General features: G+C 37.0%; 5 protein-coding genes across 8 annotated transcripts; 2 read left to right on the top strand and 3 right to left on the bottom strand.

Moving 5' to 3' along the window:
* The first annotated feature begins 24,550 nt into the window (after positions 1-24,550).
* On the top strand, positions 24,551-26,797 carry LOC132056421 (pentatricopeptide repeat-containing protein At3g49240, mitochondrial). The gene has a single exon (XM_059448615.1). The coding sequence runs from the start codon at positions 24,679-24,681 to the stop codon at positions 26,629-26,631; it is 1,953 nt and encodes a 650-aa protein (XP_059304598.1). The 5' UTR covers positions 24,551-24,678; the 3' UTR covers positions 26,632-26,797.
* Positions 26,798-27,579: 782 nt separating this feature from the next.
* On the bottom strand, positions 27,580-32,389 carry LOC132056422 (E3 ubiquitin-protein ligase SINAT3). Of its 2 annotated transcripts, none has more exons than XM_059448616.1 (3): positions 31,922-32,389; positions 29,137-29,523; positions 27,580-28,162 (listed from the first exon to the last, which is right to left on the bottom strand). In XM_059448616.1, the coding sequence occupies exons 1-3, from the start codon at positions 32,126-32,128 to the stop codon at positions 27,800-27,802; spliced, it is 957 nt and encodes a 318-aa protein (XP_059304599.1). In that variant the 5' UTR covers positions 32,129-32,389; the 3' UTR covers positions 27,580-27,799. The 2 variants fall into 2 exon arrangements, with proteins under 2 accessions (XP_059304599.1, XP_059304600.1); XM_059448617.1 differs by lacking the exon at positions 31,922-32,389 and adding an exon at positions 31,708-31,816.
* A 9,646-nt stretch (positions 32,390-42,035) lies between these two features.
* On the top strand, positions 42,036-44,078 carry LOC132056420 (uncharacterized). Of its 2 annotated transcripts, XM_059448613.1 has the most exons (2): positions 42,036-43,628; positions 43,715-44,078. In XM_059448613.1, exons 1-2 carry the CDS (start codon positions 43,012-43,014, stop codon positions 43,716-43,718), a joined length of 621 nt encoding a protein of 206 aa, XP_059304596.1. In that variant the 5' UTR covers positions 42,036-43,011; the 3' UTR covers positions 43,719-44,078. The 2 variants fall into 2 exon arrangements, with proteins under 2 accessions (XP_059304596.1, XP_059304595.1); XM_059448612.1 differs by having other exon boundaries at positions 42,036-44,078.
* A 3,084-nt stretch (positions 44,079-47,162) lies between these two features.
* LOC132056419 (CLP protease regulatory subunit CLPX1, mitochondrial) lies at positions 47,163-55,688 on the bottom strand. The gene is made up of 15 exons (XM_059448611.1): positions 54,783-55,688; positions 54,535-54,596; positions 54,243-54,343; positions 53,521-53,600; positions 52,409-52,459; positions 51,699-51,773; positions 51,517-51,594; positions 50,463-50,519; positions 49,906-49,976; positions 49,719-49,818; positions 48,956-49,060; positions 48,667-48,729; positions 48,375-48,497; positions 47,441-47,596; positions 47,163-47,340 (listed from the first exon to the last, which is right to left on the bottom strand). Exons 1-15 carry the CDS (start codon positions 55,299-55,301, stop codon positions 47,272-47,274), a joined length of 1,710 nt encoding a protein of 569 aa, XP_059304594.1. The 5' UTR covers positions 55,302-55,688; the 3' UTR covers positions 47,163-47,271.
* A 3,718-nt stretch (positions 55,689-59,406) lies between these two features.
* Positions 59,407-71,420, bottom strand: LOC132056417 (lysine-specific demethylase JMJ28-like). Of its 2 annotated transcripts, none has more exons than XM_059448609.1 (13): positions 68,531-71,420; positions 67,328-67,452; positions 67,031-67,130; positions 66,707-66,839; positions 66,552-66,615; positions 65,244-66,003; positions 64,357-64,686; positions 63,590-64,093; positions 63,438-63,510; positions 63,254-63,339; positions 62,211-62,330; positions 60,999-61,069; positions 59,407-59,748 (listed from the first exon to the last, which is right to left on the bottom strand). In XM_059448609.1, exons 1-13 carry the CDS (start codon positions 71,114-71,116, stop codon positions 59,652-59,654), a joined length of 5,049 nt encoding a protein of 1,682 aa, XP_059304592.1. In that variant the 5' UTR covers positions 71,117-71,420; the 3' UTR covers positions 59,407-59,651. The 2 variants fall into 2 exon arrangements, with proteins under 2 accessions (XP_059304592.1, XP_059304593.1); XM_059448610.1 differs by lacking the exon at positions 59,407-59,748 and adding an exon at positions 59,829-60,223.
* Between the last annotated feature and the right edge of the window lie 669 nt (positions 71,421-72,089).

Genomic DNA, 72,089 nt, shown 5'->3' with positions numbered 1-72,089 from the left:
AGAGAAAATCACCCTAAAAAATCTTGCCCCTAAAATTATTTTCTTGTTGAATTCCTACTAATTCAAGGCCCCTTAACAACTTGGTGTAGTGGGTTTGAAAGATTAGGCATTGGTTGCCTCAATTTCACACTTGAGTTAAGTGAAGAAGTTGGAAGTGAAAGGTAAGAATTCATTCCTTTTATTTATGTTATGAAGGTTTGGTTGTGTTGTAGTGTATAGAAATGAGTTGAAAGCATAGAAATATGGAAGTTTGCATGGAGGAAGGGCATGCATGTAGGTGGCCGTATGTATGTTTAATGTGTAGTGTGATTGTGTTGAATTTTATGTTGTATTATAATTGTAGACATTGTAGAAATTGCATTGGAAGGGAAAGATGGATATAAACTTGAGGAAATGGGAATTTGGCCTATGGCCGTGTGGTATATAGTAGAAGGAAACATGTTGAATTTATTTTGTTTAATATGTTAGTCGCGTCGTTGCAATCATTATTATGTAAATGAAGCATAGATGGGTTAAGTGGGCATGAAAATGGAATGTAGAGAATTATGTCGTATTAATGTGATTTTATGATATTAAGATAATGAGGTTGTTTAAGTGTAGATTATTGTGGTTGGTGATGAATTAGTGAGTAGAAAATGTGTTGGGATGATTTTGTTGCATAAATAAGAATTTTGGATAGAATATGGAATCGTCGAATATTGGATGTAAGGTTTGAAATACTTTTGGTTTGTGTTTGAAGGACCTCAAATTAGTGTGTGAATAGGGAAATATTGATATTGATTTGAAAATGTGAAGTCGGAATGGAAACCGGCGCATTATGTCGGAAAGTAGACTAATTGTGTTATATTGCGATTTGTAGCGATTGTTGTGATTGTTGATGTTGTTGTTGGGTTGTTGTTGATTGTTTTGAGCCGAGTTGAATCACGGGGGCGACATATGCATAGGGGAGATGCTGCCCAAATTTTTATAGACAAGTATTGGTCAAGAATAGGACTTCTGAGTCTCATGAATAGTAACGGGTAAAAGTGACCATTTGCAGATTCTTGACGAAACGGGATTGGAGTTTTGGCAAGCGTAAAGGGCAAGGAAGGTATGTAAAGTCTTCCCTTTCATTCTTTGGCATGTTCTAAACGTATTAGGCTCGGACGCGAGCCTTAGATATGACTTCGTCTCTTGAAACCTGAGATTGAAATTGGCCCCATTTCTTTTAGCGCAATTGAATTAGTTTCTTTACAAATTGTCATCAAAGCGGCTTATACGTATGTAACCTTTCCAAATAGACTCAGATAGTCCCAAAACTCCCATGAATGATTCCATAAGGTCTATGATCCATAATTTGATTTCACCACCTCGATTCACCCGAGGTGGGCCCACAGAATCCGAGACCTCTTACTATGGTTTTAATCGATTTATTTCTATACAATGCTTAAAGAAATCTTTTGATCATTGTACCGTTGTCGAATGATAAATATGACGAGTACGTAATCTATTTTGACATGTGTTATGATCCTAGAAACATGACTCGATGTAAGTAATCATGCCATCCCCGTAAGGGCATACATATATATACGAGTGTCGGCTTGTTCCTTGAAGTGAAATGTTATTTGAATTGTTCCGTATGTTAAAAAGACGATCATCCTGAATATTCCGTGAATTACAAAATGTGATATATTTGTTACGTCAAAAAAAATCTGAAAGTTAGCTTTGACATAATGCGCTACGTCATCCGAAAGGTATGTATTATGACGTATTGTTTGATTTTCTTAGAAGATTCATGTACGGACTTACAATGCATATGTTAAGAGAAAAATTACTATTCGTGCAAGTCATGATATGTCTTTTCACTGAGCCCGGGTGTTATATCCCGCATTTTGTGCAATCAGATAATTCAAGACAATTGCGGGAGGACGACAAGCAAGGCCCTGTTTTTATTTTGTTAAGCATATGAATGGCTTGTGAAGCATTTAGAAGCGGAATCATTAAGAAAGGCCAAGGCATAAAGGAATATAATATGCCTCATGGAATGATGGAGGAAGACGAAGGGTAAATTTGGAATTTGAAAAATAGTTGCATGAATTACAAGAAGTGGGCATGGAATAATTGGGCTTGGAAAAAAAAAAAAAGAAGAGGCCCAAGTGTGTGTGTGTGTGGCCGGCCATGCTCCATGGCCCAAGCCCATGTGAGACTTTTAATTCAAGCATTTAAAAGGATGACCACTCTTACTTTTCATGATAATTCAAGAACTTTCAAGAAGAATAAAACTTGGAGAACAATATACATGCTATTCGGCCAAGGAGAATAAAGAAAAGAAAAATTTTCCTAGCTTCCAAACTTGTTCCAAAAATTTTTGTTTTGTGATAATCCTACCAAGTTGAGGGTCCTTAGCAAGTTGGAGTGGTTGTTAGAGCAAGAGCAACACATATTCATAGGAGTTGCAAATTCTAGCCAAGTGAGAAATAAAGGAACAAGGTAAGAATTCATCCTTCTTTATATGTTATGGATATTTGTGGATGTTGTAGTGCATGAAAATGGATGAAATTCATGAAGAGCAACTATATAGAGGGGTGGCCGTGAGGTGTGATGTATGTGTGTGTGTGTGGAAATCATGTTTTAATTATATTATCTAGTGTTTGGTTGTTATTATTGTCAATACTATGTTGATAATGGAAATTGAATGATTTTGGAGAAGTTGTAGTTGTATATGCATGATGTTGGCCGTGTGTTGTGTATGGTGGTATGGCCGTATGGTTGTGGTGCATTATGGAAGGAATGAATTGATTTTATTCAATGTTTTAATCGTTATTGTGTGAGTTTATGTTGCTAATAGAAGCTTAAGGATATTAGAGAAATTGTGGTAATTGGAGACTTGGTGTAGAGTTTATGTAAATGGAATATAATGTTCTTGCATGCATGAAGGATTATGAGACTAGGATGATATTGTTGGTATATGAATTATTAGGTTGTTATTGTTTTCATTGGAGTTGGAAGGTCTTGATGGAAGTAGTATATTGATTAAGTTGTTAGAATGTATCTTGGATTGAAATTGGAAATTGTTAAGATGGTTGTGATATTATGATTGCTAGTTTGGCCGGGTTGAATTCCGGATTGTTGTTGATGAAAATTGGCTAAGATGATTCTTGGGGAATGACGTATTTACGGGGGAAGTGCGCGAAATTCCGGTAGACTAAGTGTCACTTTGAGATTTAACTTCTAGACACTTGAACTAACATTTGGTAAATATGACCAATTTGTAGATTCTCGGGGGCGAATTGGAGCTTGAATTTGAATAGCATAAGGAGCGAAAAAGAGGTATGTAAGACTTTACCTTCCTTTCTTGGCATGTCTAGAGGTAGTAGGGTTGGACACGGGCCTCGGGGATAGTTCCTTTCCTAGAAACCCGAGATTGAAATTAACTACTATTCATTGTAGAATTGAATTAGAACTTGCACAAAATGTTGGAAAAACTTCTTAGACATCTTGTTGGTAACTTACACAAATAGGACTCGATTACCCTAAGACCCTCCCAAGTGACGCCATGAATTGTAATATACGTAAATTTGATATGCCGCCTCGACTCGAGGTGGGCCTACTATTCCCGAATTCTTTCCTATGGTCCCCTTTGACTTATTTTCATTCTATAGTTAAGGAAATTTTTTTGGTTATTATTTTAACTACTAAATCATAGTTGTTTTAACTAATCCTCGATTCCAAAACATGATTTTCCTTCCTAAAAGTTTACAAATGTTTTCTAAAATATTCATTTTTCTCCAAAAACTAAGTTTTACAATGTTGCAAGTCTTAATGACTAAGACGACGACTATGGCTCTATGATGAAGAATGATGATTCTATGATTAAAGGTTCCAAGTCTATGATTCCAGTGCCGAGACGAGAACGTTAAACTAGTTCTTGAATCCTCGACCCTACTCATGGATAATGTTTTCCTTTAAAGATTCCAAGTATACAAAACGATGCTCTATGATCCGTTCTATACTTTCTCATGATATCGCTCTTCACCAATAGTCTCGCCTTATATTAATCATCCTTCAAGGTGAGGTGAGCGCCCTTAATTATTCTATAATATAATCGGAGGTTCCCGACCTTACGTCACTCCGATAGAGACATGATTTTTCTTGGGCTCTCGGATGCTCATTATATATGAATATGAAAAATGTATTTGTACATGGGTACTTTCTGGGGTAGGGATATCGGGAATTGGGAAGGAAACTATGTTTCATTGCCACGGTCGGTATATACGTTTATCATCCGGACGCGGGATTTATGGGCGAGCCGATGTATTCGGTACTATGTGGGCGAGCCGACACTGTTCGGTGCTATGATACCATGATATACTATGCTATGCTATGATACTATGATATACTATGCTATGCTATGACACCATGTCACACTATGCTATGCTATGATACTATGATCCACTACGACATGATATAAACTCTATTTTCTATGTCTATGAAAAGAAATACTCTTTTTCTAAAACGGAAAAACAAGCATGCATGGTATCCGGCCCGAAAGGGGTGTTTCTATGCACAGGTTACTCTCTTGTCTCGGTATATATATCCATGACCCCCATGATATTGTTATTCATAATCTATGCTCTTGTTTATGTTATTTTCCATGTCTTACATACTCGGTACACTATTCGTACGACGCCCCTTCATGGGCCAAAATTGCGTTTCATCTTGCATGTCTCAATCCCGAACCAATGCGAAGGATTCGATTCCTAGGGAGTTCCTCGGCCGACATCTTTGCAGCGCTCCGGTTGTTTCGGGCCGGTTCCTTGGTACTATTTTTTGTGTATATATTCGGGCACGGCGAACTCGGCCCTTCCTATGTATTTGTGTACTATGTTTAGAGAGGCTCGTAGACAGATATATTTAGTAGCTATTTGTACTCCCGATTGTTTGTCGTTGTATAGTATGAAAATGCAAAGCTTATTAACCTATGCTCAGGAATTATGTAGGCTGTTTATGTTAATGCTAGTCGAAAAAAAAACGGTGTAGTTCATCGTGTAATAAAGTGAAGTTTAATAACTCGGCTCCGAATATGGGGGTGGTGCCCATCACACCCTAAGTAAGATCTTGTGTTTGTGACACGGGAGCGGGAACGGATTCTCGTGCGCACTTCTTTGCATTATTCACCGAGTCCCTCGTACTTGTGGGAGGGACACGTTATCCGTATATGACTATGATATGATGATACGGGGATGGTGGGCCGAATGTGGGACAATCGCACATGATTATCATTCACCGTAAGACCCGCGTATGGGGACCGGACACGTTATGTATACATGATATATGGTTTTTGAGGATATGATTCCATATTACCGAGTCCGAGTTGAAATAAGTTGGCCGGGACACGTCATCTGCACACATGATACATGATTTTGTTATGCATGACTTTCGACTTAGTCGATGCTTATCGAGTTGTAGGGACACGATACATGTTTGCATGACATTAGGATGATCGATATGCATTATGTTTTCGAGGTCTCGGACAAGGTATTACCTTTTGTACTTGATTCTAACCATAGTTCCGTTTGTTATGTTTCGTATTCGTGTTTCGATTATGATTATACTTGTTACCTTTCCGCTTTACATACTCGGTACATTTTTCGTACTGCCGCGTAAGCGATTCTTCGGGGGTCGCTTGATATTACGTGCCCGCGGTACGGACCGCCGCGTGATACGCCACCGGCAAAAAGAGGATATTTGATTTGTTTCAAAAGAGTTTTGGAGTCGCTCCCCGAACGTCCGTATACTTTTGGTATATACCTTGAAACGTCATACATTTTGTTCATATGCTATTTGGGGACGGCGGGGCCCCGTCCCGTCTTCGCTACCTTTATGGCTCACAGAAATGTTAGAGGCTTCACTATGACATGTTTGTGGGTTGTGGGTTGGAAATAAGGGGTGTAGCGCGAGTGACACGTAACAACGGTTGAGTAAGTTCTTATTATGATAGGTCCCTAACGGCTTCCGGAGTACGGGTTTAAGTATGTGTATATATATATATGTTCGTGCGATGTATTTTATATACGTATGAATTTATGTATGTCTAAACGGAATTTAGCTATTTGGTATCCGGATCCGTCGTGTAGGTACGTATGGGTGTCCGGTTAGGACACCGGCGCTATGGCCGCGGGGTTGGGTCGTGACAAAAGTGGTATCGGAAGCGGTCGATCCTCGGAGTGTCTACGGAGCCGTGTCTAGTAGAGTCGGGGATACATCGGTGTGTCGTGCACCATCTATAAACGGAGGCTACATGAGACATTTAGGATAATGTTGATGCTTTCTTTGGATCTTAGATCGTGCGATAGAGGCAAAATTGATGTTAGGATGACTCCCACATCGGATTGTTATATTTTTCGGTGATGCCTCCGAAGATGTGCAACGGCCGCCCCGAGAAGGGCAAGGCGGTGGCGGGGAGAGACTAGTCGGGCGCCGAGTTACCCCAGACCTCATCGATGTATGCTCGGACTACGCACATATTGTCGACTTTCGGTCGGAGGGTTCGGCCGCTCCGTACGAGTAGGTGAGGGCAGAGGGAGCCTCGGATTGCTCCGGCGCCCGCTCCCGGCCGGGCGGAGGACTTGCACGTTGAGGAGCGGTACAGCGGCCAGCGACGATAGTGGCAGGACAGGCTCGCGGACGCGGGCGGAGAGGTGATGATGACGATGACGGGCTATGATAGCACGAGGAGTTCGTGATTTCGACATCATAGCCCCGTAGTTTTTTGGTCTGAAAAAAAACGAAAGGCATGTTTGACCCCCGAAAATTTGCATTTCCGTGATGCGGCGTTCGTTGAGGGCCCAAAAAAGATGGTCGGGGGCTTCGGAGACGGTACGCCTCGGCCCTAGGTACAGCGCACGAGGTTACGAGATGTCGCCCATGGTGGTATGAGTCTGGTGACAAGTTTTAGGGGTGAGAGTGCTCCCCCATATACGTGGGATAATTCGATGGCCTTTGTTGGCATTTCCGCCACTGTTTTAACGGAGGTTAGTGCGGCGGGCGGGGGTTGACCGGTTTTGCGGTTAAGCGGAGAGAGCTTTGGGGTATTCGAGAGTATAATGCTGAGTTTGATTCTGCGGCCCGATATGCGCCGGGTCGTGACAAAAGTGGAGGACGAGAATGCACGGTACGTGATGGGGTTGGACCGTTTTATCGGTGTGTCGTGCACCACATCTATAAACGAGGTTGCGTAGGGATGGCGGCTTCTTTGAATCTTGGTATGGACGTCGCCGTGATATTAGGATGACTCTATGCACGGGTGTGTAGAGGATCGGCAATGGGAGGATCGGTCGGTAGGGAGTGGGAGGAGAGACGGCGCCGAAGTTACACGGGCCGAGGTTTGAGGGTATCGAGAGATTCCCGAGGCGGACGGCCTCGGCGGCGGTGCGGTAGATTTCTTGCCGTCGGGCCGGGGTGCACGGTCCCGTCTCGGACGATGCCGTTTTGATGGTGCGGTCCGTGCGGATAGCGAACCCGGAGTTCTAGGGCGGCTTGGATTCGCAACAAAGCGGATAGGGGTTCGGTCGGACGCGGTCCTATCTGAGTTTTTCGGTGTCCCCGACGTGGACCCTCATGACTTTATCCGGGAGAGTGTCGTCTCGCCACCGGTGCGCTGTTTCTCGTGCGGCCCGTCGAGGGCCACGCTACGAGATGTGCCCGTACGGGGGCGGTTCGGGGTGAGAATGCTCCCCTACTCGGTCGATCCTTAGGCTCGTCCCTCCGCTCCTTCGGTGGCCATGCGGCCCCACGGGCGAGAGTATGCGGCACCGGCGAGTCGCGGCGGACGTCGGAGTATAATTTGGAGCTCCCGGTTTTCCGGCCCTTCGCCGACCGCGTATATGCTCGACTACCGGCGGGACCCCAGTGGCACCAAACGTGGACCCGGGTATATTATTAATCTTTTCTTGAGAAATATGTGTATTGATAGATTCATACTCACTAGAGATTACGTGATTTCTTCCTTTGCGGGTGTCGGTAAAAGTAAGGAAAAGACCGTTTGGGACAGCTATATATATATATACGGATGGAAATAGACATTAGGGATTGATGAAGGGCGATATGATAATTGTATGGTCTGTGGGGTGGGACCCGCTACGAAAATTTTCCGAAAATTTTATTAAGGCCCCGACCTGCCCTAAATTACGTGGCAAAGATCGTGTGGGGCAATTGACGCAGTGATATTAGCAACAACACATTAGAACGCATAAAAGTTTCGAAGTTAAGCGTGCTAAGACCGGGCGTGATTACTGATGGGTGACCCCACGCCAAGTATGTCAAGGATTTTCACAAGTGTAGATACAGAGACTAAACGAGAGTTTGGGGTAACCTAAAGTATAATTAACTTCGGATGTGCATTGTCGGTACCCTACGGGGAATCGCGCGGTTTCCCGGACGTTAAGTAGGTGCGAAAGGAAATTGAAATATTGGAAGGAATCAAAGTAAAATTGATTAGCGATTGGAAATGTTTGTATATAGAATGGTGAAGAGTCTTAACATGACGGTATATTGAAAAAAAAAAAAAAAGCGAAAGTTTGACTCGACAAGCGATTACGTATGCGTCTTTTGCGTAAACGACTTCGATGAAACTTTGCCTATTATACCTCGGTACTTCTGAATCTAATTATGTTTCTATCTGATACATCTCTGTACGTTCGACTCTGACTACAAATCCGTTTGATACATCTCTGCACATCTGACTCCGATCGAATCGTCCGATATCTCTCGGCACGTTGACTCGATCACGGATACGTCCGACGATAAATCTCGTACGTTCGACCTCGATTATAGAATCCTGTCTGATATATATATGCGTGCGCGACTCGACTACGGATCCATCTTATATGGTTCGGTAAGTCTGACTCTGATTATGGGTTTGTTCGATATGCTTCTGTACGTCTGGCTCCGATTTTGAGTCTACCTAAGATAATCGTCGAAATATGATTCTGTCTGCTATACTTTCGTGCTTCTGATTTCGGGTATAACTCCGTCCGACGTCCGTTTGATCTTCTGATTCTGACGAAGATTCAGTTCGCCGTATATCCGATTTAAGACCCCGAGCAGCCCTAGTAAGGGGATGTCGAAGAGTGACAGAAAGAGTTGGACAATGAAGGCCCTTATAAGTGCGTTGATCAAGCTCAAATATGTGTTTGGAAAGAAGGGAACCTCCCCGAAGTGTTATGAAGCCCCATAAGGTCAGTTGAACATTCGAGGACGAATGTTCTAAAGGGGGGGAGGATGTTATAACCCGTATTTTTCGTATTTGGACATCTTTGGGATTTTTGAGACAAGTTAAAGACAAGGTAATGTATTGATCATGCACGGTATATAAGTTGGTTATGGAAAACTTAGATGCGGAATATTGGAAAAGGCTAAGGGCAAAATTGGAATTTTGAAAAGCGGTTTCATGAATTACCAAAAATGAGGCTAAGAAAATTGGGCTTGGAAAAATCAAAAAAAAAAAAAAAAGAAAAAAGAGCAAGCTTGGCCCAAAAATGGATAGGGTGGCCGGCCATGCTTGGAAATTTAAAAAGAAAAGAAATGATCAAGCCCAAGCTAATTAGTCATGTGACTTGGTCATGTGGCAACTTATTTAGGAGCAAGAATTCATTAAGCTCTCTAGAATTTTCAAGACAAGGCAAGAAGGAGAAAACAAGAGGAAAATAAGAACCAAACTTTAAGGCCATTACGGCCGAAGGTGGAGAGAAAACCAAAAAAAAATCTTGCCCCTAAAATTATTTTCTTGTTGAATTCCTACTAATTCAAGGCCCCTTAACAACTTGGTGTAGTGGGTTTGAAAGATTAGGCATTGGTTGCCTCAATCTCACACTTGAGTTAAGTGAAGAAGTTGGAAGTGAAAGGTAAGAATTCATTCCTTTTATTTATGTTATGAAGGTTTGGTTGTGTTGTAGTGTATAGAAATGAGTTGAAAGCATAGAAATATGGAAGTTTGTATGGAGGAAGGGCATGCATGTAGGTGGCCGTATGTATGTTTAATGTGTAGTGTGATTGTGTTGAATTTTATGTTGTATTATAATTGTAGACATTGTAGAAATTGCATTGGAAGGGAAAGATGGATATAAACTTGAGGAAATGGGAATTTGGCCTATGGCCGTGTGGTATATAGTAGAAGGAAACATGTTGAATTTATTTTGTTTAATATGTTAGTCGCGTCGTTGCGATCATTATTATGTAAATGAAGCATAGATGGGTTAAGTTGGCATGAAAATGAAAAGTAGAGAATTATGTCACATTAATGTGATTTTACGATATTAAGATAATGAGGTTGTTTAAGTGTAGATTATTGTGGTTGGTGATGAATTAGTGAGTAGAAAATGTGTTGGGATGATTTTGTTGCATAAATAAGAATTTTGGATAGAATATGGAATCGTCGAATATTGGATGTAAGGTTTGAAACACTTTTGGTTTGTGTTTGAAGGACCTCATATTAGTGTGTGAATAGGGAAATATTGATATTGATTTGAAAATGTGAAGCTGGAATGGAAACCGGCGCATTATGTCGGAAAGTAGACTAATTGTGTTATATTGTGATTTGTAGCGATGTTGTGATTGTTGATGTTGTTGTTGGGTTGTTGTTGATTGTTTTGAGCCGAGTTGAATCTCGGGGCGACATATGCATGGGGAGATGCGCCCAAATTTTTATAGACAAGTATTGGTCAAGAATAGGACTTCGAGTCTCATGAATAGTAACGGGTAAAAGTGACCATTTGCAGATTTTTGACGAAACTGATTGGAGTTTTGGCAAGCGTAAAGTGGTACAAGGTATGTAAAGTCTTCCTTTCATTCTTTGGCATGTTCTAAACGTATTAGGCTCGGACGCGAGCCTTAGATATGACTCCGTCTCTTGAAACTCCGAGATTGAAATTGGCCCCATTTTCTTTTAGCGCAATTGAATTAGTTTCTTTACAAATTGTCATCAAAGCGAGCTTATACGTATGTAACCTTTCCAAATAGACTCGTATAGTCCCAAAACTCCCATGAATGATTCCATAAGGTCTATGATCCATAATTTGATTTCACCACCTCGATTCACCGAGGTGGGCCCATTTAATCCGAGACCTCTTACTATGGTTTTAATCGATTTATTTCTATACAATGCTTAAAGAAATCTTTTGATCATTGTACCGTTGTCGAATGATAAATATGACGAGTCTGTAATCTATTTTGACATGTGTTATGATCCTAGAAACATGACTCGATGTAAGTAATCATGCCATCCCCAAAAGGGCATACATATATATACGAGTGTCGTCCGATTTCCTTGAAGTGAAATGTCATTTGAATTGTTCCGTATGTTAAAAGACGATCATCTTGAATATTCGCGAGCCCCGTGATATATTTGTTACGTACGAACAATTCAAAATTCGCTTTGACATAACTGCCACGTCATCCGAAAGGTATGTATTATGACGTATTGTTTGATTTGTCTATCAGAGTCCGGACTTACGTGCATATGTTTCGCATTACTGCGGTTCGTGCAAGTCATGATATGTCTTTTCACCGAGCCCGGCCAGACATGTTCTCGTGCGCACTTCTTTGCATTATTCACCGAGTCCCTCGTACTTGCGGGCCGGGACACGTTATCCGTATATGACTATGATATGATGATACGGGGATGGTGGCCGGAGACGGCACATGATTATCATTCACCGAGACCCGTTAGCAGGGGCGGGACACGTTATGTATACATGATATATGATTTTGATGTATATATGATTCCATATTACCGAGTCCCTTAATAAGGCCGGGACACGTCATCTGCACACATGATACATGATTTTGTTATGCATGACTTCACTTACCGAGTCCCTTATCAGAGGGCCGGGACACGATACATGTTTGCATGACATTATATGATCTGATATGCATTATGTTTTCTGAGGTCTCGGACAAGGTATTACCTTTTGTACTTCAGATTCTAACCATAGTTCCGTTTGTTATGTTTCTGTACTCTTGTCTTTGATTATGATTATACTTGTTACCTTCCCGCTTTACATACTCGGTACATTTTCCGACCGACCCCCCCTCTTCGGGGGTCGCGCGCGTACGCCCGTACGGACGCACCGCGTGATATGCCACCGGCAGAAGCATATTTGATCGTCGTTTGGAGTCGCTCCCCTTGATCCGGAGCTTATACTTTTGGTATATACCTTTGCTGTCATACATTTTGTTCATATGCTTATTTGGGTACGGCGGGGCCCTGTCCCGTCTTCTGATTCTGTTCTGTATGTTAGAGGCCTGTAGACATGTTTGTGGGTTGTGGGTTGTGGGTTGTCACTGTACGGGGTGTAAGCGCGAGTCTGCGAATTGAGTAATTCTGCTTATTATGATAGCCCTAACGGCTTCTGTACAGGTTTAAGTATGTGTATATATATATATGTTCGTGCGATGTATTTTATATCTGTATGAATTTATGTATGTCTAAACGGAATTTAGCTATTTGGTATGCCAGATCTGTCAGGTAGGTACGTATGGGTGTCCAGTTAGGACACCAGTCGCGGGCCACGGGGTTGGGTCGTGACACATTGAGTCCTCTCCATCATGAGATTGTCCTCCGGAATTAGTCATGGTACCTACAAAACTCAACAAACAATATTAGTAGTAAAGTTCCTCACGTCGCTCGTATTTAACTCTCAAATTTTACCACTCAACCTAGTGCTTCGTCCAAGGTTGGGAATGAAAACTACTTGTCCAATCAATCCTCACGATTGCTAAGCTTTGTGGAAGAATGGATTCTTGTGTTAGGAATAACGGACTACTCAAAACAAACGGACAATAGTCAATAAGCGTTCAACGAAATAAAACGAGAAAAGCTTGAAGAAATTGGTACGAAATAAAATTCGGACTCAAGAACTAATTTAACAATCAAGTAAGAACAATTACTAATTGTTAATTAGTTAGAAGAATCAAGGAAAAGAATTAGAAGAAGAGACAAACCTTGAAGACGAAATAATTTTTTTTTTAAATTTAGGGGCTGGAATAAAACAGGGGAAAAAAACTGTTAAAAAAAACAGGGGACGAAAATAAGTGAAACAGGGGACAAAAACAGAGCATTCATCTCTCTGAAGTTGACTGCCACGCGCGCGCAGGCTCGCGTCAGACTGCTGACGTCATCGATGATGTGGCAATTTTTTTTTTTCAAATTTCTGATTTTTTCTAATTTGGGGGCCTACCAACTTAGTATTTTTTTTCTTTTGGCCCACAAACACTTTTGACTTGAACACTTTTTGGATTAAACACACCTTTTGAGATTTTCTTTTCTATGAAGATTTGAAGTTCTTCAAGAACTCCAATTTTTCAATCACCTTCAAATCAACTCTAAAAATTCTCAAAATTCTAATCTAGGTTCCCCTCCACTAATAAAAACAAGCCCAATAATTTTCAAACCCTAATTTCTTCTTCTTCTTCTCCAAGACCACCTTCAAGTTCTTCCACCTTCAAACTCCATTAATGGTGGATGACTCAAAAATGATCCAATTAACTTGAAACTTTGAATTTTGACTCAAATAACACTAGGGAACAAGAATCTAGTGTCAAATCAACGAAACAAACACAATTTTTTTTTTTTTGTAGAAACAAGGATGAAGAATTAATGGAACAATTCTTCTACCAAGCTCTTGATACCAAATGATAAGATTCCTAATGGAAACTCTAGAAATTCAAAAAGGAATTAAAAAGCAAGGAATTAAGATAAAAGCAAGACCTAATTAGTAAAGGAATTATAGGCAAATCTAGGTATGTTAAACCTAAATCCTCCTAATTGATTCATACTAACGAACCTATACTAATTGATAATCAACAAGAAAGACTCAATGAATCCACAAATGAGAAATTCAATGTAGAAAATCAAGGACAAGAGTTTTAGATTACCAACCAAAGATCCACACAAGTAGTCACTAAGATAATCTCTAATTAACTAACTAAACAAACTATCACTCATAAGAGGTTTTCTTTAATAATCAAGCTAAAAACTAATGAAATGACTAAGGCAACTATATATAGTCTTGTCTTTTATAACTAAGGCCCAAAAGTGACCTTTTGCAAAATTAGCCACAAGTTGGCCGAAAATAGCCAACATTGGCTCTTCATTGGCCATTTGCACTTCTAGCCACTTTTATGGCTTCCCTTCTTATGCCTTCATCTTCAACATCCTCCCAAGCAATCATCCACACGTTATACACTCTTGAGAGGTGTTCTTCAAGCGCCTCTAATGCCCCTTTCTTCATAAACATCACTTGCAAGTCTTGGAGTTCCTTGGCTTAGCTACTAGTGAATGGCCTTGAAGGAGTGGTGCCTGTTGGTATCGTATCAGGTAAGTGGTCATCTCAACTCCCACCGAAATCTAGAACACATGCTCTTAGCATATCCTCCAAGGTCTGAATAGTGCGTTCAGCTTGCCCATCAGTCTGCGGATGAAATACTGTGCTAAGCTTTATTTGAGTACCCAAACTTTCTTGGAAAGATTTTGTAACTTAACTATAAATTGTGCTCCTCTGTCAGTAATAATAGACATCGGAATACCATGGAGTCGTACTATCTCCTTAAGATATAACCTTGCATAATCTTCTTGAATATGTAGTTTTACCGGAAGAAAGTGGCGATTTCGTGAGTCCGTCCACGATCACCCATATGGAATCATACTTGCTTCGTGAACGAGGTAACCCTATAATGAAATCCATGTTTATTGCTTCCACTTCCAAGTTGGAATTTCCATTACTTGCAATAATCCTCTCGGCTTTTGATGCTCAATTTTTACTTGTTGACAATTTGGACATTGAGCCACAAATTCTGCTATGTCTTTCTTCATTCCATCCCACCAATACATTAGCTTAAGATCATGATACATCTTTGTCGCCCCTGGGTGAATAGAATACCGAGAATAATGAGCTTCTTCTAGAATTTGACGATGTAATTCCGCAACATTTAGAACACATAACCTGTCTCGGTATCTAAGAACTCCATCTATAGAAATTTCAAATGGTGACTTTTCCTTCTCATGAAGTGTATCTCTATAATGGCTAAACTGAGGATCTTCATATTGACGCTCTTTCACCTCCATATCCAAGGATGAGACAGTTGGATTATTAATACCAATTCCCGCACTGCCTGAGTCAATTAAGCGAACTCCAAGATTAGCTAGTTGGTGGAGCTCATGGTTTATTTCTTTCTTCTCGAAGGAACTTCACATAAACTACCCATTGATTTCGCCATAAGTGCATCAAATACAACATTTGCCTTTCGAGAGGGTGGTATAAAATACTTACATCATAATCTTTCAAGTAGTTCTAACCACGCCCTCTGCCGTAGATTTAACTCTTTTTGCTTGAAAATATATTGAAGACTTTTGTGATCTGTATAGATATCAACATGTACACCATACAAATAATGTCTCCACATCTTTAGTGCATGGATTACTGCAGCCAATTCAAGATCATGAGTTGGGTAGTTCTTTTCATGTTTCCGCAACTGTCTTGAAGCATAAGTAATGACTTTACCGTCTTTGCATCAACACACATCCTAACCCAACGCCGAACGCATCACAATATACAACATAACCATCCGGCCCTGCACCGGGAGTGTCAAGCCTGGGGCCGAAGTTAGCCTATCTTTCAATTCTTGAAAACCGCGTTCACAAGCATCATTCCACCGAAATTTGCCGACTTACGGGTTAACTTCGTCGGTGGGGCCGAAATAGAGGAAAACCCTTCCACGAATCTCTTATAGTAACCTGTCAATCCCAGAAAACTACGGACTTCCGTGAGCATTGTAGGCCTTGGCCAAGTTTTCATAGCTTCAATTTTCTGAGTATCAACTCGAATGCCATCAGCTGAAATAACATGGCCCAGAAAAGTCACAGAATTTAACCAAAACACGCATTTTGAAAATTTTGCATACAATTCACGAGTACGAAGAATCCCGAGGACAATACGTAAATGGTCCGTATGCTCGGATTCTCGTCCGAGAGTATACCGAATATCATCAATAAACACGATCACGAACAGGTCCCAAGAGTGGCCCGAATACATTGTTCATCAAATTCATAAACAACTTGAGCATTTGTCACCTCAAATGACATTACCGAAATTCATAATGGCCATATCTTATTCGAAGGAACATTTTGGGAATATATTCTTCTATAACTCTCACTTGGTGATAACTTGACCTCAGGTCTATTTTGGAAAACCACTTGGCACCCTGTAATTGGTTAAACAAATCATCCATTCTTGGTAGCGAATATCTATTCTTTATCGTCACCTTATTCAGCTGCCTATAATCAATGCACATCCATAGGAAACCATCTTTCTTCTTCACAAATAGAACGGGTGCTCCCCACGGTGATGAACTAGGCCTAATGAATTCTTTCTCAAGCAAATCTTTCAGTTGCGCCTTTAGCTCTTTCAAATCTGCAGGAGCCATTCGGTAAGGAGGAATAGAAATAGGCTTGGTATCCAAGAACACATATAGCGAAATCAATCTCTTTCCTATGAAGGCACGGAAGTTCATCCGGAAATACGTCCCAGGGAACTCATTCACTACCGGAACGGATTGGAAAGTTGGTGACTTTTTCGGTGTCATGAACTCGAACTAGATGATAAATATAGCCTTTAGCTATCATCTTTATTGCCTTAAGGTAGGAAATAAACCTACCTCTCGGAGATCTTTGTATTACCCTTCTATTCAAGCACGGGCTCTCCCTTAAATGAAATCGAACTACTTTCATTCTAATAAATCAACATTAGCATAACATGAGGCCAACCAATCCATACCCTTAATCACATCGAAATCTAGCATTTCCGGCTCAATTAGATCAACTTTTTACGGCGATCACATATCACAATTACACAATTCTTGTATACTTGTCTAGCTATCACGGGATCACCAACCGGAATAGATACCTCAAAAGGTTTAATTGGCTCGGGTTTCACCCCAATACGACCAGTAATATAAGGAGTAATGTAAGATAGCATAGAACCCAGATCAATCAACGCATAAACATCATGAGAGAATATAGTCAATATACCTGTAACCACATCTGGGGAGGACTCAAGATCCTGACGTCCAGCTAGAGCATAAATACGGGCCGAGTACCGCTCGAATCGGGACGCCTCGGCCTCTCGCTCGACCGCCGGAATTTGGGAAGTCCCGCCCTATCGGGCGTACGGTTAAGAAGAAGAGCCAACTGCTGATCCTGTGGGCTGAACTCCACCTCTACCGTACCTCGAGGGACAATCACGCATGACATGGTCCGTCTATCCACAAACATAACAAGCATCTGTACCTTGGCGACATGGTCCCGAATGTAACTTTCTGCACTGACTGCATCGTGGGACTGGTGGTCTCCTCTGGCTATAATCACCCCCAAACTGGGCACCTGAAGCTCTCAAGCTCTGACCCTGCCCTGAATGAATAGAGCGGTCAAATGTCCTACCTACAAATCGAGGAGGTGCACTAGTCGCCGACCGGCTGAGTGTTTGAATACGATCGCTCGATCCCCCTCTATAGTCGTTACGAACCTTACAGATCCGGCCCTTTACTTTGCCCTTATTAATATCACGCTCACCCCCTTTCGGATGTTGCGTTCTTCTAAATTCTCGGACACGGGCTCCGAATGCGGGAAATATCCATCCCATCTTGCAATGAAGCCGTCAAGTAGTCTTGAACAAATGTGGCCCTAAGCCACCACAAATCTGTACACTCTATCTCCCATGTCGGCCACCATAGTCGAGCATATCTAGCTAATGAATTAAACCGAGGCTATACTCCCCGGCACCGATATTTTCTTGCTTCAAATTCAAGAATTTATCCGCTCTAGCCCGACGAACTTCGGGTGGCAAATAGTGGCGGATGAAGGCATCTAAAATTCTTGCCGCATCGGGAGGAGGCGTATTCTCTTTTTCTTGAAGATATCCAATTATTATACCAAGGTATCGCCACATCTCGAGTCTCTAAGATGCCAACTCCACGTATTCGATCTCGAAGGCATGGATAATTTTCAATGTCCTCAGCATCACATCGATAAAACCTTGCGGGTCTTCATCCGGCTTTGACCCAAAAAACTCTGGAGGGTTTAAACTCATGAAATAGCGGGCTCTCATACTAACCACCCTGTCACCTGAACCTGTACCCTACCGCTGTGCCTGAGCGGCAACTAACTTTGTCAATAGATGAATAACATCAGTCATTTGTTGACCCGAAACAGCCAGTGGAGGAATTGGAGGCATAGGAGCTTGAGTCAAGCCCCTCTGTTCTTCTAAATTAAGGTGGAGCAGAGAGAGGTGATTAGATGGAGCCTCATTATGTGATTCGCCTTCTTCTACATTAGTCATGGCCCTTTCTATTCGCCTTTTTGTCGTAGCCTTGCCCTTCCGGGCGGCGGTAGCTTTCTCTTACCTAGCAATTTTGAAATCATAATCACACCATTAGGGAGGAGTAAGTCCTATAACATGGCTCTATCGCACGATCTAGTAAAAAGAAGAATGGTCATTTTTCCTAAATGCCTTGTAGCCTCCTGTTTATAGATGTGGCGTGCAACACACCATAAACAAGACTCTACTAGACACGGCTCGTAGACACTTCCTAGGACTGAACTGCTCTGATACCACTTTTGTCACGACCCGACAGAGGCCATGACGGTACCGTGAGTCGACTACCGAGCACCACTCATACTACTAGTCATCATACTTATTCGCATTCATCTATTACCTCACACTTCTAGCCATAAGGAAAACCATTTTCAAATTGAAACATATCCGCATTTATATACATAAGCCCTCGCTATCAAAATAATATATATACAATGAGGGAAATCAGCGAGACCATACCACCCACACATACTTATCTACGAGCCTCTACTAGAGTACTAGACATAAGGACGGGGAGACCCCGCCGTGCCCAAATATGTACACAAAATAATAAATCAAATAGCACCTCCGAATAATGGAAGGCTCTCGTAAGTCCGTCGGGACGCCTCTTATGAAACGGGTCGCCTCCCTCGTTCTACCGTGGGCATGAATCACGCCGTCCAAAGAAAAGCGGACGTCGCACGAACATTGTAATCGAGTATGTAGGTATGAATAAAATAAACATAATAGAGAAATCATAAGACACGGGATGAATATATAACCTGCCTGACTTTAAAAGTGTGTGCGCATTTTAGTCGTATCACATATATCATCATATCACATATACCATCGTCGTTAACCCGCGTCCGGGTAACCATCGCACGCCGCCCACTAGTGGTGTCATGTCCAGCCCTCTAGGCATGGTGTAATCATATGCAGCCCGCCTTTGCGGTGACATGTCCGACCTTCTAGGCACGGTGGAATCGTACGTAACCCGCCTTCGCGGTGACATGTCCAGCCCTATAGGCTCGGTGTAATCACATCATCATGAACTTATCATCATCATACATTTGTCATAGAACATGCATTAGAGCTTAAAGACAATCTATACTATATCGGGGTGACATAAGGTCGAGAACCCACGTTTACATTATGGAGTGATCATATTCATCATATCTCACCTTGAAGGAACTAACATCGTAAGGTGAGTGTACACAATGAACCACATCAATGGATCATATTTAGGATCATCAATTTCATGGACATCACATCTTGCTTTAGAATTCTTTAGACTTATTGTTATCATCATCATCATGCTCGTATGTATCTCTTTTCTTTATCTTACATGAAGCTCTTTATAATCGTAGACTCATAATTTCCGATATGCAGGAAAGTCATGGAAAGATAGGAGGATTCATGCCATAGGAGTCATGCCTTAGAAAGAAGGGACTAGCCTTACATACCTTTCGTTTAGCTACTCTATCGCTTGAACGTTCTCCTCCAATGTTCACGTTTTTACCTTCAAGAGAGTTCATACTAACATTAGATAATCGATAGCTTAGCATACTTGACTAAAGCTAGAGAAAATTGGCGAACTTTATTTATACAACTCTCTCCATATCATATATCAACTCCCAAACGTCAATAATAACATTCATAATATCGTAGGCAACAATCTTCATTTAAGTTCATTATCATCCAACTCCCACAATTTCCTCTCATAGTCATCCATAATCATGATCATAACACAACATTACATTCATCCTCATCTAATGTTTCTCCCATATTTTTATCATCATTCATAGCATAATTATAATCACAACATATCAAGAATCATGATTCATATTAATCTACTACTCAACAATGTCACTATTCTCATATTCATGACCCATTTTCTATCTCCTTCTACGATCCAAGTCTTTCGACCTCTCAATACCTTAAACAATATGGAATGATCATAAAACTTACCTTAGATAGTGTGGAAATGAGCCTTGGGTGGAAATACTTCACTTGAGCCAAAACCTAGTTCACTTCCAATGGGATTTCTTGCCTTAGATGAACCCTAATGAGTTTCTTGCGCTTGGTTCTCTTGGTTTGATGAAGTTAATCTTTGATTAGTCTTGATTTAGTGTTAAGGAAATGTGTAGAACACTCTAGAAGCCTTGAAAGAGATGGAGAAGAGTAGGAAATGAAAATAATGAAGTGGGAACATCACTTTATACTTGGACTTAATTCAGCCCGTCGGGACTTCCATTTTAGACACTTATACGGTCCGTATAAGTGACCGTACTTCACCATCAGAGAAATAGCATTTATGTTGGGTGCTATACGGACCCTTATATAGATTGTATAATGTTATACGGACCCTTATACGGACCGTATAATGTTATACAGACCGTATAAGTCGGTCGTATAACCTCATTTCCTTGAAATGATTTTCATCGTTCGTTTGATCTCCAATCCTTATGGAACCTTCTCGACACTTGTTTAACACTTTATTACCAATCTAAGGATCGTTATAACTCTTTCTTAGGACATCATTAGGTCAACATCAGCTCGGTACTTTACGGAACCTCTCCAAAACACAACATATGTTTTGCCTCCCTTAAGGAATTTTCTCCTCTTACTTCCATCATCTTTGGAAATCTTAATTAGAATCGTTAAATAACCTTTCTTACTTGTAGGAACATCATATACTTCTCGCACTACGTTGATCCATTTACTAGGCAACGACATGGAATTTTTCCGAGGTGTAACACTATCTCTCAATTTATAGCTTAATGTTTAAATATCAACCGTGACCTTGGAAAGTGCATTTAGCCAAGGAAAATAACAAATTGGAGACCATAGACACTTCTTATCCGGATTTAGCTTGCAACTACTAGTTTGCATTTGCGATTGGATGAGATCGGAGCGGTGCAACCAAAGGCAAGTGAAGAAGACCAAATTGAAGACATGGAAGATATCCCAATGGATGAATATGATATGGCGGAAGCTACCGAAATGGTTGTAACAATATGATTTTATTTTTGTACTACTTAGTTGTCACTCATGTATTATTTTCAAGTTAAAAAAAATTACAACTTGCAAATAAATGTTATCCATTAATGAATAAAATATATGGCTCATTGAGCTTTCTTCTATTTACTTGTGTTCATATTCTTACAAGTATTCAAGTTAATAGTACTTATATTAAGTTAGGAATATACCTACAATATACTTATAATATACATCTACTTAAATTATACAATAGAAAGTTATAACTATATATATTTATAAATATACAATCTTGAATTTTATAATATTCATGAGTTATTTGTAAATATAAAATTGAGTTACAATACATATAACTTCAATTCATATAACTTAAATATATATACCTACAATATACTGATAATATACATATACTTAAGTTATAAAATAAAAAGTTATATACTTAGAACCCAACCTAGGCTAACTGCCCCGATTAACCAGAATCGTTGGCTATAGATGTTTTTTACCGGAATGTGCCGGTTGGGCAAACCGGTGCCGATTCCGGGCCGGTTCAACCCGTTTGACAAGTTTAATGTCATGTTGGCCATATATTCTTTAGGGTACTTGATAGAAAGATAGGACCTTTCCATGAGTGATATGGTTACACCAGTTGATGTTTAGATTACTGAGAGAATTACTATGGAAAGACCAAACCCACTACATCAAGGGTGCGGTTGTATCTATTACACTACTAGCACTAGTATAATTTGGGGAAGAACAAGGAAGTTTTTTGGAATTTATGAGGGACAAATAATAAAAGACTTTTGATATCTACCACACTAGTATAATTTGGGGAAGAAGAAGGAAGTGTTTCGCATTGGAGACTATGACGCAATTTTAGGGGTGAAATCCAAATGAGCAAGTACGAGACAAGTCTTTTTAGAGAGAAGGATCTGTTAGACACTGATGTGACACTTTTGGGAGGAAAGTCAAGGCATGTGAGGAAGTGTTAACAACCGTCATTTGACTTTCTCTACGCCTAAAGGATATAAATATCACACACATTGTTTCTCGATAAAATTTCTCGACAAATGTCTATTTCCCTACATCAACCTACCAATTCGACAACGCAATTTGTTATCCCATGAGCAAACACTATTTGTGTAGCCCGTCATGCGAGCCTCCCAGTAATATGGTTGTCCCCTGTTGGATGTACTATTAAAATTGTATTTATATTTCAAACTGCTCATCACACATAAAGAAGAGATATTGGTGACCTAATATACTACAATTGATTCCCTGCTACCTTTTTTTTAAGGAAAATAGAAATTGTCCCCATTATGGTATGCAGCACTTTCTACTTTCAGTACAAATTTGTGTCGGCTAAATGCATACTATCCCATCACTGCAATTATATCTCTTGTTCCCTTCCCTCACAAGTCTTGGACTATTGTAACTTTCAACTGACTAGTTCATCTCAACCAAGGTGTATAATCTATGCTATTGCCTATTGGTACGTATCCTATGCGAGTGCGTATAAAATGTTGTTTGAATTTGGTGTTCATATTGTGTGAGTATATGGTATTATTACTTTTAATATATATAATAGTTGTTATGATTGCTACTAATTAAAATTTTATTATATTCATATATTATTAAGTAATAATAAAAATACACATCTTACGTATTTTTTTTTTTTATAACTAATTTGGTGAGGTGAAATTGCTACATTATTTCTCTTCTTTCATTTTGTCATTACTATTATTTGATAGTATTTTCTTTTAAAAAAAAAAATATTATTGCATAGGGAATAGGGGAAGGGGAAATTTGGGGGGGGGGGGGAATTACAACGTGATTCAACACTCACCAACAAGATGAAAGCTCGGTGTAGCTCAATCAATCGAAGCATTAGATCCCTACTATTATTTGATAGTCGAATTTTTCCATTTACCTTATTTTTCTTACTCCCAATGACTAGGGAGGGAAAGTGTTAAAAAAAAAAAATTAGAGATTTTTATCATAACTTGTGGCACGATAAACTTTTGCTCATCCATCAAAAACTTTTGAGATCTCTGTGCACAATTTATTTTGAAGGCACGACACAATTTATACAGAAGTTATAGGCAATACTTATGGCAAGACAAGTCTTTGCCTATCCATCAGAAAGTCCTGTTAATCAATCAAGACTTGTGATCAATTTGTTTCGAAGCCTCGATATAGTTTTTATTAAATTTCTGGTGATCTGTCAAAATTTGTGTCAAAGCAAATCTTTGCCCAAATATTCAAACATGTAGTCGACCCATCAAAACTTGCAGCCAAATATTGAACTATAAGCTTCAAGTTCCGACACATAATTTATTTGAAATAATTGCACGCTTTTCCCTTCAAATGGACTGGTCTTTAGTTTTTTCCCTTCAAAATTTGAACTTATGACTAGTGAGTCATAAGTTCTTAGGGACCGGTCATTAACTTGTAAGATATTATGATACGAAAATATAAACTTATGCCATTGAAAAGTTGTTTATCTTGATCCAAAAAAGAGTTAAAGACCACTAAAAAATATTGTCAAAAGTGCAAATGACCCAATTTATTTCTCTAAACTTGTTATGGTCAGAATTTAAATAGCGCGAGTGATACAATTTATGCAAATCAAATCTCCCGCACTACTCGGCCTTGAAATACATTATTTTGTGCGAACTGGCCTGGTCTTTCATTTTTTCCCCCTCAAATTTGAAATCTTTAATTTTTGGCCTTCGCCTAAAATTCATGGGTTCTGGGTTCGAATCTCCACTCAGTCAAATATTAAAAAGAAATCGCAAGGCAGAAGTTTATAGTAATGTTAGGCCTATTCAGGCAGAAGTTTGCCCTGAATAGGCCTAACTTTTGCCCAAAATTAGGCCTATTCGGGAAAAAGTTAAGCCTTAAGGCAGAGGTTTGTAAAATTCCAAAAAAAAAAAAAAAATGCCTGAAGGCAAAACTCTACAACTCTACCTTAAACTCTGCCTTGAGAATCTAAACTTTAACTTGCAATTTTTTTTTTAATTTTTGACTGGGCGGGAGGTTCGAATCAAAACCAAGAGAATTTTAGCGAAGGCCAAAATTTAGAAACCACCGGTTTGAGGGACGAAAATTAAAGACCAGTGCCTTTGAAGGCAAATGACCCATTGAAATACAAACTCCGGGCTGTTGGAGATGATGTAACCCGGCCCGTTACACATTTCTACAATCTATTCTTCATCTTCTCCAATCCTTCTACTAAACCCTGACAAAACCCTAATCCTCCATTTTCACACACACACACACACACACACCATCCCAAATGGCTCTCTCCAAACACTCCTTCTTCACCCATCACCTCAAAACCCTAACCCTAGCCAAACCCTATTATCTCCGCCGCCCTCAGCCACCATTCATCTCCCTCCGTTTCCTCTCCTTCGCCACCCCCGAAGAAGCCGCCGCCGAACGCCGTAAACGCAAACGCCGTCTCCGTATCGAGCCCCCGTTATCCTCACTCCGTCAACAAAACCAACCCCGTCCTATAACCCCACCTCAAAACCCTAACCCTAACCCTAACGCCCCCAAAATCCCCGAAACAGTCTCGTCACTTACCGGTAACAGACTCAATCTACACAACAAGATACTTAAACTGATACGTGAGAATGATTTGGATGAAGCTGCGTTGTACACGCGCCACTCTGTTTACTCAAATTGTCGTCCAACTATCTTTACTTGTAACGCCGTTATGACTGCGCAATTACGGCAATCTAGATACTCTGATTTGCTTTCGCTTCATCGGTTTATTACACAGGCGGGTATTGGAGCGAATATCGTTACGCATAATTTGCTTTTGACTGCCTATATGGATTGTAGGAAAACTGATATGGCTATGGAACATTATAAACAGTTGATTAATAATGCGCCGTTTAATCCTTCACCTACTACGTATAGGATACTTATTAAAGGGCTTGTTGATAATGGTAAGATTGATAAGGCCATGGAGTTGAAGGACGAAATGTTAACAAAAGGGTTTAGTGCTGATACGGTCGTGTATAGTTATTTGATGTCTGGACAAGCTAAGGTTTCGAATGCTGATGGGGTTTTTGAGCTTTATGAAGAATTGAAGGAGAAATTGGGTGGGGATGTTTCGGATGGTGTGGTTTATGGGAGCTTAATGAAAGGTTATTTCTTGAGGGAAATGGAGAAGGAAGCTATGGAGTGTTATGAGGAAGCTCTGGGTGAGGATTCTAAGATTAAGATGAGTGCTGTGGCGTTTAATTATGTTCTAGATGCGCTAAGCAAGAACGGGAAGTTTGATGAGGCTTTGAAGTTATTTGATAGGATGTTGAATGAGCATGATCCTCCTAAAAGATTGACTGTGAATTTGGGTAGCTTTAATGTAATGGTAGATGGTTATTGTGCGTTGGGAAGGTTTAACGATGCGATTAATGTTTTTAACAGCATGGGTGAGAAGAGGTGTAGACCGGATACGTTGTCTTACAATAATCTGATTGAGCAGTTGTGTAAAAATGACATGTTGGTTGAGGCTGAGGAGCTCTATAAGGATATGGGAGAGAAGGGGGTTAGTCCTGATGAGTTCACGTTCGTTTTGTTGATGGATACTTGCTTTAAAGAAAATAGGCCCGATGACGCTGCTGCGTATTTTAAGACCATGGTTGAGTCTAAATTGAGGCCTAATCTTGGGGTTTATAATAGGTTGGTTGATGGTTTAGTTAAAGTTGGTAAAGTTGATGAAGCAAAATCATTTTTTGATTTGATGATGGGAAAGCTGAGGATGAATGACGATAGCTACAAGTTTATGATGAATGCATTGTTCGAGATTGGGCAGCATGATGAAGTGCTTAAGATTGTGGATAGAATGTTAAGGGAGGATCCAGCTGATTTCTCTGATGAGTTGCAAGAGTTCATTCGAGAAGCCTTGAAGAAGGAAGGCAGAGACGAGGAGTTGACCAAACTTGTGGAGGATATTGAGAGGGAGAAGAAAGAAGCTGTAGCCAGGGAAGCTGAAGCAGCTGAAAAAGCGAAGGCCAGTGCAAGAGCTGCTGTTTCTTCTTTGATAAATAGTCCTAAATTGTTTGGAAATAAGGAGCCTGAAGAGCAGTCAACAACTGCCGATGATGATGACAAAGAAGCTGTCCCTGAACAAGAGGTGAGTGCTCAAGAAGCTGCTGTTGAGGCTAGTTCTGCTGGTGAGGAGGCTGCAGAAGCTGAGAACCTGGTTGCTACAGAAGCTAGAAGTGATGGTGCTCTTTGATCAGGTAGCGGCATGATGTAATATGTTGGTGACAACTAATGAAACAATATTAGGTTTCTTTTCATGCTGCTACAGTTGCAAGCACGAACCATGATCCTCGTTTGATAAATTGCTAGTGGAAAATTGTTTGTAATTTAGATGGAAATGAAACGAATGATTCATAGATCATCTTGTTGCACTAGTACCCAAGTTATTGCCTGAATGTATTGTGACCTACACCATAGTCTTACTAACATAATTAAATTTTGTTATAAAGTATTAACTAGTTAAATCGTATGAAGCATTAGCATCTCATCTAGGCGTACTGTAGATACTCTTTATGGCAATCTGCTAAACTTTTGGAGACCAAGCAAGAGACAATAGCTAAGACTCTTTTAAACTGAATGCAGTTTAGTCATTGACACTTAACTGGCGCCTAAATGTTCATGGAGTTAATAGTATTGACGCAAAGAGCACGTTCCGTAACGTGAAGAGCCCGCAGGCTCACAATATATTGTGAATACGTTCTGGAGTTGGCCTCTTTTCATGGAGGAATTTCTTTGGGCTAAATGTAGCCTTCATAACTCGAGGATGATAAAGTCCCATCCCCTCTCCCCTTCCCTACTTAAATACTAGACATAGTTCATTTGGCACAAGGTTCGAACTTGTGACAACACACGTCCCTCAACCTTCGCCAATTGAGCTAAACCCTTAAGAGCTTCTACTACCCAGATTTATACTTTATTGTAGTGGGCACTCTGGCGGATTTGACCACTTCGTTTTTTATCCTTTTTTTTTTCTTTTTTCTTTTTTTTTGGTTGATGGAGGACTTTCGTTTATCATCATTATTATTACCTTTTACTACAGCCGCTAGCAGAAAGAATGATTTTTCTAATCCAGTCCTGATCGAAATTTTTTTCCAATATCATGTTTTATTTGAGAATCAAAATGAAACTATACACCACAAGAAACTGTAAGATGGTTATTAACAATTGATATGACTAAATCTTCAGGGACAATGATATGTAGCTGGGCAGAGCATGAAGTTACGACGATGCAAACAGATTGCTGTCCGTCTCTTACACCCACTGTCACACGCACATACATCCACAGGAAAAAAATAGGGGAGGGGAAAGTAGAGGTTAAAAAAAAAAAAAAAAAAAAAAAAACAATCACTCCGAGAAATAAATTAGCTACACATATTTGGTATGCACACTCCACCTTCTGGATTTTGCTGTTCTTTCCATATCTTTCCAGTAACTCGAAGTTTCAGCTCCTTTCGATCCCCTCCAGAAAAGAAAAGTGCCATGTTACGTTGGATTATTAGACCATCATGACAGTCCCTGACCTTGCGGTGGCTATCTCGAACACTTCTTGGTGTTCCCTCCCATATGAGCTTTCTACCATTCGCTCCTACCTCAAGACTATAACTGTAATTGCGTGCCTCAGACTCATCGCCCATAAATCGTAGAAAAGCCATATAAACTGGAGCCACACCAAGCTGGAAGGCCTCAAAGTGGAGACAGAAATACTGTCCAAAACAATGGAAGACCTGAGAAAGGAGCAACAAAGGGTTGGTCAATGAGAATGAACTTGGGATACAACAAGAACAACAACATGCCCAGTAGAATCCTATAATGCGGGGTCTGGGGAGGGTAGAGTGTACGCAGACCTTATCCCCACCTTGAAAGGTAGGGAGGCTGTTTCCGTAAGACCCTCGGCTCAAGAGAGAAAACAAGACAAAAAGTCAGATAGGGACAAGCATATCAAAAACAATATGAAAATGAGGAATAACAAAAGCGAGAAAGTCATGATAAAACAGTCTGGAAAGAAAGGAACTTGGGATACGTCATATATATATGAGATCTTTTTCTTTTTATTGTTCTGTATGAGGAGCATTTTTCTTGTTCCATCTTCTTAAGGGGTAGACAATGGCATTATTCAGAATGCAGGCCACATAAGATGTCCAGAGAGAAATTTAAACATGTCAGGCCTCAAAACTCATCCTCACCTATCTTGTATTTGAAATATTAAAGTAAAATTCCCCAATACATCTCCTTTGACATCATAAAGCCCATTTTTCTTTTATTTGGAGACCATTATAAGGATGCCTTTCTTCTTCCTTACATAGTTCTCAGAAGCTCAACATCCACTAAATAAGAAACATGTGACCTTCAATAGAATGATATAATACATTCCTATGCATTCCTTAAGACAGTCTATAGGAAGAATCAAGATACCTAAAAGAAAACATGAGAGGAAAAATTGCAGAAAGAGAGAACAGATAATGCGGGGTATTCCCAAAGCCTTAAGAAATGTCATAGTATAATTTGGTTATCCACGTTTTCCCATTTTAATAATTCATTCACAGAATTTTTATAGGTCTATTTGTGAGCATCCTGGTGGTTACAGTGGATGAAAAAGGATACTTAAAACTTTCATAATCCGAAAACATCATGAAAATCCTAAAACATGATGTTCACCATCATTATTGAACTCCAAAAGTTAAAAAGTTGCTGGACTTACCGTCAGCATCCATGTGGCATTTTCTACTTCTCGGGGATTTGACTTGACGTAACGATGGTTGAATGTGCATCCCGTGTGCATATCCACTTTGTGGTCATCTCTTAAATGTGCAACCAAATAAGGGATGTCACCAGTCACTGAGCATTCTGATCCAGCATATGGGCAATTGTATGGTCTAAAATTGCACAGTGCTTCATGCTTGAGCTTACTGTAATATGGGAATATTTCTGGGCATCCCAAAGAAAAATATTTGCAAGGCAGTTCAAGTGACTCAGCAACCTTCTCCAGTGCTAAGCACCTTATATCACCAAGCTCTTGTCTACATGTAGGACATCGATTGTGCACCCGTGTTTTGCAGGTAGAACAAAGTGTGTGCCCATTGTGACACTGCAAAATAAACTAACTTTAGGTCTTTCACTACTGTTAGGACTCTAATTTCATAAAGATTAAATGAAGAAATGCATAGACGACTGTCATGGGTCACTCCCAGTTTATGCACTAAACTATCATCTAATAAATAGTTTCTTCCAGCAAGGAGAATCATTAGAAACAAATTCTAATAAATGAGAAAGCTCTGGGGAAAGGAGAAGACACATCCATTAGGGGTTATACAAGCCCAACGTTCTCAAGGCACATGCATTTCCACTCTATCTGATGTAGGAAAGCTAGGCTGCTATAAGGATATAAGACTTAGCCAGCATTCTTTTAACACAAACAACACAACAACAACAACTGATAAAAATTTTGTAGGCAAAGTATCAGTGACAAGTTTCCAGCTTGATCTCTGCAGAAAACAAACTTTATGCCTTTATTCTATAAGATACAAGGAATGTGAACTTCGATCAAGTCGCCTGCAATATACTCTTAGATTTTGTACCGACACTCAGATTGTTCCGACAGGCTTACTTTAAGTGAAATAACAAGACAGCACCTACATATGCTGAGGAGTTCCTGTTTCTGCTTATAGATCCCTAGTGGATTCAGTATTTAAGCAACGTCGAATGTCAATCAAGTCACCTGCAATATACTCAAAGGTTATACCAACTGACAGGCAGGGGCGGATCCAGGATTTTCATCCAGGGTGTTCGGAAAAAAAAGAAAGCTAAATATACACTGTAATTTTTTGCCGAGGGTGTTCGAAAGTTAATATATGCACATAAATACAGAAAATTTACCCTATATATACACTGTAATTTTTTGCCGAGGGTGTTCGGGTGAACACCCTCGGTTGGCTGTGCATCCGCCACTGCTGACAGGCTTCCTGTAAATGAAGGAGAAAGACGATACCTATATTTGTTGATGAATTTCTAATTCAGCTTATAGAATTCCTAGTGGCATTCGATATTTCCTGGACGGCCATAGTTGAATTATAACTTATCTAAGAAAAATTGGGCATATGACTACAGAGTGAGGCAATATAATTTGCCTTCTTATTGCAGTTATACAAACACATCAAACTTTCTCATACAGTTTCTTTTCCATCTTCCGAAGCCTCTCATTTTCTGTCCAGTGAGGAGAATTCATGTAGCTATCTATTTATCTTTGAAAGGGGTGAGGGCGATAGGGGTTATGTGGTCTGCCATAGATCGAGCACCTTCCTGACACAATCCTATCCCACATATGTGAACATCTATAGGACCAAATTCATCCAACCTTCCAAGACTACACTATTTTGACCATATACAATGCTCCAATAATAAGGGCCTAAAAGGCTGCACAAGTCTCAATCAAAGACAATGAGCTTCAAAGAGCAATAATAAGCAGAATATAACTATAACCAATCTATGCAGCCAGCAGACACGATAACAGTGTAACCCCCCCCCCCCCCCCCACCCCCCGCCTCCCTTTCCCCCAGGGCTGCTATACTAAGTCACTAAGGGAAAAAGACTATGCTTTCCACGATGGTGTTTGGACCTGCTTGCGCACACCTAGACTATTCCACCGCGTACCACCTACCTCCACTAGCACAAGATCAAGTAACTCTGCCACCAAGGCTTCGACAAATGGAAGAAGAAATCAAGCAATTTTTTTTTGTCCCTGCTGAAATTTGAACCCTGGCCTCACATGGTTACCACCCACTTTATTGACTGTTAGGCCACATCCCTAGGTGCAAGGATCAATCGTTCTTCTTTATCCATCTCATGGAAGGATTCAAATTAAAGTAGACTCATAAGGATGATATGTTTATTCAACAGGCAGCAAATCATCGCTCTTCATATTCATGAAAAAACTTAACTAACTAAGCCAATTACAGAATAGTCAAACGCAGTTGCCGTTATTTGCCAAACAGTCAAAAGTATACAGCATATCCAATAAACTGCAGTCATTTTTGAGAACTCATGCTGTGACAAGTTGACTATCAATTCTTCAAATGTTCTGAATTTAATAAAAACCTAATCAAATTCCCCAAACACATTTTTCATATTCCTCAGCATACCACAACCAAAACTATCATGCTTTTACCTCAATATAAACTTTTCATAATATTCCTACAAAGTCAAGAAAGCCCTTGAAAGTTCTAACTCAATCAGCTTTAACTTTAAATTAAAAATAGCACAAAGATCAACATACCATTTCCAACACATTTGCATCATTGTCCATCAACAGAACAGTAAGAACTAAATATAGAAGAAATGTAAAACATAAAAAACCAACCTTTGGAAAAAACAAAAACAAACAAATCTCACAAAGAGGTAAAGGGACAAAAAATACAACCAAAAGCAAAACCCAAACAGGAAAAAAAAAAAAAAAAGGAACTTTAAGAGAAAAAATAAAAAGAACAGACCTGATGAATAGGTGGATACATAGAATTGGTGCAAACAGGGCATTCAAGCAATTCATGAACACTAGTAGGGGCAATTCCGGCAGGAATAATGTTATTATTATGAGGTTTTACAGAAGAAAATTGATGAGCTAATAACACAGAAGACTGGATCTCTTCATCTTCAATGCCATCACTTGAAGATACACACTCAATGCTCTCCATTTCCATTAATGAATGTTCCTTAATTAAATAAAAAACAACCCACTTTGACCCAATTACATCAAATAGAGAAAAAGATTCAATCTTTCTCTCCACCCAATAAATTACAAGTCACAAATGGTGCATATCACCAAAATTCACATTTCTTGATATTGACAGGCAAGAAGAGAAAGGAAAGGAAAGATGGTTTTTTTTTTTTTTCTTTTTCCCTCGAATGGATTCTTGATGAAACGAACCAAACCAAACAAGCCCTTCTCTTTTTTTCCTGAAAAAGCGGTTGTGTGGTTTTTTTTTTTTTTTTTTTTTTTTTTTTTTTGCGAGAAATGAGGATCACCGTCAAATTCCCGACATAATTTGTTGTTAGATCCTTTAATCTGACGGCCAATGATTTTTTTTAATTGCAATGGCTATTTTGATGTGAATTTTTGGGTTCAACCAAATACAGCTATTTGCCGCTTATTGTTTTATCTTTTTTGGTCTTCTCACAATTTTTTTAGTTTTTTCATCTGGTGTGCGGTATCTACATTTGAGTCCAACAATATTCACGCCTCGTATTTAGTTCTAAATAAATAATCTACATGATTAATGAACTTTTAAAACCGAATACATTTTCGAGATTAGGCGTGGAAAAAAATCTTTACTCCCCGAATAGGCGCGAGGATTTTTTATATACGAGAAAATTTTTAAATCTTTAAAAACTAGAAGCTTTTAAATAAATAAGATTAGGACCTAAAAGTAATTAATTAAAATTATTGTGAGAATTCATCCATTAGACTTTAAAAACAAAAAACAAAACATTCTTTTTTTATTAAAAAAAGGTTTATTATTATTGTATACCACTCTTTATTTAACTCTTTGGCTTGATAGAAAAATAAAAATAAAAGGGGGGTCGCCATGACAAGGCCAAACTTTGTCACTCTGGAAAATAATCACTTACACTACACTCGTTGTCTATGTCAATAAAAAAATATTTGGTATATCGTATCACTATACTCGTTGTCTATGCCAATAAAACAATATTTGGTATATATATACATTTATTACTATATTTAATTGATTGATAATATATTTTTTATTTTATTTATCACTTAATTATATCAAATTACGCAATGTGCTTTTTATCTAAATATTGGATGTGGAAATGTGGAAGTCGTTTTCGCAGGTTTGGAAAAAGAAAACTTGTTTGTACTTACTATAGCGTAGTTATTTGACTTATTTCAGAGCGAGAGTAGACTTGCAATTAATGTTTCTATTATTAATGGAGGACAGTTTACTGGTGGATTCATTAAAAACTACAACAGGTTTAATAAGGGCATGATATACATGACCTTATGATTAATTAGGAATTAAAAGTCATACTTTGGTACAGCTAATGTTATTATTATCCAAATTATGCAACACATTAAAAAAATCCAACCACAAATAATTTAGAAAGGAAAAAGATTTCTTTATGGGAGGTGAGGTGCAGGCAGGTGACGCCATGATGTTGAATTGGACATATGGAAAAAAAGAACCTCTTATTTCTCACCGTTCTTATTTAAATTTCATATCAGATGCGATCTCAAATTGAAAGTACATGACCAAGGGCTTTTAAACATTTTAAACCAATTTTGTTACAAAAATCTCACCGCTTAGTGGTACTATTTATAATCGCCGTTGGTGTAAATTCAATATATGATAAAGAATATAACTGAATAATATATATAAACTGATTATACAATGATTATCACAACATATTGGTTAGAATTTATAGAAGTAAAAGTAAGATTATTTTTATTGTGAGCTAGTTGAACTGTTGTAATGCAAAAATGTAATTCGTATGCTGTTAAAACTTTTAAACAAGAGTTAACAAGATATATAGGAAGTTAGAAACTCTAAATATGTAAATCATATATGTTATGGGACATGGGAAATGTAGAATAATTGAAGTGTTACCATGTATTGTGAGTTTTCTTTCTCCAGGTGTATAGTGAGTTCAAATGTATAAAATTAAATATTTTCCTCTAGGAAATAAATAAACATAATTTACAACAGAGTGTATATCGTTCTTGCCACATTTTCCATGCTACTGTCGTCGCCTGTGGGCGTGCGTGCCAGTGTTGTGTATTTAGTTACTCTTGAGTCAATGACATAATAACCTTTTCTGTTACGCAAAAACAGAAAGAGCTTTGATATGCACTAACCTTTTTTTTTTTTTTTAAAAAAAAAAAAAAACATGATTACCAATGTTTTAAAAACGCCTAATCTATGATTACCAATGTTTTAAAAAGTAGTTTCAGATTCGCCTCGGGGGTCGGGGCGGGGCATTGCATTTAAAAAACATTCCGGGGCTTAGTTCACTCGCTTAATGAGGTCATAAATAATGTATTTACAAATATTTGGCCTCTAAGCGTCTATTTTTATAAAGATGGTAGTCCTAAACACGCCTTGCCCAACGCTCGGGCTCGCCTATCATTCTTTTAAATTAGTATTCTTACACAAATTATAGGTTAAATTCCTTAATTAAAATAGTTAACCCTCATATTTCTTTAACAAATGAATGATACTTAATAGTTTTTCAACTATAAAAATAAGATGATTGGGTGTAACTCAAATAACAAGTCAAGGTACAGTCAAATTTCTCTATAACAAGATTCATTGTTAAACTTTCTATATATAATCTTTGGGTCCAAAAATAACTTTTTGAGTTCATGTCGGAATATAGAGAATAGTTGTTATACATCTATTACAGCATTGACATTTAAATAATACTTCGTCGTTATAGGCAAAAAAGATGCATAAATCTAATTTTCGTTTTTAATTGTCAAATTCTAAGCTTAATCACACTTGGTATAACGAAGGACAATCGCTTAATGATGAATATATATATATATATATATTCATAAATAATGTATTAAATGATCAAATATTTGGTCAAAATCTCTATGCTTATTGTTGGTAATCATAGATATTCTATTTTTATAAAGATGGTTAATTATTATATTATCAAAAAAAGAAGATAGCTGTTATATGTTGGGGGGGGGGTAATTTTACAAAGAGCGTATTGTAAGAACATATAAAGATTGTTTATTTTGTTATAGGTGAAATGTTGATATTATATAAGAAAATATAACATAAAAAATTGGTTCCAAAAGGAAAAATAATTTGGTTGTTATAAAGAGGTAGTTGTTATATGTGAGTGTCGTTATAGAGAGAAGGGTTCCGCGGGCCCCACATGAACAAGTATTGCATATTTACTATTTGAGAACTATTCTTTTAAAAACTAGTATTAGTATGAGCATAAATAATAATTTATCAAACTCAGATGAAGAAGATTTATTCGAAGTTATCAGGGCTGAAGAAAGTAATGCAAGAACGGATGACAGTGATTTATCTGTTAGATTTTATAAAATGTAATCCAATGACATATATAATGTGTTAAAACATGTTTGTTTATCAACATAAAACAGTTGACAGTTCTTTAGTAAAGATTGTTATTTAGAAATTTTACCATCATATAATTCATAAAATATTTCATATCAAAATATATTTATAGAAAAGGTTATGCAAAACTGATTTAGCGTGAAACTTTTAACATAAATATCAAATATGTATCACCCATAACATATTCCGTATCCAGTTGATTTATAAGTAAATTTTATCAAATCCGATCTAACGTGAGAAGTTTTACATAAGTATACAAAATCTCATATGTTGAACTTTCTATATATAATACTATAATGGTATTGATATAATACACTAATATAGTGTGAGTTTATTTTTACAAAAAATATATAAAATACAATGAGTTCATTTTCAAATTGGTCGGAATATGAAGAAGAAGATATAACATTTCGTGTGGAAATCCTTCTTTATACATGAATAAGTATGAGGGTTTCGGTGAGGAGGAGCATGCGGAGTGGGATGGGGAGGAGGATAGGGAGGATGATCTGTCATGCAGTGCAAGTCTCAACTGGTAATAATTCAAGAGTGTCCAATAGATTTTATACGTATTATACATACCGCAAGGGGGTATGATTACATTTCACATGAAATATGGTATTATTTTGGGATACAAAACACATTCAACGTGAGACTTTTCATGGTGGCTTTACGCGACAACAAGTGAGATCATATCATTATTATATAAGGGAAAACTTTTCTCTAATAAAAAATCGTAATATCAATTTCGACTTTATTGGTGTTTATGGAAGCCCAACATTTGACCTACATATAGAGTCTTTACGGTTGCGGACAGTCGATGCATGGCTTATGATGGGGGATTTTAATCTATCCCTTGAAAAAAAGATAGAACCATCCCCTCTCCATACATCAAAGATAATCTTAACCAGCTGGAAACTCTTATAGTAAAAGTAATCCACGAATGTTATCTAAGTTAGATAGAGTAGTATCTAGTCTAGCATTGTAACTTTCTGTTTTCCTCAAATTAATTATCTTTATAATAGTTCACCTATTTTATTTTTGGAAAAGTAAAATATACACCGTTATTTTTGGAGTCTTTTTTCATTAGTATTACTTACGTTTGTCTTTTCTTTATTTAGGTATTCAATTCATTTAAGTTTAGGACTTACCAAAATTGCCGTAGGCGTAGGAAAAGAAACAGGTTAAAGGTTTCAGTAATCAATATACTACTTAGGTTTACAATTCTTTGTTCCTAATAGAACTCTTCTATATTCTATATAAAAACAAGAGAACGTATAGATTGAATTTTCTGTCTTAGATAGATATGGTTTTCTTGATGTTTAACTTACACAACTTTTTATTTTTTATGTCAAAAAAATATACTGATAATATTTTATTTTCTTTCTGCGTTGTTTGTACAGGGATTTTGAAGATCATTAATGAGGATGACAATGAAAATTCAATATGACAGAACAAATTCTTGTGGCCAAGCAATGAACTAGCCTTTGACCTCATTGATACACTGAATTGATGGGATAATCACTTTTTTTTTTGTTTTACTTTTCGTCTACCTATTTGATATGTGAAAATTGTACAAATTTATTTGAATATAGGTCATGTTATATTAATTAATTTGATCGAGTTTTGATTATGCATCTGGATTTTTTTCTTACCCAATGCAGGTTCCTCAAAATAATTTACCTTGGTGTGCTATCTTTTAATTCAAGGTAATTTTAGTTTCATTGGACATTTATTTCAATTTTTGGAAAGTAAAATATACACCGTTATTTTTGGAGTCTTTTTCAATATTTTATCTTTTGAGAAATTCTTATACAGTTTTTCAATCAATTCTTTTGGCGAACTCTTCTATATTCTATTACAAGTTATTGTTGCCTGTAGAGATAGTGCAACATTGTCTTTTCTCAAATAATGAAGCATTGCTTTGACGTTATGTTAAAAGAGAGTACCATATAGTAAAATAATAAATATTGTGACTGTTGTTAGTCTTTTTCTCCTAAATTTATAAGCAATCAAAGTTTTGTACAAAACTTTGATTCTTGGTGTTATGTTAAAAGAGAGTACCATGTATTCTTGGTGTTAGGTAATCTTTTTTTCCCTTAATTCTACCACATGTGAAAATTATCATAAGTTTATGTGATGATTCTCTCTCTCTCTCTCTCTCTCTCTCTCTCTCTATTTTTTCAGTAATTAATTATATGATTTTTTATGTTGGAAAAATCTAAATAGCATATAACAGTTGGCACTGAGATATGTGAATACGTCGGTAACTTACAATTTCTCTTCTTATTCTTCTTCGGTAACTTACAATTTCTCTTCTTATTTAGAACACCTTCGGTTCATGCTCTCGTATATTTATGTGTACTTATTCAGCTGAACTCAAAATTAATATGGAACATAACACCTCCAAGAGTGTTTGTCCTATCCTCTACGTGATCTAAGTTAGAAATATTCTATTAATTATATACATATATAAGATTACAAAAGTCACATGTTTGAAGAAAAGTCACGGTAAAGGTATAAAGAATCAAGACTGCTAGGCACATATGTTTGTTTATTTGTATCTTTACAGGGTCCTAACTTTGTTGTCTAATTTTAGTCATTTTTTGTATAAGTATGGCCTGCGTTGTTGTTATAATTTAGATATCTTTTACGAATGTTTTTATGAAACTTATAATCCACTATATTTTGTGTTAATATATTTCTTCTAATATAGAATGTTGTGGTAGTAGGATTGATTTTATTTTTTCAAAATAAAGTTTCTGTGTTTAAGAAAACTTTGATTTTCTTTGCATATATTATTCACAACTATTGTATGAAAAGTTGCATGTTAGATCAAGGACGGAGCCACATAGCTACAGGTTCGACATGATCTTGAGAACAAGATGACAAAGCATTTTTCGATGTTGGACGAGGTAAATTGCTTGTAATATCTTTAGATACATGTTGTATCACCGATCTGTTAGCCAGGTTTGGCCCTTCTAAGTGTCGGCATGAGCATATAGGGAAACACACGAAGCATTGGGAAGGTTCCAATACATAGGAGTCATGCACCGGCCGCCACAGATCCTCATTTTACAAATATAATCTTGAATATATTGTGTAAGTATATGTTTGTTGTGTTTTGACAACGATCTATGATTGTAGCAGTGATTTTATTTAATTAAATTTTAGCCCTTGTGTTGATCTTTATAGATTTAACCTTCTCTTGGTCGAAAATCATGCACGTATGTCAAAATGAGCGAGGAATTAAACAAATCTGAAATATTAATCAAAGTTTTGCCTTTTACAAATGTTTCCTTTGTAATCGTAATATATAGATGTAATTTTGGATAGAAAATAAATAAATTGAGGGTCAATTCCTTCCATTAAGCTGATTAAACTTAAGTAACGAATGCACAAAATTATAAAATATTAAAGAAAAGACTAAAAGGAAAACTCCAATTAAATTGTCTACTCCTGCTTTCTCTCCTTAAATCCATCCACATTCTGCTAGGAAGAATTCAACAAAAATTGAAATTCTGTTATATATTTGTCTTAGGAATATTTTCTGATAATTAATTTTGAAAATATTATTTTATGTTATTCACAGTTTGATCTTTTTAATTAACTAGTCTATATGAACGTGCTTTGCACGTTAATCCATGTCAACCATAACAGATGTTAGGTATTGTTGTTTGAAATTACATACGTACTATTTATTTCATGAGGTACAAAAATATTATTTAGTTGTAGCCACTTAATACTTCTCAAACGTGCAGTTGCGTGTTATTTACAGTAAATCTCAGTCAAACTAAAAAATTATTAGATAACATTGTTTGTAGTTATATAAATTTATTTTGTGAGTTACAAAATGTTACCATAGTATATGATTTAGGATTGTACCTACGTTATACTTCGTTGAAATTGATGTTCTCAGTATTTATTTTTTTCTTCTTTTTCCTCATATAGAAAACATGTCACGACTAAGATAATACAATATTAGAGAATAAGTGACCGTATATTTGTTTATTGTCATTTACAAATACAAAGATGTTGAAAATCATTACTAAACAAAATTACATTACAAGAATATCAATCAATTTTAAAAATATTTAGTTAATAACTTAAAAATAAAGTGATCACTAAAATAAGGTATAATAATATTTTCTATTAAAAATTCAAGTAATACATAAAAAAAAAAATACATCCAACCAATCCATAAATAAATATAAATATCAATTCAAGAATTAGCACCTCATGAAAAATAAGTTAACATAATTAATAAACCACAAAAAATAGATATAGGGAAAAGAAACTCATACCATATCCTACACAATGCAGATTATCAAATTTGTAAAATAACTAAACAAATAAAAATTGATTTGCTAGTAGTCTCTATATATGTTTTACGAATTGCGTACCTAAAATATAAACCTTCAACTGCAATTTTTCTTCTTCTTAATTTCCAAATATTTAAGAACTCCCTTCCATCTCTTTTAACCTATTAAAAATAGAAACTTAAATAATTAGTTCCTTAAACGTACCTTAATTTCTCCAAAAGGAGTAATTAATTTAATGATATTTTATTATTAATTGAATTCAAAGTCCCAAATATTGGATAAAATATTTAAGATTATAATTTTATTCAACGTTTAATTTACTCATTGTCTTGAAATTAATACGTTAATTTAGTTTAACGACATAAAGTAATCTAAAAATACCTAACCCTATCAAATTATGGTCTAATAATTACCTAATCATTTTATTCGTTAGACTTCAAATTCTAACCTGCACAAATAACTTTCAATCACACACTTACTCCAAGGAAAATAAGGACATCCGTTTGATACTTCCTAATTTGAATGTGATAGCAACTCTTTAACTAATTTGATTCAAAATCGAAAATTAGAAGTAGTATTACTTTAAACTCTAGTTTTAGTTGTGACACTTTATATTTACCAAACTAGTCAATAGAAATATAGTAGAATTAGACTAAAAGGGTTATAAAAGTCATTTAATATTTAAACGCTATTTTGGCCTACCAACATTTATATTCATGCTTTTAAAATAATTATAAACGTGCAATTGCACGTTATTTCAAGTCAATCTCAACCATATTAAAAGATATTAGATTATATTATTTGTAATTATATATATTTATTTAATGAGTTATAAAAATATTACTATAGTATAAGATTGTATCTACTTAATACTTCTTTGAAATTGATGTTGCCGGTATTTACCTTTTTCTTCTTTTTACTCGTATAGAAAACGTGTTACAACTAAAATAATTCAATATTAAAGAGTAAGTAACCATAAAGCCGACACGTGACAACCACTGTCTAGATATTAATTAAAATTAGATAATTCACTTGTCTGTGACCTTATTTTATAAATTCAATTGTTAATCTTCAATCTAGATTTTAGGTTAAACATTCCGATAATATTTGCCATAAAAAACTAAACACAAATATTTCTAATCTTAGATTATCTTTTAATCTGGTGAATATCAAGGACATGAGATATATCAAAGTTCTTAATTATAAAAATAAAAAAAAAAAAAAAAATAAAAAAAGGAAAAAACTCCTAACGTCGATTCTTCATTGACTTATTTAATACACTATGTTGTCTTTAATAGAAGTCACATGGGTATAGAACTACTATCCTACCTATTACGTTCTAGCATATTTATTTGCTAATCATTCTCAACATGTTAGTCTTGGACCCTATCTCTATATTTTAACTTGGACTCTATAAATGAAATATTTTTACTTTTTTGTTCATTAACGTTATAGAGATAATTTAATTAATAAAGAGTATAAAGATCAACCAACATTATTATTCATTTTACTCAATCAAAATAGTAGTAGTAGTAGTACCCTGTTTTGATATACCCAGTTTTGAATATATACATCATAGGGGGTGTAATAGGAATTCCATAATATAGGAGGTGTAAGTGTTTAATTTTAAAATATAGGGGATACGGAACTGAGTCATGTTACATTGGTGTTTAATAGTGTAATTAGTCCTTAAATTTTCAACTTTGAAAATTTGTAGAAAATAATAGAATTGTTTGGCTCCTTCGTTTTCTAAATCAATTCATACAATAGGCTCATATCAAATTAAAATGTACGGTTCAAATTGAAAAAGGATGGGAAATCAATTTTTCAGTCTACTATCGTCTTTGATGTCCATAAACAAATAGGATTATATCCTATATCATGCATGTTAGAAGTAAAATTTGAAGGATTGCATAGGCGGTGTTTGATTAAGATTAGAAGTTTATGCGAATTCATATTAGGAGAAGTTATTAAATTTACAATTTTATCCATTATAGAATTATTTTATTAAGATTCAATTTATCTTTAAAGGGTATAAAAGTCGTTCAATATTTGAAGAATATTTCGGTCTACCAACATTTATATTCATGCTTTTAAAATAATATAGATATAGATTAAGAAAGTGGTCGGGAAACAATGGAAGTACTGCATGTCAATTTGTCTTTTTCGTCGGCATCGAGGGGACTGGTGGTGGAATGGAGAAGTTCAAGGGAAGGTGGAAGCAAAGAAGGTGGCGTATGCAAAGTTGATAGAAAGCAAGGATGAGGTGGAGAAGTGGACGAATAGGGAACTTTATAAGATGGCGAGGAAGGAGGCGAAGTTGGCGGTTTCGATGGCAAAAACGGCAGCTTTTGAACGCCTTTATCGAACTAGAGGAGAAAGGCGGGGATCGAGAAATTGTTCAGGCTAGCCAAGGCGAGGGAGAGAAAGGCACGTGATGTGGATCAAGTGAAGTGTATCAAGGAAGAGCATGACAAAGTATTGGTAGAGGAGACTCTCATTAAACGGAGATGGCAGTCATACTTCCACAAACTCTTGAATGAAGAAGGGGACATAGACATTGTGTTGGGAGATTTAGAACATATAGAAAGGCGTCACGATTTTGGGTATTGCAGAAGTATTAAGTTTGAGAAGGTTAAGGGTGTTGTTCGTAGGATGCACAAGGGAAGAGCGACCGGACCTGACGAGATTCCTGGGGAATTTTGGAAGAGCGCAGGCTCGGTAGGTTTGGAGTGGCTGACTAGGTTGTTTAATGTCATCTTTAAGACGGCAATGATGCCTGAAGAATGGAGATCGAATGTAATGATCCCTCTATACAAGAACAAGGGAGATATCTAGAGTTGCAACAACTATAGAGGTATCAAACTGCTAAGCCAAACTATGAAAATGTGGGAAAGGGTGGTGGAGATGAGGGTGAGGAGAAGCGTGTCTATTTCAGAGAACCAGTTCGGATTCATACCGGGACGCTCAACTACAGAAGCCATCCATCTTGTAAGGAGACTGGTGGAGCAGTATAGGGAGAGGAAGAGGGACTTACACATGGTATTCATCGACCTAGAAAAGGCTTACGACAAAGTTCCAAGAGAGATCCTATAGAGATGCTTGGAGGCTAAAGGTGTACCTTTGGCGTACATTAGGGTGATCAAAGACATGTATGAGGGAGCCAAAACCAGGGTAAGGACAGTAGGAGGAGACTCAGAGCACTTCCCAATTGTGATGGGGTTGTATCAGGGATCAACTCTTAGTCCGTTTCTATTTGCCTTGGTGATGGGTGGATTGACGCGGCAAATTCAAAGTGAGGTGCCATGGTGTATGCTTTTCACGAATGACATAGTCCTGATCAACGAGACTCGAAGCGGAGTTAACGCTAAATTGGAAGGTTGGAGACATACCTTGGAGTCTAAAGGGTTTAAGCTGAGTAGGACCAAGACTGAGTACTTGGAGTGCAAGTTCAATGAAGCACCTCAGGATGTTGGCGTGGGAGTGAGGCTTGGTACCCAGGCCATCCAGAAGAAAAGCAGCTTCAAGTATTTTGGGTCTATCATGCAAGGCAGAAAGGAGATTGACGATGATATCAGACATCGTATTGGGGCAGGGTGGATGAAATGGAGGCTCGCTTCCGGGGTGCTATGTGACAAGAAGGTGCCACCACAACTTAAGGGCAAGTTTTACAAAGTAGTGGTTAGACCGACTATGTTGTATGGGGCGGAGTGTTGGCCAGTTAAGATCTCTCATGTTCAAAAGATGAAAGTTGCCGAGATGAGAATGTTGAGATAGATGTGTGGGCACACCAGGAGTGACAGGATTAGGAATGAGGCTATTCGGGACAAGGTGGGAGTGGCCTCGGTAGAAGATAAGATGCGGGAAGCGAGACTGAGATGGTTTGGGCATGTGAAAAAGAGAGACGCAGATGCCCCAGTGCGGAGGTGTGAGAGGTTGGCTATGGATGGTTTCAGAAGAGGTAGGGGTAAGCCGAAAAAGTATTGGGAAGAGGTGATTAGACAGGACATGGCGCAGTTACAGCTTACCGAGGACATGACCTTAGATAGGAGGGCTTGGAGGACCCAGATTAGGGTAGAAAGCTAGTAGATAGTCTCGTTATCCTTCCTTATTAGTAGGCGCATTATCGCAGTATAATTTTTCGTGCTCTGATTTCTGCTATTATCTATTATTTCCTGTACTTTGATTACCCTATTTTATCTGTGTCGCTTTTGTTATTTTCATTTCCGTATCGCTTTGAATTTCTTAGCCTTATCTGACCTCTTTTTGTGCTTTTTATTGAGCCGAGGGTCTTTCGAAATGTAGTCTTACCTTGGTAGGAATAAGGTCTGCGTACACTCTACCCTCCCCAGACCCTACGTTGTGGGATTTCACTGGGTTGTTGTTGTTGTTGTTGTTGTATTCAGTATATTGTGCACTAGCGCGGGCTAAGTCTAAATAATGATATTTTAATAATTAGTTTTTTTATTATTGCTTTTATTCCAACAAATGAGAACTCTATATATACTTCTATATATTAAGTTATGTGTTGTAAAATATTAAGGTAATATTAGTTATAAGGGAGGATATAAAAAATACATTATTCCTTGATGTTGCGAACAAATAATTAAAATTTTGAATTAATTATTTAGCAAAAGAATTCTATTTTATTCTTTTTCAAATTCCTCACATTAGTAAATTTATTTTTCAAATTGACAAAACTCTTAAGTATATAAATTTGTTAAATAAAAAAAATAGTGGTGAGTGAAATTAGAAATAAAGCAAATCCGGTTACAGTATAGTGTTAAATGTTAATTTGGTAAAATGTAAATATAATGTACAAGGTTAAAATAGTAGAAAATGAAATATATTCTAAATTAATTATCATTTATTTTTTGTTACACTTAATTCTAACAAGTGAAACTCTCATTATATGTTTAAGTTATAAATATCAACTGAAAGTTAAACAATAAAATTCGTCTTATAATCCTATTTAACGACGGATTAACAATCAAAAAAATGAAAAAAAAAAATAGCTGCGAGCAATTTACCGACAGGTTAACGACAAAAGTCGTAGCTGAATTTAATTTGTTCTGTAGTGTTTGTTGTCAAATGATGCACACACTTTGGTCATGCGAAAAGCGCGTCTAATAAAATATATTCTAAATGAATTGTCATTTTTAAATATGAATATGAAGCGACGGAAAGTTGAACAGTAGAATTTAATGCTAATCCTATTCATGGACAGATTAGTAATGAATTATCGAAAAATTGTTAGCTACGAGTAATTTAGTAACGGATTATCGACGAAGTTCTTAGCGAAGTCTAATTTCCTTTTCATGTTTTTGTCTAATAACATAGTGCTTTGATCACGCGCAAAGTGCATATACTAAACTAATTTCTTTTGAAAATACATAGCCGAATTGTACATTTTCACTTGTCATTGGTCTTTTGTCCTATGTTTCAAAATTTTCATATTTTATTATTTCATTATTTGAAAGTAATTTTATTTTTATTCATGGAGGAGTTACATTTTAATTATAATCCTGATAAAGTTTATTGATTATTTGCTTATAGGGAGATAAAATGAATAATATGATAGTAATATTGTTTTAAGTAATTGTGATTTTCTTATTGTTTGAAAGTTAAGATGTTAGAGTTAATTTACATCTCATACTAGCTTTTATTTCATTGTATTGTTTATACTTATAAAATTATGTTATATATAATTACGAGTTGTAAGTGACGTATAATGAATTGCTTTGATTAATTTTTTGTGAGGATCAAGCGCGCCTACACACACACACATATAGAGAGAGGATCAAGCGTGCGGGCGCGTCACACACATATATATATATATTTCATTTATTTACAGTTTTCTTTTATTTCATATGTAATGTATCTATTTAAAAATATTTATTGTAATTATACTGTTTTATGAAATATTAAAAGTTAAATATCCATGGGACTTACGCCCCGCATTTTAAAACACTGATGATTGCTCTATGGTCTTGCACCAAACGTCTTTCACAGAATACTAGATTCTTCTCTTATGTCTAACATTATCCCTAACAATTTCTTCTTGATTCATGATTCAAAACTTAGTGAATAATAGGCTTGCTCCTCTATCTTCTCCATTTAAATATCATAGTTTTATCAGTCACAAAGTTCAAACCCGTAACGTAACACCTAACCTACACATCAAGCGTTGCACTTGTAAAATTGAATAGTAATTACATAATCGACAACGAAACAATTTATTCGGGTTATGTATCACAAGCTAACTTTTTATTTTCTGGGTATTCTACAAAGTTTTATCTAAAAAGGGTCATTTTGGGTGATGGAAGGTATTTGGACGAAGAAACGTTTAAGTTACTGGCAGCAAAGGAACATGAAAAGAAACAATAATTAGTGCACGAGGTGGTTCAATAATAGTCACTCAGATGATGCAATTGCTTGCACCTTTTGCCTTCTGGACAAGGCCTCTCTCACCTTTGCGTGCCGACTTCCCATACTTTAATAAAAAAGAAACCTTATGGTTCAAACAAATGCCAGAATGCACCAAACGTATCATTTTATACACCTCATCACTCTGTCCAAATAAAGGTCCCCACCAAATTGTCATTATTCTTTTCTCTAAGGATGGTATCTTACTACGCTCGAATATTTCACTAAATACCTACTAACCTTCTATACTCAATGAATCTGCTTATCAAGACTTCGCCAGATGAAAAGTAACCTGACATTTTTTTTCACTGTATAGGGATTTAAACTTTGGTGTCTCTTGATTCACCCGCTTTATTTACTGCTAGACCATATCTTGGTGCCCATTGAGAACTAGGTGTCTACTACATAAAGGACCAGATATCATAGCCCAAGCAAACACGAAAAAAAAATCACAAATAGCCACTTTTCAGCTCCTTGTAATTGAAAAATAGCCACCATCCTGAAGTTTAAGAATGCCAGGATAATAACCTTGGAGTTTCACTTGTGGAATTTGAAACTCCAAAACACTGGTTATTTTTCAAAGTTGGGACCAAAAAGTGGCTAGTGAGACTATTTCTACCGAAAATACCTAAAGAGGCCCATTTAGAGAAACAATGTTCCAAACGCTATGATATATAAGGAACCATAGAAAAGAATGAGAAGACTTCCTTAGTCCTAACCCTTTCCAAAGCATGACTAGAACATGAGAGCCAAGAGGAAAGTTGAGACGGGTGGTTCTTTCTAACTACAGAATTATTATTATTTTTAATCAATAACTTCAGAATTATAGCTTGAGTAGATCTAAGAATAAATAGCCAAAAAAAATAAAAATAAAAAATAAAAAATTGCAGTATGAAACCACATTAGAGCTTATTAAATAACACTGCTTATAAGAAGTTAGATTAATGTACACAAGTGAGACCAGAAATACACCTCACACAACATTTACAAAGCAACAATGGAAGGAAGCTCTTGTTCCGCCTCCTGGTCTCCATCAGATCCCTCCATGTTTGTCTGCAGTAATGCAATATGAAAAACGTTCGTTAGTCGTACAATTCGACACAGTATTTGCAATAAAACATCAAATATTAGATCATGCCAGGTTAAACTTCACCTCAGAATCCTTTGATCTATTCTGTGAAAAGTAGCGGTCAAATGCACCCTTGCCATAAAGGATTTTACCACCACAACCTCGCGCCTCAGTTCCTACAGACTCCTCATCGACTACAACGGCATCTATTACATCATCGCCTGTTCTGACATCAGGAATCTGCAAGACATACAAATCAGAAACATACTAGCAGAAGGAATGACAAAAAGAAATAAAGGGACAAATTGGTTTTGAGGGACTCGGGCTACAGCTTATTTAGAATGCATCTCCCAAGGCTATTTATTTTATATTTTGTTTAATGGTCCTCCAGCTTTTAATTAACTGTTTTTTGTTTATTAGTTACTCCCTCTGTCCCAATTTATGTGATACAATTTCCTTTTTAGTCAGTCCCAAAAAGAATGAGACATTTCTATATTTAATAACAATTTAACTGTAAACTTCTCATTTTACCCTTAATGAGAATATTTATAGCCACACAAATATCTATGGCTTATTTAGACCACAAGTTTTAAAATCTTCCTTTCATTCTTAAATTCCGTGTACAGACAAACAACATCACATAAAACTTTCATAGTATAACTAGTGAAAACCAACAAGTATTTGCCATCAACTCAGTACATACTTTATAATATTGTGCACAGAGTTCAACCTGCATGTTCTAAGCACAATTATAGACACATTCAGAATTTGGGATAAACATCATAGCCTGATAAATTTTCGTTTAAACATTACGTTCAGCAGATCATCCCCGGTCAAAGAGTACAGTAAAACGAATCCATAATTGAATACGATCATGTAAGCTGTGTTGTTTACATAATGAACTAATTCATTTCCAGGTCAGCATAACAACTACAGAACGCATATTCTAAACAGTTCTCACTAGACGCTGTAGGTCCACGGAGAAAAAGAAGACGGGAAAAAAAAGCTTACTACATACCTCATACATAGCATCCATCAAAATGTTCTCCAATATGGATCGCAATCCACGAGCACCAGTATTTTTAGATATTGCTTTCCTAGCTATCAATCTTAATGCATCTTCAGCGAAATGCAGCTTTACCTGAGAAAGAAGTCTCCAAGTATGAGAGAAGTAACATTCTGATAAAATCAAAAGGAACCTAGAAAAGCTTCAACCTGTTCCGTGCCCAAGTCAGAGAGAGTCTAAAAAGGATAAAAGGATGCATCTTTCTGCATAGCCGAAAAAGATCCTAAGAGAGGCAAACACTCACCCCGTTCATTTGGAACATCTTTTTGTACTGCTTCCCTAACGCATTTTTTGGCTCAGTTAGAACCTGCAAACAACCAAAACAGTGAGAAGAGAAAAATCTATCTAAATTTGGCATACAGTCTCATATTCTAGATGGAAGTCTGAAAGACTAAACCCAATGGCATAACTAATGTACAACAATTTCCACCTTATTCATGCGAAAGAAGACCCAGCTTTCCATACAAATCATAATAATGTGCACAAGGCAAATAGTGCTAAAGAACCAAGTTACGGCAAACATTAGTCATTACCTGCACAAGTTGATCCTCAGTTAAAGCTGACAAACTAACAAGGATGGGGAACCGCCCGACAAACTCAGGTATCAGACCATAAGATATTAGGTCACTGCTTTCAACCTGCATAACAGGAGAATTACGTACTATGATTAGTAAATACTTCAAAACCATACCGAAAAAGGGAAAAAAAAAGTATATAAAGAGCAAAATCGGTCATAGAACTATCCATATTTCAAAAAATAAAACTTATTTAGAAAATACATGAAGTACTATATGGGGTCAGAACTTTTTCCATATTAAAGTGACAAAATAGTACATTTAAAGATCTCAGTCAAATATCACTTTATTTAACTGACATGACGTAAAAAAAAAAAAATAGGTCAACCACTTTGGGCCAGAGGAAGTAAAGAAACGCAAGCACATACAACTCTGCATCTGCTCAAACTACAAATGCAGGGAAAACAAGAATTCCAGAAAAAGGTGTTGGATGTGCAGAAGAATAATGATAACTAATAGTAATAACACAGTTTCACATCACGGCACATTGGTAGATTACTATCTCAGTTCATCTTGTCGCATACATTTGACTTCATCTGATGCACATGTAACTAATTTCATTGGCCAGTAAGCACAGCAATTCATAGACATCAGTTTCTCAATGCAGATAATATGGAGCTACATACGATCATGCAAAATACATCCACAATCAAGCTAAAAATACTCTTAGTGTATGTAGTCTGGAAGATCTGCTAAGCTGCAAGGGTTCAGAAGAACTTACTGTCTCCAATAATGATGATGTCACCACAGCACTTGTAACACCACCAGTCCTCATGTTTGTGCGAACTGGTGCACCAAACCCTATAGAAGAATCTTGGCGCCTGAAAACATCAAGAAGTATATCAGGAATAAGGTGAATATCAGACTAAAGGAAAGAGCTAATAACTATGCTGCGGAAGTACTAAGACCTTTCTGAGATTGTTTTCTCCAAGTCAATGAAGGCACCACCGCATATGAAGAGAATATCTTTGGTATCAATCTGTAATGACATAAACAATTAGGCTATGAGAAACAGTAAAACCTAGCCTACCAAACAAAAAAGGGTGGGTCATCCAACGATATGAAATGCGCAGAGTTAACAAATAACTAAATAGATAAACTTGGACAAAAGAATTAGTCACACATCTCTTAACTTGTTATTCCAGAACAACTATCTTTCACCCGCTAACAGAAGGCTAAATAAAACAGTTACTATACCTCAGTTATGAAATCCGTAATAATACAAAGGTAAAGTACTTCATCCTAAAGCCGAGCTCATAAGCACATCAAATTATCTTAGTTTGGTACAAATCCCTATCCATTTGAAGACATCCATGTAAAATGTTAAGACTTCAGAGCCAAGAAATAAAACATTTTTGCTTCCAGCACACTCCAAATTCTTCTTTTTTTGATTGGCACACTCCAAATTCTTCTTGATTGTTGAATAAATATCTTAATCCCAAAATGAAATGCTTTTGTAACCTACCTGGATATTATCCCCTCTAGGGTGCTTCCGAGCTCCCTTCTCTGGCACATTCACAATCTGCAACAGAAAGCTAATTATAGTAACAAACAAATGATGTAACCATTCATTTTTTCGATCATTACAACTGAACTATAGAGCAAACCATGATCCGTTATAGCAAGTCTACTCAATAAAATAGTCAGGCCATTCTTTGATCACAACAATTGTTTCACACATCCGGAGATAATATATGAAATGTGAAAATGGAAAGGAAAAAAGAAAAAGAAACCAAACCATTCCTTCCTTTTCCAAATGCTTTGGACACACACAAGATTCAAGTAATTCTAATAATTATCTTCAGAATAGAGAAGAAAGAGGAATGAATATTACAAGAGGAAACCACCACTTCTGGAGTAAAACTAGCAGAAAGGGCAAAAGGACTCACAATTAGCACATGCAGACTGTTGCGGAAAACAAAAAAGGACAAGAAACAAGTATCGAGGCCGCCAGCAAGATAAAAGTTACCCCCTCCATTCCATAATAAGTGACTTTTTAGGCTTATGCACACCCCTTAAGAAAGTGCTCACTCCTAAAAAATTAGGAGTGTTTGTACTAACTTACCCCTAATTAAATGCCTAGAAAAAGAAAAGCTTAATGATTCTTGATTGTGTAAATAAGGGTCATTTTGGAAGAAGAAGATCAATTTCTTCTTGAAATCCTAAAGCACCACTTATTTTGAAACTAAATGAAAAGCCTAAAAAGTCACTTATTATGGAATGGAGGGAGTATTTCATAGTTGATGAGCCACATTCAGACAGTCAGTGGGATCTAAAAGATAGCAGCTACATAGTTCAGCAAGATAAAGCAACCAACTCTAAGACTCCAACTCTCAAGTGATCCTTCCATAACAGCCTGTTTATTGTCATATACAAAAGCTATGTGTGTAGTAATGTTAATTGGCAGTTAGCAGTCAAAGTTGCTTCTGCATTTGCAACATTAAATAATATCCACATTTGGTAACAGATTGCGGGGATCAATTCACCATTAACAAGCAAAAACTAAGCTATACACTTACTGTTCCTTCAAGCATCTTCAACAATGCCTGCTGGACACCCTCTCCCGAGACATCTCTACTAATGTTGAGGCTTTCAGCCTGGAAATATCAGTATAAGAGGAATCAGCTAAACCGACACATGAGAAGTCGCCAGTGAAGTTTAATCTGAAAAGAACATAAAACACTCATAAGTCAACATTAACCTTTTTTGTGATCTTGTCAACTTCATCAATATACACTATGCCTTGCTGAGCAGCTGCTACATTATAGTCAGCAACCTGAAATAAAATCAGACCAGAGTAATTAATTGATAACTCATATCAAGGCTAGAAATCACTGGAAAGGATGCACAACAGTCTTGAGTTCCGATTAAGAAGCAAGAGCATTTCACAGGTAGTAACCACTTTTTTTTTCCTCCATTTGTAAGTTCGCTTGGTTAGATATTGCAGTGATTTCTGGAGAAAATGTGACAATATTGTATGATATGCAGATAATTAGACGCATTCAAACAGAAAAAAAATGATAGAAACGGAAAAGAAAAAGGTTGCAGTTGGTGCTATAGACTTCTGGCCACCTGATTGCTAAGGGACGAAAGATCCTACATCTACTTCTTGTAGTAAGTCTTTTGATAAACAAAGTTCGAAAAACTACGCCAGTAAAATAGAATAAATTAGAACATTTTCTTATATTGAGAGGCTTCATCTGTCACATTCTGCAAAATCATCAGACAAAAAGTAATCTGTATTACATCCCAAAAGCTAGTTTGGAAACATACACATAAGTTGGCAAGGATGATAGGATAGCAAAATTTTTTTTCTTTTTTTCCCCCTAAAGTACTCAAGACAGTTAGGAAAACGAAAATAGGAATAGAACGATATATTAAGATTAGAGACTCAACAGGTTTAGTACTTACAGTGAGGAGCTTATATAGAATAGATTCCACATCTTCCCCAACATATCCTGCCTGCAGACAATAGTATTATCATTGAATGGATTTCTCAAAACAAGTGTTATCGTTAAATGGAAACCCACAGCTTCAGGACTCTTATCTCGGTGACAGCTATTTTTAATGGTAATTTCACCTGATTTTTGCTACTCTACTTCTATGAAAGACTTCAATGATTAAGCTCTGGAAACAGGGTAAGCAAGGAATAGTAAACATGTTCAGACCAAATTAACCTAGCCACCAGGAAATTCTAGTTATTATAGACTTAAATTAACAGTGGCATCTCATTTCATGATGGCCTAAAGTTCGGATATGAAGGGTCATCTGATCTATTCACATCCTTAGGAGTCAATAGTGTTGGAATGATAAATGAGGAACAACCTATTTATTTTTTGTCTTCAGGCTAGTAATAACACTCTGAAAGCTAGACTCATGAAGTTAAATAGTTCCAAAAAGTTGAACTGTGAAATTTGGGTGTAATGGAACAATTTGCCTAATCGTCATGAGATAAGCTATTCTTTATTCTCCATCTTCTTACAAATTCACTTCTTCAACTTCATTTCTCATCGTTTACATTTCAGCTTCTAAGGAGAACCATCACCATGACTTTTTCCCCATGAAAGTTCCTCACATGCACCAATCTACCATATGGTCTTCAATGACGACATTAGTGCTTAAAACACTCTCACTTTCAATAGATGAGACATGTCTCCCGTGTTCTACATTTACACTGGGAAAAAAACCTGCAAAACCAACTCACTTCTAGCTCCAAAAGAGCTGATTCAGATTTCTCACCATACACAGCCTAAACCCAGCCTCAAACAGACTATTTGCAGACGGTTCCCCAGGGGATCTCCAATGTTCAAACTATCTAATACAATATATGTGCAAGAGTAACAAATATACGAGGGGGAAATTATGTATTAAAATATTGAAATAAGAAAGTTGGAATTTAAGGACAGTGTTGACATAATTTACATAGAAGGGGACAAGATCTTGAAAAAGATTGATTCTGTGCAAAGATTATTAAGTTAAGAACTGTTTCCTATCTCTACCAAGGTGACAGGATAAGAGCGTACCTGAGTTAGAGTCGTAGCATCTGCTATTACAAATGGAACATTCACCAATCGAGCTAAGGTCTTGGCAAGTAAGGTCTTTCCTGTCCTTGATATGACACCAAATACTCAAGTGAAAAAGTAATATTTTTAACAATTAAAAAGTAATATTTTTAACAATTAAGTACTGTACATTTAACAATGACAATGACAAATTGACAGTATTGAGCTCTATAAAGTCACCGCCACCCCCCCCCCCCCCCAAAAAAAAGGAAGAAGAGAGGAAGGCAGTCAAGATAAGTTGATGGGCTAAAAGGATAAAACGAATAAACGAGAACGATGAATTCAAATTTCTTTATCATTAGCCGTAAAGCAAAATTCATGTGGACTTTACCCTACCTTATCCGGAAAAAAAAAGAAGCAAAATTCATGTGGACTCACATCGTCGGCCTTAATGTACATAATTAAATCTGAAATTAATTAGCTATCAGTGGCACATGTTTAGCTCTTTGCATAATGAAGCAAACAATGAGCATTATATCACCACTATTACCAAGTAATAAGCACTTCTCGGCATCTTCAGGGAAAAAATTCATAATTACGAAAAAGAAGAAGGCAAGCGAAAGGGAGAAACAGTTTGCTCAGCTGATGAATCTAAAGTTCCAACATGTGAAAAGCATAACCTACAATGTTTTTTTACCACATGTTAGAATTCAAGGAGCACAATGGACCATTAAAAAGATTACCTGAACCTGTTGGCCCCATTAAAAGGATGTTACTCTTCTCAAGCTCCACAGACTCATTGTCTGCTCCATCTGCCTTTTCACTACTCTCATTTCCTGCGGGCCTAGGTTACCACATTTAAACAATAGCATTAGAAAAGTAGCAAAGGTAGCAAATGCCTACATCAGGCATTTCCATCTCTGAGTTCCAATGGCCCAAATAGCTTCATCTTGCATGTCACATGGAAAAAACATAAAGTACACGGAAGGGGGTCGGCGAAAAGAGCATGGAAATTATGCAGTGTTCATAACTAACCACTTATGTGAAGAGTCATTATATATTCTCTTGTAATGATTATATACAGCTACAGACAGAACCTGCAATGACAAATTGAATCACAAAATGATAAAGAAAGTCACTCTAGCAGCACAAAAACAGTCTCTTTCACTAAAATCCCAAGCACCCTTGGACGCAAAATTCATTCTTTTATATTATAATCAACAAAGCAAGCACAAAAACCACAACTTTACTATCTTTATCTATAATTCAAGCATAAAGATTACCTTTTTAGCTCTCTCCTGTCCAATTACAAACTTATCAAGCCCTTTACACAGTTGCTTTGGGGTAGGAAATTGATTACCCAAATTGGATCCACCCCAAGACCCATCTTTTGACCCGGAACCAAACCCACCTCCGGAACCCGACCCGGTACCTTCCCCTTCACCGACCTGAACAAACTTTACACCTGGACGAACCACAATTCCCTCACCAGGTGGTTGCCAAATCTCAGGTGGATCCCCATAGTTACTTGACATACTAAGTTTCTCTTTATTCTTTTTATTTGAGTTCTTGAAATTATCATTACATCTTTCAACAAATTCACCACGAAATGATACAGGCTTAAATAAAGAAGAATTATGACCAGAATTTGAGACCAAATTGTCCCTTTCCCATTTGGTTCTGTTACATAAATGGAAATTGGGCAGACCAGTGTGAAAATCATTGATAATAAAGTATCTAAAGTGGGTAATAGCCATAGAGGCTGTGTGTTTAGCTGATTTTGATCTAAGTGCAGCTGCCATATTGGTTTACTTCAATGAGGAAAAAAACAAGAAAACTGAAATTCTTTAAGGAAAGATTGTTTCTTTATATGTTTGAAGAAGATATGGATGATGATTATGATTTCAAGATTGGAGTTTTGTTGCAAAAGAGGAGACTTATGTGGGGTTTGGGAGATAATCCAAAGACAAACAAGAAGTGAAATTGAGAAATTTTATGTTGTGAGGATTTTTGGGATTTGAGTGTGTTTTGGAGAAGTGAATGAGGATTTTCTAGAGCAGTAGAGAAGTATTAATATCCAAAGAGAGAAAAGAAGGCAAAGAAATGATAGTTGCTTTGGGGAATATCTATTCTTGGCGTATCTGCAACAATGTACATGAAGTGAGGAACGATGTCGTACTGACTCTCTTGATTCCGTGTCACCCCTTTCTCGTTTTTTGTTTGAGTTATTACCCCGGGGGGGGGGGGGGGGGGGGGGGGGGGGGGGGGGGGGGGGTGTGTGTTGGGGTGGGGGGTGCGGGGTTGGAGGGGTTTGGGGGGAACGTAGTTAGGTTCATCTTCATTAGTCATTACTCCCTCGTCTTTGTACGAGGGTGTCTGATTGGATCCGACGTTCAAAAAATAAAGAAAGACTTTTAAATTTATAAAAAAAAATCCCACTATTTGTCTCATTAACTTATTTAAAGATTAGTTCGATTTTTGCAAATTCTTAAAAATTAAAGGCTTCCCATATATTTAAATTGCATCAAAATATTTGAAAATTGAACAAAAATTCTTTTTTCCCCCTTACTTTATACCTTTTTTTTTTTTTTTTTTTTACCTTCAAACAAATACATGACATAAAGTCTCATAATTTTTTAACAACATCCAATATGAACTATAACATTTTCTTCCAAAAAAAAAAGAAAAATAGTTTGGTTCTAGAGACATCAAAATAGATATGCTATATTTATTCTTTTTTTGAGATTTTAATGAGGTTACTTATAAACAAAGATAACTTTCAAATAAATAAAAATAAAGTTTCATACTTTACAAATGTTTGTAGATGTTAATTCAATTATATACAAAGTATATTGAAAAGATGAAGAAAATTAATTACTTTTCTTAACATAATTAGACTTTCCTTTTGCTTTATAAAATTTACGTGATGAGAAAATGACATTTTTTTCCTTTTGTTAGTTTAAATGGTACATTATTTTATTTTCTCAAACACAAATGAAGATTCAATGCCTCATGATTCGTTTAATCATGTTTACCTATGCTAACAAACACCGCCTAACATATTTTTTACCCACATAAAAAAAAATATGATACTCAAAAACATAAAAAGTTTATTTCCTTTTGTCACAAAATGTTTGACATTACTACTTCTGGAAAACTAAAAATTGTTTCATTAATTACATATTTTTCAAAGATGTTCTCAACATTTAAGATACTCCATGAAGTTCATATTATAATTTTTTTTATGTAATTTTCAAGTGTAAATATATATTAAAAAATATATTTATGAATTCATACCAAAAATTGAACTGACTGATCGCGTAATATTCCTTGCATTTTTTTTAGATGAATGTTGCATAAACTACAACTTACATTGTTCGTTATGCATAGAAATATAATTAAGTATGCGTGCATCAAATTTAAAATTTAAAAAATCATAATACACCAAATAATATCTGAAAAAGAAAGTTAATTTCTTAAGCATGAACGATATGGGTAATCAACGTACAAACAAACAAAACATGCCAATGAAAAGATTCAAATTTCAATACTGCTAACAAATGATTAGATAAAAATAAATATTTTAGGTAACAATATCTAATCCAAATGAAGACCAATTTTTATTAAATTTTCAAAGTTTCACACTGAACAATTAAAGAGCTGTTAATTAGAGAAATTTCAATTTTTGTGCGCAATACATGTTTTAGTTAAGGTAACTGCAAATGTGGTGTATTCTCACATTCATATTCTGCATAGTGACGTGTTTTTTTTAATTGACATCATCACAATTCATAATTTCTTAAGCATTTTAAGAGGACCTTAAAATTTTCTAAATTTATTAAAATTGGTGTAGCACCTTAAGTAATAAAGAAATAAAGTAGAAGTAAAAATAAGGCATATGAAGAAGTTATAGTACAGTCACATTAACTTCAAACAAGCTAGTCAAAGGAATTTTCTATAATAAAAAAAGGCTTGAAAGTCCCTTAATATTTCTAAAATATCCCATAGTAGAGGAAACAATAAAAGATAAATATAGGGGTAATTTGAAAGAGGAAACCTTTAGTTGGCAACCTTAGTTGTAATGTAACCAAAACTCTAACTAAGTACTACAAAAAAGTTAGATTGGCCCTTATTATATATAGTAATATGTTATATCCGACCAATAAAAATATCAAATAACTTTATCTACCAAGAATAGAAAGAAGAAAGAAATTACTTTTGTCTTGAAATCTGAATCGTTCACTCACCTTTGAAGAGTTAAGAATATTTGAAATCAAACTCTACAAATTTAACTTTTCACTAAGACTATACTTAACGACTTAAAAACCCTACTACCAAAAAAAACAACGGAAAAGGGTCAAATATACCTCTGTGCTATTGGAAAAGGGCTAAATATAACCTCCATTATATTTTGGATCAAAATATACCCCTGCCATTATATTATTGGCTCAAATATATCTCTCATCCGTTAAAGTTATCCAAGATGAACATTCAATCCTACGTGTCATTAACATTTAATGAGGTGGATGCCACATGACACGCCACCTCAGCACTCCTAACCCATTTTACACCTTACTTCTATTTCCTCTTCCACCGCTAAATTTTTCTTCCCCTCCCCTCCGCCACCATTACCGTCGCCCCAACCATTCTCGCCATCATTGCGACCGTTTACTGTGTTATGCAGGTTAGGACTCATCTAGGGAAGTTACATACATGTAATTAATCTTTCTTACTACATCTCTGAAGTGAGACTCCGGTAGTGCCGCAAAGGATTGGCTATTAGCATCAAGTCTGTTGAGGTTTATCCATACATGTTAATTTTATAGCTTCTTCACCTAATAAAGCAGTGGCAGCACTATCTCCGTTCGAATGGTAAAAAAAATTATGGTGAGAGTCAGAGACAGAGGAAACGGAAGTGAGACTCAATTTCAGTGAAGAAGGCAAGATAGGTGTAATGGTCGTAAATTTGAAGAAGTGGAAAGTGCTGCTCAATCTCTATCGGCACAATCTGGGAAGGAAACGTTTGTTGAACGCGGCACTCAGACGCCAAGAAAAGTCTGGCCAGCTATACCATTAAAATTGGAGCTCGCCACAGTCGTGGTGGCGGTAATGGTGGTGGAGGGGAAGAAAATTTTAATGGTGGAGAAGAAATAGAGGTGGGGGTAAAATGAGTTAGGGGCGCTGAGGTGGCGTGCCACGTGGCATCTACCTCATCAGATGTCAATGCCACGTAGAGTTAAATGTCCACTTTGGATAACTTTAATGGATGAGGGGTATATTTGAGCTAATAGTATAATCAAAGTATAATGAAGGGTATGTTTGGCCCTTTTCCAATAGTACATGTGTATATCTGGCCCTTTGCCGAAAAACCAAAGACTTAAAAACCCATGCATCAGCAATGCAAATTCAATAACTTGGTGAACTGAAATCTATTTTACTGAAAGGGAAAACGTACAGCTCTGTCATGACAAATATGCTAGGGATTCAGCAAGTTCTTGGTTAAGTGTATAAAGGAATGGTTAACAAAGTAGTAGTTAACTAACTCCGGGTCATTGAGCTGGAATTTTTGTCTTTTTCTTTTTTTCTTTTTGCTCTATGAATTCGGTATTAAATATCCGTTAGCTTAACTAATCTAAAATCTAACTTGAGTAAGACCCTAAGAGCGAAAGCGCAAACTCGAAATCTCTAGTGAAGGAATCTCATCTTTTGCCACCACCTCTTCGGAATTGAAATATTATACTATCTCCTCTTGATTCTCCTCTCCCTCTGCTCTCTCTCTCTCTCTCTCTCTCTCTCTCTTTTTTCTTCATTCTCCCTCCTCTCTTCATTTGTTCTTCTTGTCTTACCTCTGCCAATAAAGTAGAATGTTGTAATATTTCATTGACAATAATTATATTTGCACTTGGATTGAATATCAATGAGATATTCTTTCTACTCTTGCATTTCCTGTGAATGTGAGTCCATTACAAGCTTCAATGAGCTATAAAGACATCTACAAAAATGTCTTGGACAAATTACTTTACAGAGGCGAAAAATAAGAATATAAAAATAGAAATGCCTCACAATGCAATCAAAAGATTAGACTCAAAAAGAATATTCTCTAAAAATTGAAAATCCTCAAATTTAACAAAAGCAGCCTTCATTCTTGGTTACTACAGCTGATGGATCCCATCCAGGCCTTCTGCAATGGAGCTCCCAGTTTCGGCAGCTTGTTCTTGCTGTTGCAATTCATCACAAGATTGAGGAAAACTGCCAAATGAAATACAAAGTTGCTCATTCCAGGAGTATGAATATTAAAGACTCAAATTTCAACATGCCTATGAATATTAAAGACTCAAATTTCAACATGCCTCAGATCAACCATTTAACCACAAGATATTATGCAACAGAAATACTGACATCTTTTCTTTGGACAAACAGGCGGTAGCTGAAGAGACGCACCGCTCTGAGAAGGGCCAAAAGTTTCTACGGGTTGGCCACTATTTCAAAGAAAAACTACCATTTTACTGATATTTGGGGCAAAATCACTATATATAAGAAGCAATAACACGATGATTAGGTCAACTGGCCAACTTATTAAATAGATATTTATATTCACCCTTTTGTGAACTTAAATTTTTGTCTATCGACATTCCTATCACCCTAGAGACATAGAAATTGTGGTTCCATGAATTCTTGAGTTCATTTCATTGAAGGTGTCCGCCTAGAGCTCCAACTGGAAGTTCTGCATCGTTATCAATTACTATCATTCAGGAGATGCTGGTGGCTTATAGTGTGAACATCTAATTTCACCTGAACTAGCTCAGCTGTCTAAGTAGTGACTGATTAAATTTCTGACCCAGTTGGTCAAAAACAGTTGAGGAATGTAAAGCATTGGACTGAAACTCGGATGAGACTACCACAAAAAAGGAGACGAACTTTTGGGTAGAAATCCGGGAAAATTTGATTAGAACTTTTATCCGCACTGCCCTACTTCTCCAGTGTAAAAATTAGTTCATTTCTTATTTAAATATGCATCATTTTCAGCAAATACGTTTGTCCAAGAAATCAGAATAAACTGACATCCTTTTGTCTTTTGGCAGTGCGATTACACCTGACATTCAAGAAACAGTTACCAGTTTATATTATTTACAGATATTTTTTTTAATTTTTTTTTTATATACTGGTCAGATGAGCTTCACACCTAGTGTGGTAGCTGACATTCAACTCCGGGATCTCCAGGTTGTTGTTTCTATTCTCAACCACTAGGTGATCCCCTTGGTGACCTTTACAGGTAGTATGGCTTAAGACTCAAAACAATCAAAAGAAAATCAAGTTTACATTGTAAGACAAATCTGGATGACATCTTTCTTTCGTGAAAGCCTCGTAAATACACAAACCTAGTTAAGCCCAGAAATTTGTCATAAATTCAGTAATCGATCACACTGGTGTAATTATTTTCCTTTTCACAGAAACATGAGAAAGCGATGAAGAACATGACCAAGTAACAAAAAACTTACTTAAGTTTTGACAACAGGTTTGTGGCTTCATTAACAGCAACACTGGCAGCATAAAGCCCCAACTTCTTCACCTATAATAATATCATCAAACAATCATTTATACAAAAGATTAGGACATCTGAAGAGCATGATTCATCATATTTTTCCAGTTTCGTACCAGGCAGCAACAAAATAGTAAGCAGTAAAAGATACCCATTTTTTGATGACAAGCAGTAAAAGATACCCATCACTTACTTTGAGCCATTAAGTGCCAAATGTAAATCAAGAAACCAGAAAGAACTAATTGATCAAGTCTGATTTTACATTCAGAAAGTGCAGATTGTCAAATGTCACAATCATTAATACCTACATTTGACTGCCATACATACAGGGCAAAGAATAATGGATGGACGATATCTTGAGTTTGAATCATTGAGCAAAATGTCAAATATATTTTCAAGCCAGGTCAAACTCACAGAACACGTATAGGTCCAGAGGGTGAAGATTGAACCAACCAAAAAAGGGAGAAAAAGGAGCTAAACTAGAAAACATGGTGCCAGCGGTAACTTCAATGCTTAAGCTTTACACTACACACACACGCACAATATTAAGTGCCATCATTTGACCATGAAAAAGAAGTCCAAGCTAGCAAAAGATTCTCAAATCAGACAGCATTTCCTAATGATCACTGCACCACCTGCGTTTAATTTAATTGAAGAGATGAATAATCCTTCTTACACTTGCTAGCAAATGTCTTCTACTTTCTTCAGCAAAGGAATGTACTGTCCAATAATTTGGCAAAGCTATGACATTGATGTATGGGAACTGTGTTAGACAAATCTACTGAAAATGTTCAAATAAAGTCCATTTCTCAAAGTCACATGAATTGCAAGTCAACGTATACAAGGAAAATACTTTGTATATTTACAATTCTTCTACAGATCCTTTTTTAAAGAAAAAGCAAAGGATAGAATGTGAAATTGGAATGGTGGAGATGTATTAATGTCCCTTTTATATGTTGTTGTTGTTGTTGTTATATGTTTCAGAAAAGCTTCAGGGTATCCTAATAGCATCACTCATATTTTGTTCGGGGTCCTAATTCTACTAACACTCGGTCATAATCTTCTTTAGCAGACAGAAGTATCTTCCTGTGATTTACTAATGCATAGTGACGAAAAGAGACTGTTGAATTCAGATATCAATTGTGATGTAGTATGCAATAAATGATTGTACCTCCAATACATCTTGCTTAGATCGGTGGGTTTTGGGGAGCAAGCGGAATTCCTCCGTCAAGCGAATACACTCTTGAACATTTTCCGGGGATACAAAGTCAACAGCAACCTTGATACATGACTGTCAAAGTATAATAGCAGTAGATGAATGATAGGATCAATACCATGTGCAGTACATCAAAATGTGAACACAGATAGAAGCAGCAATATTAATATCTTACCAATCAAAGTATCAGGAATAACATTTGTGCTATCGCAGATATTATATCTCACATAGCATTAATATTTGTAAAAGTGGCTACAACTAGTATTAATTCCAGAACCCGTTGAAGAAAGAAAGATTGCAAGGACCTGAGAAGAGCTACAGCAGAAAGACACTCCCGGAAAACTATTCTAGCCAGATTCAGATTCAACTTAGATCAAATTCCAAGAGAAGAGAGCTCAGAGTTTGCTTCAGTCATAAGGCTTCTTAAGTCTCAAGCTCAGACAAAGCAAAGCAGACATTTGGCTCGAAGTCATGAATCAGATTCAAAATTCTATTACTATAGCAATATTGTACTATTTTTAGTAATGTCTTATCACATTATCATGCACTGTCAAACTATAACAGATTTTGATCTTCTGAAAAATGCTCCTTTTTGCATATAATTGAAGAATATAGTGCTCAGAGCCCCAATAAGTTTGCAGAGTATCAAAACTTCATGTTTTGGCCTAGTTTGAGGTATAACACCGTGAAATTCGACTGAGATATCCTTTGGTTTAGCTCTTCTCAGTTTGAATAGATAGTTTCATTTTAAGTGCTGGGCTGCACCGCCTTTTGGGGGGAAATTGGAGGTGATCAGATATGCCATGAGGGGTCTGTAGTTGTCATCTCATCTATAGAAACAACTAGCAGTGCACTGTACTAAAGGCAAGGGGAATTAAAAAGATGAATCCATTTGATAACATAACAAACACACGGAAAATTTAGGTACAACCATACTACTGATGAAATACAAAACATCTGATACTTCAAAGTGTGCAAAGTTACACTGGGACTTTCACCTGTCTATTTCTCACTTGATGTGGGCATCCTGCAGGAATAAAAACAGCTTCTCCAAGGTACTGCTCAAACGTCCATGGCTCGACGTCTGTAGAGCACAAGAGGGAGAAGGGGTGGGATTAGATACCCTTCCAAAGTCATTACCTACTATTTTTCAGAATCAACCAAGGAAAAAAGGATTCTTACTGAACTCCTCCTTCAGCTGCTTTTTGTGCTTCTCATTCAAATAGAATGTCTGGTCATGGATAGGGTGAATAACCTAAGAGTGAAAGCAAGGAGTAAATTCAACGATTCTGCACTGTGTGATATTATCAAACTTGAAGTGCAAGAATACGTACTGAAGCCACAGGAGCATTGTTAATATGGTGAAATTCTCTCCAATGCCTCCTCAAATATTCTATTAACTTGGGTACATCTTGTCTGCGAAAGATGTCCCATACTGCACCCCCACATTCCACTTTTGCACAATCTTGCTCGAATTCAAGGGCTACATTTGCTTCTGCTGGTGCCAAGGCATTGGTACTTGGGTTTATCTCATTGGGTAGAGAATTTCTACCAGAAATATCATGGCACTTCACATCAGAAATTATGTTTTCTCCTTTATCAAAATCTTTCCCTTTGTCCATAGTTTCTAATAAGCAACTTTTGTTATCCTCAGTGCTTTCCTCATAATAAAAGTCAGATCCACTTCTGTCAAATCTTTGATGAGAATCTGGTGCCGCAGCTATGCCTGGGCAAAGTTCCTTTGAATCTTCAACCTCATGTCGCTTCCTTAGTTTCTCAATGATTTCATGTTGCTCGTGATTAACATTTACTTTGGTTGTATGAGTCAATATGTTGACCTGAAGAACACACACAAAAACTTACTGTTTTATTGGTGTAACATGATAATTGCAAATGACACAGAGGCCATGATAGACTTTTTGAGCTCATTACATAACCTGCAGTGAGGATTTCCAATGTAAATACTTTGAAGCAGTTTGCTGATTTTTAGTAACAATACTTTTACCAATCAAAAATAAAAAAACACATGTAGAAGCAAAATAAAATCAGTCAAACAGGAACGTGGAATAGATTAATCGAACAGTTGCTGGAATGAGCATACCGCATCAGAGATATCACAGTGCAACTTTGAGACAGAATCACCTCTCCCAAGCTCTTCTTGATATCCATAAGCAATATAAGTTTTAGGTCCTAAGTCTGGCTTCAAAGCAGTATCGGGAAGCTTAGTGGCCAAATTTAGAAGACCGTGTCTAGGATGAGTGTATTCACTGAAGGGAAGCATAGCAAAAAAGTCAGCTCCATGCCTCGGCAAACATTCTTCAAAAGAATTAGCCGGAGGCCAATCCTTCAGTTTTAAAATTTCTGGCCACCCATTGTGATGCCTGCGACCCTCCAAGTAGCCCTTGAAGAACTGATGAATATTTATCTCAACCTGCATCATATAATAATAACAATAACAGCACAGCAATAACACCATTAAATTCATTTTAAGGTAAACCAACACATCATGATCCTTCTAAGGTGCAAATAACAAAGACAAATCAATATAGCAAATTAGCAACAACCTAACAGGGAATTTAATTGCCAGTTCTAGACTTCTTTTTTTATTTTTTTTGGATAATTTTTCCAATTCTAATCAGGTAATGGGAAACTGCAGTTTCATCAGCTAGGGTAAAAGACGCAAGAGACCAACTAGGAGATGATGGGGCAAAATCACGCAAAAGATAATCTCCCAGTTTAAAATTCATTTTTAGATGGAAAAAAGGTTCAACTGCATTCAGCCAGCGGAGTTCAAATTAAGAAGTAGCCATGATGAACAATGCAATGAAATTTGACCAGAATAAGAATTACAGAAAGGAATTTAGTAACGCGTGATATATCTAGTGGACTTTAGGACCAAACAGAGGATGCATAAGAGAACTTGAGAACTCAAATCATGTGACTGTCTCCTTTTCCCTAAGGGGTAATTTACACAAATCAAACGCATACCTGACACCAATCCAAGCAATCAATGGACTTGACACAGAAAGCCTCCCCTTCCAGCTTTTTGCTTGCGTTTCTGAAGGCCCTCCACATTACCATTGGCTCCCAGCTAAGACCAGAGGCCTTAGCTTGTGCATTTCTAACTATTACAGGTTCACCAGCCCTCCAATGCATTTGAAAATGCTCAAACTCATTACCATCAATGTGAACAGCATTAGGACAGTACAGAAAATTATCTTGGCTGTTGTTCCTAAAAGATGCTTGTCTTACTTGACAGTGGTTATCACCATTTTGGACACAAGTGGTAGCAAGACAAAAGGAACACCCATGTGATAAATCTATATCTGGAAGGTGGTAGTTGCATGTTAGGGCCTCAGCACTATGAATTAGTTGGTCTACCCAATTTGCTTCAAAGATACGCCTTAGAGCCATTAAAGAAGAACCACAACCACCATGCTCTTTAGGAGGACAAGGTATGCTGCCATCAGAATTGGCTCTCCAGTCAGCAACATCAAAGGATATGTGAGTTGGACAACCATTAGCAAGGAGGCTCTCTGGACTTCTCCAACCATCTGCAGGAATTTTTCCCTTCAAAGCTGTGATATGACTAGCTTCCACCGACTTGCTGAGAGATGAGCTGGCTTCAGTAGCTCCAGGTAGGGCACCATCTCTAAGTTCCCGACAACAATTGACACAGATATCGTAAGAGCAATCAGGATTTGGGCAGCTTCTATGGAAATTGACAATCGATGTGTTGCAATTATCACTGCCAAATAAGGAACCATGCATCATTACAGCTATTGTATCATGACAAAACAGACCTCTGGAAATAGTAAACATTTTGTGTAAGCTTACATATCCTTTCTTCAAGAATAAACAAATAAAAACAAAAGAATATGGTCAACAGAAACTACATTTCCAACTAATAAAAGCATATTGCTGAAACTTTGAGCAACCGCAGACACACTACTTTTCTTTATGTAATTAACCGCAGACAATTACTGTTCTTAAATCAAAGGTCAAAGAAATCCTTGGGTATCAAAGTAGGAGGTAAAATGATCAGGAGAAATGAACAAGGCAGCTTCAAGAAACAGATCATGTAAGCCAGGGCTGCTGGGTTAATGAACAGACCAGAAACAAAATTTACTTTAACAGAAAGATATTTGAACAATCAATCCCACTCTTTACTCCCATGAAGAAACAACTTACATCTTATGTCCCCATAGATGAATTTATAATACCTTATAAAATATTATACATGGTGTCTGAGCATAGATGGTTGCCAAAAGAAATTTCTTATTTGGGGGACCATACCAAAATACTCGATCATCATCATCAATGACTGATTTAGTAATGTCTTCTTCTGTCAACTGAACACCTGAAAACAACAGAGACCAGAAACATCACTGAACATTCTGAGCCACCAACCACAAGCAAACTTGAAACTATCCAAAAGAATTAAATAGTACCACGAATGTTTGCTTCCACATCTAGCTCAAACCTTTGCTCCTTTTGAATATGTCTGAGGAGGGGCAGAATGTTGGATAGCAAGTAAAGTGAACCCTCCATTCTCATATTTTCATCAATTTCTTTGCAGCAGTCCTGTAACCCTAACAACCTAGTTATTTCCATACCAACTTGGCGTGTTGCATGAATGACAATTATTTATCAAAAGAATCCTTATAAAAAATTTACGTTATCAAAAGAAAAAACAGCTCAGTTGTTTTGTAATATCAGCACCTGCACTATAAATACATGATCATACAAGAGGTAAATTTAACTTGTTCACAGACCTTTAAGAGGACATCTGTTTGAAGGCAAAGTCCGCAATTGCATATCCCAAAACAGAAAGGACATTTGTGCTCTACTTCATCTTTTGTTCTATCTGGATACCTATTCATTATCACAACATCTTAGAAAACATTACTAGCAACCTCAATCAGAATTAACATAGTTTAAAGTTTAAAATGTTATAACAATAACGAGCATCTACCATTCACCTATAAGAAAAAACCCACTGCAGAGTGCAGACCAACAGATATAGAATCTTTCTCTTTTGGTTTGTGAACAAAGGAGGTTAATGTCATTACCACTTCGCAATGCAATCGTTGCAATAGCGTTTTCTTTTGCATCTTGAACAAAGAACAACAGAAGCTTTATGTTTTCTGCACTGATGACACAATAAGTTCCGCTGATCCTTCCAACTGATAGCGTCCTACATATAGATAGCTCATTAGGACACAGTTTCAAATTTAAGCCACATGCTATATCTGCCACAATATCCCCAATTTGCCTACTAAATCAATGAAAATAACTTTAATGGCACTTGATTCCTCTTTCCAGGAGCACACTCATTTTATGCCTCAAAATATAGGAGAAGCTTTCCTGTTCAAGCTCAGTTCAAATTATTATAATGACCATCTGTGACAAATGAACTCATATAATAGAGCCATAACTCGAGCTATTTTAACTCCACGAACAGTGTCAGATATCACTTATTTGAGAAATCGAGCATGAACAAAAGTTGGATTGAGAATTATGTGCAGTAAATTGGATTGAGAATTATGTGCAGATACTAATGAGTATGCAAAAGAAAACAAGATTCCCAACTTTCCTAAGGAAATTGGCCTCTGTGTTTTGATCAGACGAAACAGTTCTGATATTCAATGGTCATGCTAGCATAGTGAAGCAGACAATGGATACTGCTGGACGTATAACTATATAATAGAGTCATAACTCAAGCTTTTTTTTACTCTGCAAACAGTGTCAGATATCACTTATTTGAGAAATCGAGCACGAACAAAAGTTGGATTGAGAATTATATGCAGATACTAATGAGTATGCAAAAGAAAACAAGATTCCCCACTTTCCTAAGGAAGTTGGCCTCTTATGTTTTGATACGTCCAGCAGTATCCAGTGTCTGCTTCACTATTTAGACGGACCATTGATTATCAGAATTGTTTCCTCTGATCAAAATCTCTTGCCTCACATGAATCTAACCACCAAAGATAGCAGGTTTCATAAATGGCAGGAGGCAATTTGTTGTATATAGTTGCCTATGGTAAACCCAAAAACTTTCCTAGGTCTCTAATTGCAATGAGACAATAAACAAATTCTAATAAACTATAACTTCAGTTTGCAGCTCTTAAGTTTTATTTATATTTGAACTTCATCTAAAAAAAAAAAAAAAAGTTTTATTTATATTTGACCGTTTAGATTCAGCTTTTAACATATAAAAATCCATACAAATCATAACAAGAAGACAGATACGTTCGGGAAGAAGAGATCCTGACCAATACTCCTTGCTGTATCAGTCCACTTGTTTCTGCATTTGCGCTAAGTTCCTGCTCTTCCATGCATTCAGAGACAATAGCAATTTTCTTCTTACCATTTAAACCCTTCGGCCTCCCTCTGCGCTTAACCATCCTACTAACAGCATTCTGACAACTAACTTGACAAGGAAATCCCAGATTGAAAGCAAATGCCTTTTTCTTGTTTTTTGAACCTTTTGGTCTACCTCTGCCAACTCTCCTCTTAACGACCCCACCTCCCTCAGCATGCAACAAAATAGATTCACCTGATAGTCCCACATTTTTGGTGGCAACAGGAAGCTTGCCAGAATATTTCACTTTCTGCTCAGCTTGATTACCTCCTCCGTCATCACGCATTATAAGTGCTCTTGCAGTTTTGTTATTTTCTTCACTCTTAATTTTTGCTTTCTTATTTTTTGAACCTTTAGGTCGTCCACGTCTTTTCTTTCGTTTGGAGCTCAAATTTACCCCATTACTATCAGTAGCAATTTCACCAGTAATTCCCTGAATTTCTACAGCATCAAATTCTACTTTCTTTTTGTTTTTCAAGCCCTTTGGCCTCCCTCGCTTACGCTTCCGCTTAGTAACCCCATTCTCGCAAGGCATGAAGTTAGCAGTATTAGCTTTCACATCCTGCTCCACTTCAATCCTAACAGCTGCTTGTTTCTTATTCTCTGAATATTTCACCCTTCCTCGGCATTTCTTCTGCTTAACCGTCTTCCTGGTGCCATCTTCTTCAGCAGCATTGACAAATGCGTGCTGATTCTCGCCAGATTCAACAATCTTATTCTCATTATGTAAGCCTTGGAGCAGGCTGCAGCTATCCTTCTTAGCAATAGTAACTTCGCTTGCCATGCTCGCCATTTTATTCTCATGTTCCTTCCTGATATTCATCGCTCCAACTCCACTACCAGAATAAACATCACTGGAGCTGCTTATAATAGTTTTCTTTTTATTCTTTGAACCCTTTGGCCGGCCAAGGACACCCTTCCTTCTGACTGCTGTAACTGCAGAAACCAAAGCAACTTCATTCAGGTCTTCCCTATTTTCTTCAGCTAAAAGAATTCCCTTTTCAGCCACATTTATCCTCATAGTACTCACATCTTGTCTCCTATTATTGAAATTAGCATCAATCAAATTACCGCCAGTAGTTCTCTTCTTATTTTTTGAGCCCTTGGGCCGCCCACGCCTCTCCTTCTTGAATATCCTCTCTCCATTACCAATAGCTACAAATTTTCTCATTTCATTATCTTCCTTCCTGACTGCATCCGTGTATCCATCTCCATTATTAGTAATAGTATCACTTGAATGACCTAGCATAACTTTTCCCTTGGAATTTGAACCGCTGGGTCTGCCACGCCTGTTCTTCTTCTTGACTACCATCCCTTCTTCCTCATTCAGAAGTACTCCACTTTGACCAGCCATGCTGATTCTTTTCTCATTCTCGCCCTGGCATACAACATCTACTTCATGTCCACTAGTAGCATTAGCATTACTCCAATAGCCTAATGTGATTTCCTTCTTTGTCTTTGAACCCCTGGGCCGGCCTCGCTTGACTATATCTTCTTTGTAACCTCGAACAAACTCATTCACTTTCCCTGCATTTTCCACAGACATAAAAGTCTTCCCTTTATTGCTATCAATATCCTTGCTTCCACCTCCATTGCGACGAGGAACAGTCAGACAACCTATCAAGACTTTCTTCTTATTCATAGAGCCCTTGGGCCGACCAACTTTCTTCTTATTCCTGGAGCCCTTGGGCCGACCAGCTTTCTTCTTGACTATTTCATTGTCTCCAGAAACTTGATTTGCGCTTATCCCAAAATCACCAGCTGCAACAATGTCAGTTCTAGACATTTCCTTTTCAACAATAACATCTGTATCTCTATTTCCAACACAAGTATCACCTATTGGTAACACTACTCCCGTTTCATCACCAGTAACAGTTTTCTTCTCATTCTTTGAACCCTTTGGCCTTCCTCGACCTCGCTTCTTCCTTTCATCCCCGTCCTTCTTGATTCTCCTTTCTTGATACTCCCCATTTTGTTCAATATTTTTCATTTTGTCTTTAGAACCGTTGGGCCTTCGTCCAACATTCTTCTTCTTCATAAGCATTTCACCACTGCTATTGGCTAAGCCAACTACAATTGGAAATTCCTCACTATCTCCAATGCTTCTCATCTTATTCTTGGAACTCTTCGGCTTGCCTACTCGCTTCTTCTTCTTCATAAGCATTTCACCACTGCCATTGACTAAGCCAACCTCAATTGACAATTCCACACTATCTCCAATCTTTCTCTTCTTATTCTTGGAACCTTTCGGCCTGCCAATTCGCTTCTCCTTCTTCATAACAACACCTTGTCCATTACCATCCATCAAGCTAACTTCACCTGAAATTCCCACATTTTCTTCAACACTTTTCCTGTTATTCTTAGAACCCTTTGGTCTCCCCCTTTTCTTGGAACTTATCACACTAGAATTAGCTACTACATTTTCCACAAAAGGTACCACAACTTGCTGAATTTCAGTATCTAATACTATATCCTGCTTCTCACTCAATTCTTCCATAACTCTGATGAAAACAAACCTCAAACTCTGATTATCAGTGGACACCCTTTTTTCATAGCATTCTTGACTTAGTTTCTGTATTTAACATAAACCCTAAAAAAAATAACCAAAACAACTCACCAGACCCCTTAACTTCCCAAGAAAAAAGAAACCCAAAGAAAAAGTTGCAGCCTTTAAAGAGACTAATGAATAAAGGGACCACAAGGGGAATTCATGGTGGATTAATGGTGCTGTTACATTTGGAACAAGACTAAACGACTCACCTCTTTTTTCTTTTTCTTTTTTCAGCTGAAGCATAAAATAATAAAACTGACTAATATGGGTACCTGATTTTATAGACTTGTTAGTAAAGTCACTGAGTAAATTGAGTACCTGTTTTTTTTATTAGTTCAAAATAATATGTTTGCTTAGGGGTGTGATGATAAGGTATGGTCTGGTTTTGAAATTTTGGGTTTGATATTTCCGGTTTTCAATTTTTAAAGGTATATTATACATAGGAATAGTTCAATACTTTTAATTTTAGTTTCTGTTTTATGCGGTAAGATAAGTCAGTAATTATGATTTGTTAGAAAATTATGACTTCGATTTCACCTCTAGTAAATGAAGTGCGAATATAATACTATACAAATTAGATTTACTAGAAACGATAAAAAAATTATTGGACTTGCCCGTTAATAATTTATTGCCACCGCTAAATAGAGTAGTTGTTTCATTTTTTTATTTTTTGGTTTCCCACTCGGTGTTCAGTATCCTCATTGGAGTCCGACTATATCGTAATTCACGCCTCGTAGGGCCCGTTCGGGGGAAGCACTCCCTACCCAAGATCTTTCCATAACCAAGGCTCGAACCCGAGATCTTTGGAGTTGTTTCATATATTGGAACAATGAAACTTGAACATTTATATGATAACACAAGGGGTCGTAATATTCCATAAGTACTTTAAAAAAACTCGAAAAGCAAAGATAGACGGTAA

This window comes from Lycium ferocissimum, chromosome 5 (assembly GCF_029784015.1).
Source record: "Lycium ferocissimum isolate CSIRO_LF1 chromosome 5, AGI_CSIRO_Lferr_CH_V1, whole genome shotgun sequence".
Lineage (NCBI taxonomy): Eukaryota > Viridiplantae > Streptophyta > Magnoliopsida > Solanales > Solanaceae > Lycium > Lycium ferocissimum.
Note: the sequence above shows the minus strand (reverse complement) of the source record. Positions and strands in the feature narration are given on the sequence as shown.

What these genes read in the sequence shown, in the direction of transcription:
- LOC132056421 (XM_059448615.1), top strand. Translation starts at nt 24,679, where the DNA reads ATGGCTCTCTCCAAACACTCCTTCTTCACCCATCACCTCAAAACCCTA.
- LOC132056422 (XM_059448616.1), bottom strand. Translation starts at nt 32,128, where the DNA reads ATGGAAATGGAGAGCATTGAGTGTGTATCTTCAAGTGATGGCATTGAA. An exon ending in TGTATCCACCTATTCATCAG is followed by an intron (nt 29,524 to 31,921) that starts GTCTGTTCTTTT and finishes TTTATTTTGCAG; the next exon opens with TGTCACAATGGGCACACACT. An exon ending in ATGCCACATGGATGCTGACG is followed by an intron (nt 28,163 to 29,136) that starts GTAAGTCCAGCA and finishes CTCCTTTCTCAG; the next exon opens with GTCTTCCATTGTTTTGGACA.
- LOC132056420 (XM_059448612.1), top strand. Translation starts at nt 43,012, where the DNA reads ATGTATGAGGGAGCCAAAACCAGGGTAAGGACAGTAGGAGGAGACTCA.
- LOC132056419 (XM_059448611.1), bottom strand. Translation starts at nt 55,301, where the DNA reads ATGGCAGCTGCACTTAGATCAAAATCAGCTAAACACACAGCCTCTATG. An exon ending in AATGACTCTTCACATAAGTG is followed by an intron (nt 54,344 to 54,534) that starts GTTAGTTATGAA and finishes GTGGTAACCTAG; the next exon opens with GCCCGCAGGAAATGAGAGTA. An exon ending in CATCATCATTATTGGAGACA is followed by an intron (nt 49,061 to 49,718) that starts GTAAGTTCTTCT and finishes CCTGTTATGCAG; the next exon opens with GTTGAAAGCAGTGACCTAAT.
- LOC132056417 (XM_059448609.1), bottom strand. Translation starts at nt 71,116, where the DNA reads ATGGAAGAATTGAGTGAGAAGCAGGATATAGTATTAGATACTGAAATT. An exon ending in ACTGTGATATCTCTGATGCG is followed by an intron (nt 64,094 to 64,356) that starts GTATGCTCATTC and finishes TGTGTTCTTCAG; the next exon opens with GTCAACATATTGACTCATAC. An exon ending in CTAAGCAAGATGTATTGGAG is followed by an intron (nt 61,070 to 62,210) that starts GTACAATCATTT and finishes ATATTATTATAG; the next exon opens with GTGAAGAAGTTGGGGCTTTA.